We start from the raw sequence: 60,948 nt of genomic DNA, 5'->3' as shown, positions 1-60,948 counted from the left end.
GAGCAGGCAGAGGCTCAGCAGCACATGGAGGGAGACAACGCTGTTGTCCTTTCAAGGGGCTGTGATGGAGAGATGGGACATCTCTGGGTACCACCTGCTCGAGTCATTCACATCAACCCCAGGAAGATCTCCTTCCAGACTTCCCACTACTAGGTGGTAAGACAGCTTAGGATCCCAGGAACCTCTTCCTCTTCAGGCCAACCTGCATATACCCACCTGCCAGGGCTCAGGAGTGTGCTGGGTGTTGCAGAATGCAGTCCTTCAGTCGAAACAGTCCCCGTATTCACTAGTTGTAAAGATGTGCCTGCTTGCCAAGGGTCTAGTCCCATCAGGCTTATTGACTGTTGACATGCCCTTGTAGAAGAAGGCAGGGTCATTGGACCCTTACCTCAAATTCCAGTTTTCTTCTGAGCTAACTGTATGCAGTTCTTCCCTAATTGCAGGTGGCCTGAATCTGCAGAGATTTTAGAGTACATAGGCCAGGGGAGGTTAATTGAGAAGGGGTTCCATCTATGTGGCTATGGGGAAGCCATCATCTATGCTGGGTGAAGACTATACAGTATGGCTGCTTTCGCATCTCCCATGCTTCTGCAAGTATCCTCTCACCTACACTCTGCAAGTAAGCCCAAAAAACCCCAGAGTAAATTTGGATGGGATTATACTTCCATTTGTTGTTAGAATCTTAGGAAAGAGTAGACATTTTTTGTCTCCCTGGGGAGAAATTCTTACCATTCTGGATCACCGAGTACAAATTTTCTTTTGAAGTTCATATAGTATTTCAACTCTACTGAAAAGCAAGTGAGTTGCAGAGTCCACCTCCCACTTTCCATTCCAGCCTCAGGGTTTACGGTGTTCAGGTCTCTCTTCCTGCTGCCTTGACTAAGGTGCTGGAACATTCCTTGTCTCCTTTGCATCTTCTTTAAGCTGCATCTCAGTCTGTATAGCACAAGGAGGAGTCACCAGGCTCCTAGGAATCACTGTCATAGGCATCCAGATCTTACTCTTTCTACATGGTCCTTTTGTAGTATCAGCTTTGTAGGAAGATATATTCCCAGCGAAGTCGTGGCTCTATGCTTATTCATTCTTGTGGCTGAATAGTACTCCACTGTGAGAATGCATGCCAGTTCATTCACCCAGCTCAGTCCCTGAATGCTATTTCTGCACGTTCTACCTCACCAGTTGCCCCATAAACACGGTGGATTATCATATGTGGTACACTGAGGATGAATGAATCTGGGTAGCCAAGTTCCACATCTGCTTCTCTCCCTAGAGCTCCCAGTACCACATCCTCATCCACCCCTCATCCACACGGGGGGTCTCTGGCATGCAAAAGTGCTGGGTGCAAGGGTTTGTGCACCCTGAATTTGGAGAGATTGCCGACACTCCAGGGGGGCACGTGAGCATCACTCCATATCTGGCGATTGCTGTATCCTGTTTTAGATAATCCTGCCAGAGGGTGTAGACATGCATCCTGCTGCCCCTTTCACCTGTTTAGGCCCCTTTGATATTCCTACTGGTCTCAGAAGCTGAGAGGGACAGGAAAGCAGACCCTAATGTCCATGTTGTGAAGGAACGATACACATAGTGGAAGTCAGGGCCTGGCAGAGGTGTAACCTGATGTAAGATATACTGACTGTACATCAGCTGAGACAGTAGCCCTGTTCGTTCAGAGAGAAGGATGCCCCCATGCTCCCTAGCCCAAGCCCGTGGGACTTGGAGATTACTGGATGACTGCCATCCCCCATGCCTCATTTCTGAACTTCCAGGGTAGCTCTTACTTGGCCAGACATACCCAGAGGAAGTAAGCGAACTGGCCAAATGAAGAGCACCAGAGTGCAAAGGCCAGTCGTCCGAGACTTCACTTCAAGGTGAGCCCTCACCTAGTTGGGGGTTCGCGTTATCCATTAGGTAAGTGACCTCAGGTGTGTGGCTGGTGGAGTCTGAGGTCTCCCCTAGAGAAGACCTCTCAGGTTATCAGAGCCAAGCTTGATCAAGTGACCAGGATGGGAGCCTCAGCTTCCCTGTCCCTACAGGTATCCCTGTCCTTAAGTAGTCTGGGTGGCAGGCCCGGAACTTCAATTCTCCAGCCTGTGTTTTGGAGCTCATGTCATGTCCAAGGACAGTGTGGTCTCTCTGTCTCTGTCTCCCTCTCTGTCTCTGTCTCTGTCTTTCTGTCTCTGTCTCTGTCTCTGTCTCTGTCTCTGTCTCTCTCTCTCTCTCTCTCTCTCTCTCTCTCTCTCTCTCTCTGTGTGTGTGTGTGTGTGTGTGCTCTAGCATGCATGTCTGTCTGTCTGTCTGTAGCAGGAAGGACATAGTCTCCAGGGAGGATGTTGCTGTCAGTAGTGAGTTGTGGGATAGTATGAGGAACAGTTCCCTGGGTCCACCCTGTTGAGGAAACTAGTGGGGTTAGGAGGACATTCTATTACTTGAATAGTCTGAGTCTGGTCCACTCTATTACCGAGCTTTGGTACATTCACAGGAGGTGCTTCTTGCCCCCCCCAGACGAGGGCCTGGATACAGGAAGGAGAGAAAGAACAGACCAGCTGGGGCTCAGGGCTCAGGCCAGAAACCATCTGCCTCAGGCCCCTAGTCTCAGACTTCTCTCTGCCTGTGTCCACGGGCAGAATAGCAGAAGGAGAGTGGGCCTGGATTCGGGGCCTGTGACTTCCACCTAGAGAGGCCCAATGGAGAGTGGGGACCGCAGTCTGCCAGATTGAATTAGGCGCCTTGAAATTAAAAGTACATATTTATTTGAACAGGTCGGGATGTTTGGAGGGAGATGAAAGGGAGGGTAGATGGAATATTACAAATTAGATAATTAGGCAGCGGAAGAGAGCCGAAATGGGAGTGAGGAGGGCGAATTATGAATTCCCCACACCACACCAATTTAGAAGAGGGAGGAAAAAAAATAAATTCAAAGCAAAGAGGGAAAAAAAATAAATAAACAGCCCACAAAGCCCAACCCAGCCAGCCTGAGCAGCTCCCATTACTGTTTATTTAGAGAATTAGCAAGGGGGAGCTAGCTGCTGCTGAGCCAACCTGTGCAGCCTGCGGTGGGGGCTACATGACCCCATGCAGCCCTGGAGCTGGGAGGCCAAGCCCCACCTAGACAGGGCCATCACAGGCCCCAAGAGCGTCAAGGCCAGCTGCAGGCAGGTTCGTTCAAGCCCAAGCAGGGACAAGGCTGAGGATGACTATGGTGGCTGATGATGCTTATGGAGGCCCTGAGGGAGACATGGAAGAGAGGAGACAGTGGCAGAGGGCAGTGGTCTGATTCTGGTGTTTGATGATAATGGAAACAAAGGCTCCGGTGCTGGTGTTCCCTGATCCCAGCTGGTACTAGAGCTAGAAAATTAGGAAAGTGAAGGTGCCTGGGCTGTTGTGACGTGACCAGCCATAGTGAGAAATCTACAGTGACAGGCACAGTCATGCATCCAAGGCATGCAGACATGGGAAGGGCTACTACACTATGCTGTCTGGCCAGTTCCCGTTGTAACCTTTCAAGGTCAGAGGCCAGGCTGATCCCCACAATTCTCTGAGCACCTCTTCCCTCAAGGTCTCACTTGGCAGTCAGTCCTGCTTAGAGATGAATCCAAGGATCTGTGGGTGGTGGGGATGTGGCAGGCTGACTCAGTTGGGAGCTGGGATGGGGAGTGGTATAGGAGTTTGTGGGGGGAAGCAAAGGGGGAGACGTTGGGGGACGTTAGGGGAGAACACAACTGTGCTGTGCCCAGGGCACCAAGAGCCTGGTATGACAGATAAAGTCTGTAAGGACAGCAGGCCAGGGCATGCGTGCCCCTGTGTACAAAGGCACAGTCTCACACGCCCACACATGCCCCGCAGCCCAGCATCACACCCCGTGTGCATTCCCCACAGAAGCCGGAGGGGACAGGCAGGAGATGTGGGTCAGGAACTGGGGCTCAGCTTGTGTAACTCGGCCCCCCTGGGCTGACCTCTTTAGTGCCTGTGGTGGTGGAGACCTGTGGGTCCCAGATTTAGATGGCGTGAAGAACAGCAGCTCTCCAACCCTTAGAAGGTGGGGAAGGCCACTGTCCCCAAAGAAAAGAACAGGACATGAGGCTGAATCCACCCATCCCCATCCCCTGTTCTTGGTCCTGGAGGAAGGGCAGCCACGGGAACCCGAGCATTCTGTTCTCTCAGGCTGAACTGAGGCTGCTTGGTTTATGTGTACTCTTTATGTGTGAGCTTAGCATGTGTCTATCTAGAGGCTGGAGGCCTAATGAGCAGTCGTAAGTGTTATAAGGGCCACACTGTGTCACACACAGCTCCAGGGCAGGAGCAAGCAAGCTGCTACCTGAGATGCTACCCCTCATCCCTAACCTAGCACTGATGTCCCTCAAGTGTCAGGTGACCTGTGTAGTAGGGTTGCTGGGAAATGACCTGACCAGATGGGTCTGGGTTTTGTTGGAGAGGTCTTCTCACAGAGACCCACACTGGGCCTGAGGTCCCCCTGGGCTCTGAAGGACCCATCTGATCTCTTTGAGAGCCAGGTACAAATATTCAAGATCCGAGCAGGCCACCACACCACAGAGTCTCCAGATCTTGGACAAGAGAGTTAGACTATTGCAAGGTTCCAGAAATGCCTGTGGTCCGGCTCACACTTGGCACTTCAACTCATGGCCCTCTGGATGTCTTGGGTCAGAATTAAACACAGGAGTTGGGCAACTCCTCAGAAGTGGGTGGGTGGCTCTGTGAACCGAGGACACACCCTCATTTATCCTCACCTACCCCAAGTAACCTCTGGTCTTCCTAGAGCCTGAAAAGGAGGCAAGGAAAAGCTGAGAAGGTATGGTGGCTGAAGCTCAAGGCAGGACCCCAGGCCTTTGCTGCTGACCTTAGCTTCCATTGCAGCGAGTCTCTCTCCAACTACCTTGGCTCTCATTCATCTTATGCCCAGCCCCAGGGCTTCAGTCCCTGATGAATTTGGAGAGAAGGAGAAGGGTGTGCAGCCATGTGGCTTCATATGCACCCTGTGTATGTGTACCACATGTAAATGTGGGCTCATGCATGTACGTCCACAACTATGTTCAAACCCGTGAGGTGCCACTCATGAATGTACATGCACTCTACTGTACATGTGTACCTCAATCTGTGTGGATGTGCACACCACACATATATAAATGCATGACATGCATATAATGTACACATGAGTTATACACATCTACATGTATTATGTGCCATGGGTCTGTGTACTCTTTATGTGTGAGCTTAGCATGTGTCTATCCAGAGAGGCTGGAGGCCTAATGAGCAGTTGTAAAAGATATAAGGGCCACATTGTATCACTCACAGCTCTAAGGCAAACTGCTACCCGAGAGCATTAATTTGGGCCAAATAGGATGAGTAAGGTGCCCCAGGCTTGGGACCCTGGGGCTGCCAGGTGCTCAGTCCTATTCCAGACTGTACAATCACACTAGACCCCACTGAGACTGGGGACATGCCCAGGACCTGTCTGGCCAAGCCTTGCCCCACTGCGTGGAGGTCCCCGCTGTCATCCACCTGGCGTTTCTCCTCTGTGGAAAGTCATCCCTGTGTGTCAAGGCTCCTTTCCCTCCTCAGGTCCCTCACATGACGACAGGACCACTGAGCAAGGCATGCCTCACAGCACATGTGTTTTTGGCCTCTGACAGAAACCCAGCTCAAGGGGGCTTACCAGCCAGGGAGCAGGCTGGCATTGACAACAGAATGACCAGGCTGCTGTAGACCTCAGGTGATGAGAGCTGGATCTCTGACTGTCGCTTGGTGGCTCTCCTGGCTCTGCATCATCTTCTGTTTTGACTTGTCTTCATGATGGCGCTCTTCCCGGAGCACAAAGACTCCAGGGACCTTGGCTTTCCCCAGCCCCCCATGGCCTTTACTCATGCTGTGTCTTGTGCCTCGTGGTTCAACGAGACTTCTAGAGCCCCAGCTGTCCAGTGTCTTCCCTGAGCACCAGGAAGCAGCAGGGACTGGAAAAAGCTTATGCCGCTTTTGAAGTTTACTTCCCGTTTTCACTGGTCAGCCACATGGCGGGCTGGGAGTCAATGTAGTCTTTCTAGAAGTTTCTTATCCAAGTTCTACCCCTGACGAGGAGGGCCTTCAGGCAGTGAGTTAGAACAGTTCTTGCTGCAGACGGGGAGGCCTTCATGAAGGGCTTCGGTTTGCACTTGGGTCTCAGCATCCCCTTCTAGTATCTGCTAAGAGTGGCAGAGTCTGGGGTGACCCAAACATCTTCCATCTCTGTCAACCCAATCTGTTGGGGGTAAAAATAAGATTGGATCCAGGGCAGAGGGCAGTGAGGGGCTCAGGGACATGAGGATGTGGGACTAATGCTGAGGATGCTAAGAGTCACTATGGATGCTTGGGGTCACTGAAGATGGACACTCAGGAGCACTGGAGAAGCTCAAGGTCACTTGAGGATGTTTGGGTTGCTACAGACTTACCGAGGATGCTTGGGGGGTCACTGCAGACACTTGAGGTTGAGGTTATTGTAGGAGGTCAGTGTCACCGTAGATGTTCAGAGTCAATGAGGAGGCTTAGGGTTGAGGTCACTTCAGGTGAGGGTCACTGCAAAAACTCAGGGCCACTGGAGACTCTTGGGGCTGTTGTAGACATCCATGGTCAGGGCAGCTGCTCTGGACAGGAACGGCAGGCAGGGAGCACCAGGTAGGGAGCACCAGACAGGGAGCATCAGGATGGGAAAAAAAAAATCTGCATTTGGCCCAGGCTATGCCTAGCAGGTCTGTCAGTGGCTGCCCTTCAATTGTGGTGCAAGGCAGACTGTTCAGAGGAGGGAACAGTGGCTTACAGCCGGCAGGGTGCACAAAGCATGCAGGATGACCCAGCTGCCTGCCAAGTGATCATGGAACTGACAGGAAGGGATAGGGACAACTCCTCCCACCCCCAAGCCTGTGGTCACCCACACTGCCAACTCCTGTCCTCTGTCCCCAGCCTGTGGTCACCCACACTGCCAGCTCCTGTCCTCTGTCCCCAGCCTGTGGTCACCCATACTGCCAGCTCCTGTCCTCTGTCCCCAGCCTGTGGTTACCCACACTGCCGGCTCCTGCCCTCTGTCCCCAGCCTGTGGTCACCCACACTGCCGGCTCCTGCCCTCTGTCCCCAGCCTGTGGTCACCCACACTGCTGGATCCTGCCCTAGATCCCTGGGTGCTGCCCCAGATCCCTAGAAGTAGCAGGACCATTCACACCCACTGGCCACAAATGGTGGCGCTAAAGTGTCATTTAACTAATTAGCAAGTCTCCAACTGTAGCACCTGGGGGATTTTAGCACAACCTAGTTAGCCTTCTACACATAGCCCCTGGCAGACAGGAGCCTATACGTGAACAAAAAGCCACCCCCAGTGACCTATGACTGAGGGACTCCTGCCTTGGCTTCAAGCTCCCACCATTCGCACTGGCCCTTCCTTCCCCAGCCCTCTGTGACCTCCTACAGATACCCCAAATTCAAGTGTCTAGAGCAACCCGAAGCATCCTCAGTGACTCCATGCTTCCTTCCTCAGTGACCCTGAGCATCCATAGTTCCCCGATGTGGTCAGAGTAGATGGTGGGTGGGTGGAGGACTAGCCTAGGAGAGAAGAGACATATGATGACAGCTGAGGCCAACACTGGGTTCAAACACCAGTCTGTTGCTGCCCTACAGCCCCACCCTCTGCCTGGCTCCCAGGTTCATCCATGAGGCCTGGTAACACCCACCTCAAGGAGTCAGCATTCTTGGGAAGTGATCCAGTCCCATGACCATAGAGGAGCCAGGGTGACCCGGGGAGGGTGCAGAGGTGGAGGCTGAGAGCAACATTGTAGGGAACAAGTGGTGTTGGCATCCATGGTGCTGTAACAATTAGATCCCAGGACTCCCCCAGCACCCCTAGAGATGCTTCAGAGTCTCTAGGGACTTCCCTCATCGGAGGCTATCAACTCTGGCAGTTGAAACAATTTGATTTCCCTGTGGGCCTTGTTACAGGTTTTTTATGACTGTAACCAAATGCCTTAGAAAACAACTTAAGGAAAGAAGGATTACAGAGACTTCAGTGTGTGCTGTTTCCATGGCAGAGCTTCGTGGTGGTGGTGGTGGTGGTGGTGGTGGTTATGGTGGTGGTGGTTATGGTGGTGATGGTTATGGTGGTGGTATATGTTGTTGTTGTTGGTGGTGGTTGTGGCTGGGGCAGGCGAGGCTGATAGACAGAGACACACAGGAAGGGGCCAGGGAAAAATATGCCCCTCAAAGGCATAGCCTTCTAATGGTCCTCCTAATGGTCCTCCTAATGATCCTCCCAATGGTCCTCCCAATGGTCCTCCTAATGGTCCTCCTAATGGTCCTCCTAATGGTCCACTCAGCTCTGAGTTTGTAAGTGGCATGGCAGAAATGAAGATATTCTGGTTTTGATTGTTTTGAGATGAGATCTCTCTCTATAGCCATGGCTGGCCTGGAACTCATGGAGATCCTCCTGCCTCTGCCTCTGTCTTTCCAAGAGCTGGGATCAGTGTGTGCCACTAGGCCCAGTTTGTTAGAAATGAAGATGTTCGAAAGAGATGCTAGTGTCTCTCAATCTGACTATCGGGCTATTGAAAGAAGGGTCCCCCAAAGAAGTGGGAATTTCCCCAGGAATCTCTGCTGAGAAGGGAAGAGTGCCAGCTGGATGGGAACCTGTTTCCTGGGAGAAGATCTAACAGTTCTAAAAACTTCTCAGATCACCTGACAGGTGACACTGAAGTCCAGGGGAGGATGGGTCAGTGGTGGGCAGGACCACACCTTGACCAGGACTGCTTAGATGTGCGCATCCTTAGCTCTCTTTTTAAACTTTGATCTCACTTCAGGACCCAGAAGATGGACTTGGGCTGTTCACTGGATCTCTTTGTCCCTCTTCCTGATGTGGCTACAATCAATAATACATCTCCCCTTTCCTGCCTTCCACTTTGAATTTGACTCTTTTAATTTGCTCCTGAGGGCAGGTGGCTGGACCTGACTTGGGACACATGTGGTGACCCATCCCCAAGTTGGATAACAAGTTCTGAATGGGTTAAGCCATTGCTAGGTTAGCACCCTTTTGATCCAGCCAGCCCTCAGCAGCAAACTGGGGACCAAACCTTGCGCCCATGAGGCTTTCTGAGGGACACCTCATAGTCAAACCCTAACATGGGGTTCTGTGCCTTTTCTGGTCCTTTTCCATATAATGGTGAACATAGTCCAGACAGTGAAGACTTCTGTCACCCCCAGCCCTCCCTGCCACCCACTTTCCCAGCCCTGCCTGGCAGCTACTCCTTTGTTCTCCTGGGCTAGGTTTGTCTCTCTGAGACTGTCAGCCAAAACGGTGCAGAGGGCCACCTTCTGAGATGGCTTCCTAGTCCATTGAAAGCCACCATGTTCACACATGGAGGTCAACTTCTCTGTCACTGGTCCCCTTCTACACTGGTGCACTGCACAGATGTGCTGCCCTCTGCTCAGAAACCCACCTGCGTAGAGTTGCTGGCAGTCCTAAGCTCAAGCTTTTGCAGAGGAAGGCCCTGAGAAGGTCCCCGTGTGAGTTTCTGTGAACACAGATGTCATTGCATGCAGAGAAGCGCCTCCAATGGGATTCCCGGGCACTGCAATCTCTCTCACTCGGTGATGAGAAACCACCAAGCCATCCAGAGTGACTGGGCCATTTTGCTCTCCCATGGCAAGCGTGGGGTGCCTCCAGCTCAGTTGTTTTCCTATCAGTCTTTCTAAACGTGTGAGATGGCTTCTGATTGTGACCGGAATCTACAGCCCTCAGTGACTGATGGTGCTGAATATCTCTCACCAATATCCCCTTTGGTGAAGCATCTGTCTATGTTTTTTGCCTTCCTTACTTCTTATTTCAAAGTGATGATTGTCTTACAGAAAGTTGCAAAAACAGTCTCTCTCTCTCTCTCTCTCTCTCTCTCTCTCTCTCTCTCTCTCTCTCTCTCTCTCTCTCTCTCTCTCTCTCACTTATGGGGGGAGCATGTCTACCAGGTGCATGTGTGGAGGTCAAAGGACAATTTTATGAAGTCATTTCTCTCTGTCCATCTTTACATGGCTTCCAAGGACTGAACTCAGATTGTTGAGCAGCAGGCATCTTTGCCTTGGTGTCATCTTGCTTGCCCCAACAGTGAGGTCTCTTAGCAGCCTGAATAGGTTAGGGAACAACAGGAAGAGCCCGCCAAAGGGGCCAGCACAGAAAAGGGGCTCCTATCGGGAGGCAAGTATAAATGAGTTTTTCTGTCCTGCCATCCAGCTCCCAAATAATGACATGGAGACTTCTTATGAATTATGAAAGCAAGTGCTGAGGGCGCCATTTACTGGTGGCTCACTGGGAATGCTGAAAAGGCAGAGGAAGACACTGAAAGGCTGGTGCTGGGGTCCTGAGGTCTTTCCCAATCGGAGAGGATGCTGGGAACCTGGGACAGCCCTGTTGTCTGGGGTCCCTTGGGGCAAGCTCAGGACACTAGCAGTCCTGGGGTGGGGCTGCCCTGTGGATAGCAAAAAGATTCATCACAGAACACATCCGTCGAGGGACCCACTGTGGCTGAGAGCTGGGAACACTTACATTTTGGGAACAGGTGCTTCAGCCTGATGGGGATCAGTCATCCCTATGAAGACACCTTAAATTCTGAGTCCAAGGAGTGGACAGGATTGGAACCAGAAGCAGGGACTTCTGAGCACTCCCACGAGGCAGCTTCAGGAGAGAGGCTCTGCTCACCTTAGAGCTGGCTCCACTGGGTAGCAGAGTTCCAGGCACAGGAAGAGAGCAAGCCTCCCTGGGGGAACACGGTAAAGAAGGCCTGACAGGTTAAGACACATCACATGATGACACAGCTTCTTGACAGCGCACCAAGCCCTCCGAACAACCTGGTGACATGAGAGCCTCTGTGCACCGTGGGAGTGTGTGGAGGGGATACTTCAAGGCTAGGCAGACTCCAAGAGCAGAACCTGAGGAGTGATCCCATATGGGGTTCAGTGCTGTAGCAGTGTCTCCTCCTCAGGGTCCAAGTGAAGCCTTATCCTTGGCCACTCGTTGAATCCTGATCCTTGTTGTACTCTGAGCCCTAACCCTGGTCACACTGAGCGCCGACCCTACTTGCTTACTAAACACTACCTCGTGGGGCTTCCCACCGACACAGGCCTTGAATCTAAAAAGCAGAAGGTGTGTTTGTGGAGGCCTGGTTCTGGGTTTGGTGGGATGCTTGCTACAGGCGCCCAAGGAACACATCACTGCGTAGATGCACCAGCAGGTCCCCCTTTCCTGTGCTCTTGCACATCTTGGCCAAGGCTCAGCATCAGGCGAGAAGCAGAGACCACACTGCGAACGCTGCTGTGACTCAGCGGGCTCCTCCTCACTTTATTTTTATCTCCTCCAAACCCTATAAATACAGCGACGATCGCCCAATACCGTCAATACTCCCAACGCCTCCCGCCCTGGTGCTGGCCCACTGTTGTGGGGGTGGTGTGGGGGGGAGGCTGCTGAGCAGACCTGAAGCAGACATCACGGGGGTGTTAGGTACTCAGTTCTGATCCTTGTGCTTTCCCTGGCGGGCAGTCTACACCTGCTCTTTGCCGTTTATTAAGGAGCAAAACAAAGCAGCCTGTTTTTCTGTGCTGGAGATTCAGGGTCCTGATTCTTTTGCCTGAGACACAGAGGGTGCATGTCTGGGTGTATGCAACACAGCCCTCATTGCAGTGTCTTCTTGAGGACAGGTTAGGGCTTTGATGGTGGCTTGTAGCTTGCAGACACCTGTCAAGTAAGTGAATGGACAGCTAGATTGGAGCCTGGTGCTACAAGTCAAAATGCAAAGGAATGTGGAGGTGGCACCATCAGGCCACCTGGAGACTATCTACTCTCTCATCCAGGATGAGGTACAGAGGGCCCTAGCCCACCTTGTAGATGGAAAGGCCCCAAACCGCCATCATGGCATGGATGGAAAATGGTCCTTCAGGCAAACCCAAAGGCCCGTGGGGGTGTGGGATGAGATGGGGGATCATGAAAGCTAACAACCAATCCTGTGTGGCACTTATCACTGCCCCAGACTCCTTGGAAGCATCTCCCTAGGCTGCTCTCAAGTATGTGCTTCTCCTCTATGGAGCTGAGGCCCAGCGAGAGGAGCAACTGCCCATAGCTGCCCAGCAAGACAAAACAAGAGTGGTCACTGCTCTCCTCAGGCCAGGCTGGGCTGGGCAGTGGGACCAACTGGTCACATCAGAGCTAAGACTTAATAGGCCACTTATCTGTCGTGATGACAATGCTGTGGCTGGAGTCCACTTCAAGCCTCTGTCCATGAGGCTTCTTAGCCTCCTTCCTGCCACCTCAAGCTCTCTTCACACTGTTGGGTGGGGACTTGTGGATACAGGGCTCCAGTTGAGGGATGCCAAAGGGATGGGTTTGTACAGAAGGCTACCAGTTCCCTGCAGCTCTAGCCGGGCAGCTACTCTGCAGCATGCCTGAAGTCTGAGGTCTGGCCTCCAGGATAAAGCCAGCAGCAGGTTCTTCCTTGATTCCAATGAAGGAACAATGCAAGTAACTTCCCTCTCCTCTGTAAATGTGTGATCCTGATGTGGCCATGCATATGTGGGAGTATTGGTCAGGGAACCCCAGCAAGATTTTATGGCACATGAGATTTTTGCAGACACTGAAGAGATGCCCTGGCTCAAGGCGAGGAAGCTGAGAGTGAGGTGGAGATGTCAAGGCTGGGTTTCAGCAATGTGGTCTGGGGGAAGAGAAAGCTTGGTCCTCCTCCATGGGCTCCCTGAACAGAGATAGGCTGAGAATCCCTACAGCCTTGCCAGGCTGGTGCTGGGTGCTCCTTGACATGACTACCCTCTCTCATGGCCTTTTGCCTGAAGATTCTGCCCCTTACTGCCCACAGCACAGGTATTATGAGTGTGGGCCTACTCAGGAATTTTCTGCCTTCACGGGGACAGGATCACAGATGGCAGAAGCCACCAGGCCCTGGAAATACCATGTATGGACTTGCCCTTGGGAACTTGGAGTTGGTCCTGCAGGGAGGAGTGCTGTGGGATGTTCTGTATGGCAAATGTGTTGCTCTGATTGGTCAATAAATAAAACACCGATTGGCCAGTGGCTAGGCAGGAAGTATAGGCGGGACTAACAGAGAGGAGAAAAGAAAGAACAGGAAGGCAGAAGGAGTCACTGCCAGCTGCCGCCATGACAAGCAGAATGTGAAGATGCCGGTAAGCCATGAGCCACGTGGCAAGGTACAGATTTATAGAAATGGATTAATTTAAGCTGTAAGAACAGTTAGCAAGAAGCCTGCCACGACCATACAGTTTGTAACCAATATAAGTCTCTGTGTTTACTTGGTCGGGTCTGAGCGGCTGTGGGACTGGCAGGTGAGAGAGATTTGTCCTGACTGTGGGCCAGGCAGGAAAACTCTAGCTACAGAGGAGCAATGGCTCTTCTTCTCAAGGCTATGTGGGAAATTCAGCAAGGGAACCAGGGCCCAGCCAGGATAGCCTCCTCTGCCCTTCCCACTGAGCAGCAAGATAAAGATCAAAGTTCTCTCCTTTGAGGGATAGAGATAAGAGGAATGCCTTTGTCAAGGACGCAGAGCTGCTTGGTGCTCCAGGCTAAGCTCTCCACCATCTGACTTGTCACCAAACATCAGGAGAGCCTGACTTGTCTAGAGTAGGGAATAGAATAGCCAGAGTAGCTGTGAGTCCCAGCCCAGGCTCTAGCTGCCCATCACTGCCCTATCTGTCCTGAGTTCCCACCCTCTGCTAACCCGTGGCTTCTTTCCTGTGTAATTCCTGTGCTTTCTTGGTGAACACAGAGAGTAGAGTCCCATGGTTGGTGGCGTCACCAATATCAAGACAGCCTCTCCTAGCATACCTGCTATAATGGGCTTTGAGGTCCTGGGAGCTCCCTATAAAGGGTGCAGGGACACAGCCAGTTGAGGTCTAGCCTGGGTTACCTTCTTCCTACGACATTTGAGGAGTCCAAGATACCTGATGACTTTGTTTCTGTACACATCCTGGTCTCCCCACAGGCCTCATGGAACTGGCAGGATGAGGGGGCTTGGGCTCCAGGGCCATTCCCCTGGTGCTCTCTGCCCTTGCCTGCCTGTTCTTCATTCAGAAACAAATGTCAGGACAGAGAAGAGTAGCTGGGATCTTGTTCAGACAAACAGGGTAGCTGCTGAGAGCCGAAGGACCCTGGGACAGGGAAGAGGCTGTCCACCCAGGAGGCATTCAGTCCTTGGGGACTCCTGCTTCTACTGAGGGTGGGGGTGGGGTGGAGTTCTGTGGCCCTGGAACCCTTTCCCTGCTTCTGATCTGTTTTCTTTAGAATATTCTACATGATCTCCAACCTTCTTGCTCAGTCACTTTGATCTATTATATACTCATTTGGCAAACACACTATGAAAAATACTCACATACCAGGGGCCACCAAACAGGACCTTCACTTTGGGGTAGGGAGGCCATAGGGTCAGTTCTATGCTAGAGGAGGGTAGGCACACCGAAGGCTGCCTGGGTTGGTGCTTGAGTGAGGGTGGAGACAGAGCCCTGGGTAGGAGGCACTTCCAGGCAGGAGGTTCAGGCTGGGAGATGGGACAAAGGTGTTGGCTGAGTCTGACAAGGTGATGGCCTTATTCCATGGCCCTAACCTGAAACTGCTGTGCGTACATTTCAGGCTGGAGAAGAGGAAGAGGCAGTGAGGGGGGCTAGCCAGCTACCTCTGGCCTTCTGAAGGGTTTGGAGACTATTTACCCTGCTGTCATTCCTAGCCATGACTGAGGCACATGGCCAGCTGAGCTGGGCACCTGTCCATACTGAGAAAAATTGGGGTTCTATTAGTAAGAGGCTAAGGGGTCCTGAAATGATTTAATGAGAGGATGAAGGCTGTTGAGGGGACAGAGTGGGAGGGCACAGACATCTTGTGCTGCTGCACATTGAAGGGACATTAGGAGATGAGACCCTTACTGAGCAGTCATTTCTGCTGGGTTTGCAGGTACAGTCTAGACCAGGGCCACCCATGTGGCTTCTAGGGGTCTGGTGGTTTCTTCATGAGCCTCTCATGCAGCTAAAGTTGTTGAGCCCAGGGTCCTTCCAAAGGTTTTGGAACTATCTCCACCTGTTGTCCCAAATCCAGGCTGTCAGAAGCTAACCCTGACCCTTAAGTGGCAGAGTCCACCCCGAAGAGGCCAGTCCCAGACACTCACTCTGTGGTGTCTGTGATCTGGGGGAATGAAATCCAGACCTGCTGGAGACCATGTATCAACTCTGCCCAGGTGAGCTCTGACCCCGGACCTACCCCCCAGGCCTTGGGCTGGCTGCCTCCCTTCCTCCTGTTCCCTTCTCTGCTATGCTCGGTCTGTAGGAGTGAGCACCCTATCTCCCTGTAGGAGGCAAGATGGCCTTACCCCAGACTTGAGAGGAAGCATCGAGCCCTTCTTCTGGTAGCTCCTGCCCGAAGTGGACCCTTTCACAGCCCCCAGAAACCACGTAGCCCATGGGGTAAGAGAGGAAACCATCCTGGAGAGGTCACCCTGTGGAAAGCACACTTCGTTTTCCTCTTTTTCTGTGCTACTGGGGATGGAACCCAGGCCTGGACCACTGAACCACACACCCAGCCTTCCCCTCCTTCTTCCCCATCCTGGGAGAGATAAGAGAGGCAGGGCCAGAGTGGCCACCCAGCCCTCACACAGGCCTTGACCCTTGGTGACCCTTCCTCCTAAGTGCCTGAGTCTAGCCCAGCACAGGCAGAGCTGGGCATGTGCACAGCCTGGCCCACCCAGCCTCCTCTGCCCTCCTCATGCATGACGGTACCATGAACAACTGTTCCCATGCATGTGCCTGGACACAAACTTATGCCAGTGTGAGCTAGAATCCATGTTCACCTCCAGTACAGGCAGGAACACCCATCCCTGGTGTGCGGGTTCATGCCCCCTCATATTTTCACACTCTCTGCTCACATAGCCGTTCATGGCGTGCATACACACTAGTGCCTCAGTGTCCGGAATACATGCTGGTATTTGGGTTCCTACATGAAGCACTTGCTCACACACCTCACAGGCACACAGCTGGGGTTCACAAGCCACTCGGCACTCACATGCACACAATGTTCATGCACTTAAACCCCTGTACACACAGGACCCAGGAGTTGCTCTAGAAATCTCAGCCGACACTGAGATCTATAGACTGGTGCCCAGTGGCACACAGACCCTTCACAGGAAGTTTTGGTGTGTGGTCATATTCCCGATTCTACTTGTCCGGGGATTCCCCCCACGCCGCCCCCGCCCCCCCCCACAAGTTGCAGGGGGCAAGCTCAGTGCGGGGGGGGGGGGGGGGAGCTCAGCAGCCTGTGCAGGAAGTGCCAGCAGGTGTTTGACCTTGCTGGAGAATGGGCTCAAAGAAGGATCCACTAGGTAGGACCACGTGATCAGCAAAGGCCAGGGCAAGTCATGTTCTCCTGTTGCCCCCGCATGATCTGGGCTCATCTGTGGGGCTCAGGATCCGCTGGTGACACATCCTGGCCCACGCTCCTCCCAGGTCTGGCTCTTCCTCCCGTGTATCCACTGGAGAATGGAGGGGAACCTTCAGGAAGCCCAGTGCTAGGCTGAGATTGAATATCCAGGTAAGGTCCCCAAAGGGCCACCCCGAGTCAATACGCAGCTCCCATGCATGGTCCTTTAGCTGCTCTCATCCTCAAATTCCCGGTCTGTGTCCACGAGGGAAGTTAATGCCCAGGCACCCGGTAACCGAGTCTTCCCAGCTGGGCGCGCCTGAGGCCAGGTCCAGCTTCCTCTTCTCACTTCACCCTCAGTCTTTTTGGACCTGAAAAAGAGTAAACCCTCCGGCGGCGTCTTTTGGCCGGGTCAGCCGCCGTCGTGCTGTCTTCCCCCCCACCCCTCCACCCCCATCCTCGCGGGGCACACTGGGACTCGCAGTCCGCCGGCCGGCGTGCAGAGGGCCGCGCGCCATTGGCTGGTTTCCTCGTCACGTGATATTTGGGTGCCAGCCGGGCTCGCCTCCCTCCCTCTGCGAATGTTGGAGCGCGCCCCAGAGGTGAGGCAGGTGAGGCAGGTGAGGAGGCGGCCTTGGGAGCGGGCGGGGCGGAGCCTGGAGTTCCTGAGTGGGCGGGGCCGGGTGCAAGACCAGAGTGCGGGGCTTGCAACCTTGGTGCCGGGCACGCGATGAGGGACACGTATCCGGGATGCTGGGCTAGGGTGCCTGGCTTGGGCACCGCGTGGGCGAGGGCGGTCTTGGCGGGCAGAGTCTCTCCAAGTCTGGCTGGTGTCCTCGCGACCCACTCTTGAGGACTGCGCTGCACCTGGAGCGCCCGCGAACTCACTTGGTAGCTGCCAGGGGTGTCCCCCGAGGCTCTGAGGGAGGATCAGCTCTTGAGCCTTTGCTGGAGATCACGATCTTGTGTGTCTCTCCATATTCCGTTTCTCAAATTGCACACAGTGCCTCAGCGGGATCCCTTTGGGGCTTCCGGGTGGTCTGGATCTGCAGTATCCCCGCGGGATCCCCCCCCATCCGGGGACACCTGTTGTTTGTAGACTCCTGTCCCACCTTTCTCTCCACCTTTGTCTCAGATGTCCAGGGTGGCAGTCTCCAGTCACTTGTAACTAAATTAGCCTCGGAGCCACACATGCAGGTTGGACAGCACAGGTAGGAGGACCTTTTCAGTCTTCCTGAACTTCCTGGACCCCGGTGCAGCTCCTCTATCCATCATCCAGCCATGTACCTTTCTACCCCTGCGTGCCTGCCTGCCTTTCTCTTAGGCCCTGGCCTGGTGCCAGCTGTCTCACAGTCACTTCCTGACCTCTCTCTGGGTGTTTCCTGGCTCCTCTTTTTCTTCCCGGCACCTGGTATTTGCACACTGCCACTGCTTGCTCTCTGGGTTCCCTTTTGTGCCTGTGAGGCAGAGATTGGGATTGCTGCGTGGCGTGGACCTGCACAGTGGCTGTCCTCATAGGCTAGAGGTGCAGGTCAAAATCTGTGAGTGGTAAAGGTCCAGGGGTACCACTGTACTTTCCAGTCATCCAGCTTCATCCACCGTTAAGCTTGTGGTTGGAATATCATGCACCAGGTACTGGGACCCAGTATCTGGGAGGTCAGAAGCAAACTGTGACTCCAGATGGCTGGGGGGAGGCCCGTTAAAAGGCCGGGAGGATTCTTGCAGGAGGTTGAGTTTTAGCTGGGTGGCTTGTGTCCCTGACTAATGCTAGCTGGCATTCGCATCTAACAGCCCGTGGCTCCTTTGACTTTGCTTAGTCGAGTTTCCTTGGGCGTCTCCTTGTATGGCCATACACAGATGCTGGGACAACAGTCTGGGCCCTATCTCTGGCCCTGCCTGTGTCTGGGGGCTCACATACAGGCAGACGTCATTATATCCCTTCCTTAGTTCCCTGTTCGTAGGTTGAAGCTCTCTCTGCATCTGACTTGAATCTAGGGCTCTAGTCAGTACTTTCGGGTTTTGTTTCCTGTGCACAGGTCCCTGTTTTCCTGCATGCCCTGTATTGTTTTCCTTTTGCTCACCTGTATGTCCATTCCAAGCCTGTTGTTTGCAATGCCCTTCACTCCCTCAGGCTCTTGTGAGTCCGCGGTGTAGGCGCCTTTGCCTTGCTTGTCCTTCGGCACCCAGCACAGCATCTAAAGCAGAGTGGGCAAAGGGCAAGTTTGGATAAAGGAGCAGGCTATGTAGGAGGAGAAGGCCTGGAGGAGAAGTATAGATGTTGAAGTGTACTGTTTGGGAAGCTCCAAGCGGTGGGTTGAGGACTGACCTATGACCTCAGGTGTAGCCAGCCAGTCATGGATAATGCGGTGGGAGCCCTGAAGAGGGATCTTCTCATGGTGTGGGATTTGTGTTGGGTCAGGTGGTAGGGCACAGTCTGGTTGTTGGAGAGATGGGAGCATTCTGTAGGAGTAACACTAGTCATACCAGTCACAACCACCCAGTAGGTATTCTGGGGGAACCCCAAGGAGAAGGTCTGTTGTGATTTCATCCTAAAGGTGAAGAAGAGCCTGGGGCCCAGGAAGAAGAACTGGGTTAGTCTCCCATTGTGGAGTTCTGAGTTACCTTCCACTGGACCCCAGACACACACAGTCCTAAGGCTGTTGGAGGAGTTTGTCATTCTGCAGTGTTGGGGAAGAGTGTGTTGCTGTGTAAGGCGTAGGCTTCTGCTGCTTGCTTCTCTTTCCAGGGCACACGTGGTGGGTGGGCTTGGGGCTAGGGAATCTATTTTGATCTTGTGAGTGGAATTTCGCCTGGGGCTCAGTCCGGCTGTAGTTCATTATGTCCCTCGAGTTCGGACTGTGCTCACCAGTAACAGTGAGCTTCTTAGTCTGAAGGTAGACGTTGGATTCATCCGTGTGTGGACATGCTCAGCGCGGCTTGGCTCCCGAGCGGTCGCTGGATCTGTGAATGGGGGACTGGGTGGCAGAAAGACCGGATAACAGAAGGGGAGGAGGCGTGGCCACTGCTGTCTTTCCAGGACGTGCTGCTGCCTTCACTTGCTCACTGTTTACTCTCTTTGAGTTTGCACTCTGTACATGGAATATTCTGGTCCTGTCTCCTCCAGTGTGCCAAGGCAGGCAGGGAGGAGATACAGTTTACAGTCTTAGGAGAGAAAAACATGCATCCTGACTCAAGTTGCCGGCACCAACTGTAGTCATATTTCTCTGCCTCCCTGCCTGCCTGCCACCCCACTCACAGCCAGCTGTGGCCTTGGGGCAGGGACTCGATGGGTTCCTGGCCAATGTTTGCTGAACTGGAGGTTGCGACGGAGCTGACCATGGACTTGAACTCTTCTTACTTCTCCACGCTTACTCTCTGTTAGTGCTGCCCTGAACTCCTTTCTGCCGAATTGTCTTGGCCGGGTCCTCTGGCACAGCAGGTGGTACCCGCCAACAAAACAGGTGTCTCGAAGAGTTTTCCCAAGACTTTCACGTCTCGAGTACCTCGTCTGGGTAGTTGAGGCCATCGTTCAAAGTGCCCTGTCAGATATCTAGGGCTGCCCTCTGGTGCCCATCACCCCAGGCTCCTTTACTTTGTCCCAGCTATCAGATTTTCCCATCAGCCCCAAGGCTTTCTGAGTTCAGGGTGGGTGGAGATATACTTTGCTTGGTTTCATACCCAGAGCATGGGTGGAACCTGTTAGGACTCGAGTCAAGTTGGTGGCTGCTGCAGGCAGACGACAGGTAGGCAGACAGGTAGGTGGCTTACTGGCGAGGATTGCTCACCTGGACTGGGATCCAACAAGGCCTTGACTATGGACTCTCTAGTGAGGGGCCTTGTCACAGAAGAATAGTGTTCTGTGGGGCTATGCAGTGGTCAGGCCTTTGCAGGAGGTCCAGACACAGTATTCAACAGAAAGGGGCAGCCTGCAGGCTGTGTTCCTCACAGAGTACATGAGGAGTGACCCTGGAAGCTTGGGCAGGAAGGGAGGCCTGGACTTGGCACTAGCTGTTGGTGCTTTTCAAGAAAGGCCTGTTGAATCTCACTGAGATTTGCTGGAGGGGACTGGACACAGGGTCTCGTGGCTGGACCTGAATGGTCCAGGTTGGTCCGCTCCAGGGCTCCATGCTGTGCGGCTGGACTCCCCTCGGTGCAGTGGCTCTGTGTATCCTTTAGCGGATCTAGGGCAGCTGGGTCCTTCCTGGACTCGTGGCAGGGGCTGCTCATTATCCTGGCAACCCTGGTCAGTGTTCTGGCTCCTGGAAACAGTGGCCCTTCCTGACTGGAAATGAGCAAGCAGGGCCAAGCAGTCACGCTGGCCCTGAGAGACCCTGGCCAAGTGCTCTGGCCCAATAAACCTTTATGATTTTCCTCCACTGGATCGATGGAAGATTGTCTTGTTTTCTGCCTCTGATTTCCCCCGAGACACGGATGGATCCCAGGCTTGACTTATTCCACATTCTGGTGTGAGCCCAACATTGCAACTCCTTAGCTATGAGATGTTAGCCATGCCACTTTCCAGAGCTCCCAAGCCCTACCCTCTCATTCTGTTGACATGATCACAGCTTACAGGGGTTCATCATGCCCATCCCAGAGATGAAGAACCTCCAGCTTTTTGAGATAATGCTTGAGGTTCAGAGGGGGAGTTCTGAAGGGTGAAAAGGGGGTTGTGGCGGCAGGGGAATGCAGTCCTTAGGCAGTGGGGCAGCCCTCTTCCAAGCCATCTTCTGAGTTGCCCCACTTTCTAGTTCCCGCTCCAGACAACATGCTGTCTTCTGTCCGGCTGGCTAGGGGCATGGCCTGCCTTTAAGTGGATTACGTCATCACTGTGGCCATTAAGTGGTCGCCGTCTTTTGTCCCTTCATAGTCTGTTGTCTCCTGTCTGTAGACCACTGGGAATCTGCCAGGGTCTGCTAGCTTCCTTCGACACTGCAGGGCTGCACACTTCCTGTGTTTGAGTAAGTTATCACACTCTCAGAGGGCTGTAATGATTGGCCCTTCCTGAACCCCAGCATTCTGACTCTGGAGACAAGCCTGCTAATTGCTCTGCCCCTCTGCATGGCCCCTAGTACCCTCCTCTGCTTTTTGGGAAGTCTGGATAGGAAGAAACAACATATTGGAAGGCTGGGAAAAGCCCGTGAACTAGCGATGGTGTTGATAATGGCAGTGGTTATATAGTGACTTTGTGCTGGCCTTCTGCCCTGTGAGGAGGACGTCCTCAGGGTGAATGTGATAAAAGTTTGGGGGCCATAAGGAGGTACATGCGCTGTATTTCTGATGGAGAGGGGAGGCTAGGGCACAACTCAGGATTCTTGTTTCCGTGAATGAGTTTACTGGCATGGTGGCTGGTGCTGGGGAAGGTATCATTTCAGGGTCGTGCACCACCAGAGGTTGTGGGGCAGGTGCCATGTTTAGGGCATATGTCTGTCTGTGTGTGCCTGTGTCTGTCCTGTACCTGTGCAAGATCCTGGGTATAGTCCAAAGGGTGCAGGTGAGCCTGTGTCAGTGGGATGTGGGACGCTGATGGGGTATAGTATGAAGGTGTTCTGGGAGAGCTGGGGGCTTCAGGGATGTGCTTCGGGACTCACTGTCGTCAAGGACTACAGGGAATCTGTGCTGGAAAACACTGGTGAGCAGGAGAAGGGGTGCAGGGCCTCGCCTCCCCCAGCCCGCTTTGACGGCACTCATCTACTTCATCGTCTATTCTAGCCAATTCTTTGGAAAAGGACACGTTTTTAAGTCGGAAGTCCGGAATTGGTCTCCTGACATTAATAAACACACAGCCCAGCAGCCCCTTCCTGGCTTGGCCATCCTTTTGGCGCGGACTTTTAGAGGCACCAGCTAATGAGGAGTTGGGTTCATTTCTGAGTCTGGCCTCCTTCCCTGGGCTGCCTCCCACACAGCCAGGGTGCTAATGAGATAGAGTCTGGGACTGAGGTGGGGTGGTGCCTGCAGAGGATGGTGATTCTGTTTTTCCTGGTCTGGGGTCTAGACTGGTGCCAGCTGTGAGCCTCTTGTAGCTGGTCAGTGGCCTCCAGCCTGGCTTTACCGGTGCTGGCTCATCTGGCCACAGTGTGGCTCTGGCCTGTTGGTTGTAGCGAGCAGTCACTGTAGGTACCTCATCTTTGCCACAGAAAGACTGGGTTTCACTTGACATTGCAGCTTTTTTATGTCCTTCCAGCCTTGGAGACCCTGGGCCCACTTTTGATGGCTGTCCCGACCTCTTCTCAGGTATCTTTTCTCAGGCTACCCCTTTATTTCCTGTGTCCCCATCTGGAGACCCCACCCTGCCTTCCTAAGCATGGCACAGCGCTGCTGTGAGCAAATCCCTCAGCGTGCTTCTGCCGCTGGACTCTGAGTGTGTGTGCTGCGGGTAGAGATACAGATAGATAGCACCAAAGTGCCAGTAAGACATCAGTTTAGCTGCTTCCTCGTTGGTTTCGGCTCTTTGTTTTTGTGTTGTTCTGTGTCGCCCTCCTCTAGGACTTTGCAGGGTTCTGTCTGTCTCCATGGTCTCGGCGTAATAAAACGCACAGTTAGGCACCACAGTGGCACTTGTTTTTGCGTGACCTCACCATTGGTAGGAACACGCATCTTTGCAATCCGGCTTCTGATGCTCCCAGGACACCCACCCCTCCACATGGCAGGAGGTAGTGGGGGACACTGATAGCAGACATTCCAAAAACAGGAACTGAGCAAGGCAAGTCCGAAGCCATCCCTCATCCATACCTTGCAGAAGGGAGGCTGTGACTTGCGGAGGGCAGTGACCTATCATACTATTTGAGTGAGGAGGCTCATTTCCAGGCCTCTGATGCTCTTTGTGTGCCTCGACATTGCCAGGATGTGAACACAGCCTGGATGCCATGAGCACTGGGCAGGGGATGCAGACCGGCCATACCTGGTAGGTGGGGTGTGGGCAGTGATGTGGCAACCGGGAGGAGCATGCCACAGCAGAAGATGGTGCCAGAGGAGAGCATGGCAACAGGGATCGTTTTCTTTCTGACCTCTGAGGTGACGTGTTCTTCTAAGACCTCAGAACAGGTGAGGAACAGAGCTGGGAGTAGGATCCACTTGGGTCCAACCATCATGTCTACTGTTTGCTTTTCCACTCTGTCTCTCCGGAGTTAGCGCTCTCGATTGGAAGTTGCTTCTAGGTAGAGAGTGGGTGTGAGTTGTTCCCCAAAGCTATCAGGCTTTAAGCACTCCTTCTGTCAGCACCGACCCCTTCTAATACTGAGACAGCCCCGACTGATCTGTTTATCATTTAGGATGAGCAATCGTGGAGCCGAGAATACGTCTGTGACTGACCGTACCCCATCTTTCTGACAGGATATCAGAGGCTACAGCTGTCTAGTCCAGTGGCCCTGCCGTGATGGCTTGCAGACCAGCTCTGCCTTCTTGGGTCCGACGGGATTTCTCTGTCTCTGCTCCTTGCTCATACTGTCTGCATTACTCCCTGTGCAAGAGGGTGTGGAGGCGAGTGCAGGGTAGGTGTGTCGGGGTGATGGGCCCACAAAAGCCAGTGGGGCTCTGTCAGCAGAGAGTGAAGTCAGGAGCCAGAGGGGGGGTCAGGCTATGGCTGATGGGTGGGGCATCAGCCTGTTAAAGGTGGGTCATATTCATAGCAGGTGGTCCCTGAGTTTCCACAGCCTGAAAGTAAAGTCTGCATTGGTGACCAGCAGTTAGAAATAACCACATGTCTCTACTCTTCAGAGGACAGGGTAGAGAGCACCGAGCCACACTTCTCCAGAGGGAGGAGAGCCGAGGGTCTTGGGTAAAGTGTGTGAGTTATACCTGTGCCAGCCACCTGGCTAAGCAGTGTTGCGTTTCAGACAGGCTCCTTCCTCCTGGGTGTTCTCCCCTTTGGGGACCCTGTCTGCACAAGGATAGGTTGTACCCCGTGGTAGCTCACCTGCATTCTGGTCTCGATCTTTAGAACTGGAGATGACTCCGCTCTTTGCCAATGTGGAGCCTTGGCAGGGAGTTTGACATTTAATGTCTTTTAAAAAAAAATTGAACTTTTTATTACAGGCTGGTTGTGAATTCATGTCCAGTTATGAGAAGTAAGAGAGAGAACCTGGGTACCTGTTCCCAGGAATAGCTTCTTGCAGAACCAGGAGTGTAGTCAGGAGAGCAACTGGTGTAGCCAGGACCCTGGGTGCTCTTATCACAGAGAGGGGGTCCTTTAGCAACACGCCCCTTCACTTCTGCCATTCTCTTCCTGAGTGTCCACAGCCACTGTCTGCTCCCTGGGCCTATGATGTCATCTTAAGGGTGCTATGGCATGGCATCATGTCGTCTGTGGCCTCTGGGGAGTGGCTTTTCTGCTTCCCAGTAGTTCCCTGGAGAGTTCGAGAAGCTGCTGTGACTGTTGAGTCCTGTTTCACACTATGGGCGGTTCGCAGCAGAATTATCCTGAGGTCATCTTATTTTAGCATTTGCCTTGTTCGTACGGTCCAACAGCAATGTGTGAAGAAGCTTCAGTGGACAGTTGAACATCTACCAACCCTTGTAATCGGTTTGTAAGGGTGTTAGGAAGCAACACCCTTATGATACTGAATCCTCCATTTTCAGAACATGGCATATCCTTCTGGTTGTTGAATCTCATCCAGTATTTGTAACTTTTAAAGAAAAGTACTAATTTTTTAAAACTCATAATGTAGGGTGGCTTTTGAACTTCCCATCCTCCTGCTCTTTGAATGCTGGGATTGCCACCATGCCAAGTTTACATTTTCCTTCTTTCAGGTACTGGGTACTAGGACCTTGCCCATGCACGGCAAACACTCTATCACTGAGCTGTGCCTCATTCCCTTAACTCTGTCTTAACCGACAGGTTGTAGACCTTGATGGCGTGCATCGTGTGTTGGGGACTGGCTGGAAAGGGCTAAACAGGGGGAATACCTTACAGGCTGACGTATTTTTATGGAGAGAACATGGCCTATCTCTTACTGATTCCACATGAGCTGCAGTCACACACATGTCTTGAGCCCCTTACATCCTCTGTGTCTCTTGGGACTGGCATTTGCCCTCGACTCCCAGCTCACCATCCTGTAGTTCCACTCTGCTACTGTGACTTTGAGTTCTATGTAGCGAGGTCATGCCATGTTTGCCTTTCTTTGTGTGCCTGGCTCATTGCACTTAATGCAGTGCCTTCTGGGGTCACCCATGCTGTCACACACGACGAGAGTCTTTCACTTTTAGAATCTGAGGAGTGTTTCTATGCCACCTTTTCTTTCTTTGTTCAACTCTTGATGGACACAGCTTGGTTCTTTTTCTTGGATGCTGGGATCAGGGCGGCTCTGAACACGGGGCATCGATGCCTCTACACTCCTTCAGTTTTTCCTTGGCTGTGTGCTCAGCACTGGGGATTGCTGATCTTATGGTGATGGTATCCTGTGTTTTAATTGTGGGGTGATCATTATACCATTTTCCAAAAATGGCTATACCAGATTGCCATGTCCTTGTAATGAGTATTTCTTTGTCCTGCCAGCCAGTTCCCAAATAATGACATGGAAACTTATTATTTATTATAAGAGCTTGTCCTTAGCTTAGGCTTGTTTTTTTAGCTAGCTCTTGTAATTTAAATTAACTCATTTCTACTAATTTACGCTCTGCCACATATCGCTCATCCTGCTTCTTCTGTGTCTCCTGTTATTTCTTGCATACCTAGATTCATCTACTTCCCCTATGCCTGGAAGTCCTGCCTATACCTTCTTCTAGCTATTGGATGATCAGCTTTTTATTACACCAGTCACAGCAATATATCTTCACAGAGTGTACAAATATCCCACACCATGTCCTCATTTGTACAAAAATTCCTTTTTGTTTATACCCTTGCCCACCCTGGTTCTCTCTCATCATCTTGGTAGTAGCTGATCTAGCAATCCTGGAGCAGGGGTGGGGGGTAGCTCATTGTGACTTGCATTTGTATTTTCCTGATGACAGTGATGCTGGGCATGTTCCTGTGTTGGCTGTCAGCATTTGGTCTGGGAAATGTCTGAGTCCTTTGCTCATGTTACAATAATGGTTTTGCTACTGAGTGGTTCGGTTTCCTATAGATGTGTTTTGCTTATTTTAACTTCTGTGGTATATAGGGTTTTCTCCCGTTCTCCCTGCTCTATTCTGTTCATTGTTTCCTTTACTGTGCAGGCCATTTTTGTTGGATGTGACCTTTTTTCTGTGTTCTTCCTCTGTGTTTTCTTCCAGCGGTTTTAGAGTTTTGCATCCACTCTTTCAGTCTTCACTGCATGTGAGTTGATTTTTGCATGTGGCGTGAGATCAGGGCTCCGTCTCTTTTGAGTGTGCAGTATCCCCAGAAGTACTTTTGGAGACTGTCCCTTCCCATGAGGGGGATTGTGGCAGTCTGTCTGAAGTCATGTGACTGGAAACACATTGCTTTAGTTCTGGGTTGTGTATTCTCTTCTTGGTCTGTGTATTTTTCTGCAGGCACTGGAAAGTTTTGGATACAGTAGTTTCTCTGGCTTTTAATCCCATTTCCTTTAGTCTCAAGGTTTTGTTATTTTACTGTTGTTAGGAGAATTTTTTTGGTTACATTTTCTTGTGTATATATGAGTGTGATTATGTTTGGTTTCTAGATACTAGTCTTGTCTCTTGGCTGTTATCTTGGGTTTCCTGGGTATGGAGTCCTATCAGTGGTAGAGGGTGGTGGTTAAACCCCATTCCAATGGTAGTTCTTATGGACAGAGACCTTCAGCAGGGACCTTCAACACTGTGTTGGTATCCTTAGTTGATGGCATTGCCATTACCCTACTAAGTAAACCATGGCTTTGAGTTGAGGTAGGTATATTAAGGTAGAGTCCAGAATTTTTGCTTTGTGTGTGTTTCTTTTTTTAAAGAAGAAGTCAAGAATCTTTGTCTTTTTGTTACTCTCCGCCCCCTGGGTCAGGGTCTCATGCGGCCTAGAGTAGTGTCCGACTTGCTATGTAAACGAGGATGATCTTGAAGTTCTGCCTCCACTCTACAAGGCTACCTACACCTCCTAAAGGTTCCCCAGACTCCAGACTGTGCCACCAGCTGGAGGCCAAGTGTTCTAAACAGTGGGGGACATTTCACTTCCACAGCACAGTGCCCAGCTTACCATCCTCCCCTCTTCTCAGTGTTTGAAAGCGGTCTGTATTTAGTCTGGCTTCTTGTTTCAAGGAATTCCCCTAGGCATGGTTTCTCTGAACAGCCCCCTAGCCCTCTGCGATCTGAGTCTTTGCCCTTTGGGTCCATGGGCTGTGGAGCTTTCTGAGTACAGGGTTTGGTTTCCAGCTTGTGCCATTGTTCTGGATTTAATAGCCTACAGCTGAGCCTGTTGGTTATTCTCGCCGCACGCTTGGTTCTCGGGAGGTCCCCTTGTGGCCCATTGTGGTGTCTGTTTCCTTGAGGTCCTGCCAGGACTTGAAAGGAAGGTGATGTTAGCTTCTGGCTTGCCGAGGCTGGATGTGCACAGCCACTCAAGTTCCTTCCCTTCACTGTAAGCTGTGTGTGCCCTTCTGCCTCTGTTCCTGAAGAAGAGGGGTCGTCTGTCTACACTATCTGACTTGCTTTCTGGTCTCTGAGAGAGAGGCCTGTAGTGTTAACTGGAAACAGCTGTTTAAGGCCCCCCACAGACCCCCACAGTGCCCTCCATCTGTCTGTCTGGCTGGCTGGCTGAGAGGCCACGACTGTCATTCCCTGGGTGAGGTGTGGTAGGAACACTCAGACTGGCCCCTGCCAGCCATCCCCCAGTCGCAGGGCTGGAGAAGCTCTGGCTCCTTTCCCAGAGCTTCCAGGAGGAGTGTAGCCCAGTGACCCAGCTGATTTGGTGTTTCCAGCAGCTGAGTTTGTGGTAATTGTGGTATGGTAGCAGCGGGGAGCCAGCACACCTTCTGTGGGTGATTATCACATTAGCCTGCTTTCTCCTTTTCCTCCCAGTGCTGCTCCTCTGTGCTAGTCAACAGTAGTATTTTGTCTGTCTGCCTTTGTACTGTTAAATCGCCTTGTATTTCTGCTAGGGAACTGTCAGCTTTAAATACATCCTTTGACTTCCGTCCTTGATGATGAGCCAGTGAGCTAATGGCTCTTCCCCTCTTCTTTGCTCATGTCCTCTTGGTTTTTATTAGCTGCTACTCCTTAGCAGGGCGCTGCCTTATCTGTGTCCTGCTCTGTCATTGTAACCTTACCTGCATGCTAGGCTCACGGACTCCAGGTGACTGTTCCCAGCACTCCACCACTATCCCTTTAGAGCATTGTTTTTTTAACTTTCTTTTTTATTTACTTTGTGTCTTTCATATCATGCATCCCAATCCCACCCATCTCCCGTCCCCTTGCATCTGCTCTCTGCCCCTGCAACCTCTCCCCTAAAATAAAACAAAATAAAAATTAAGATAAAAAAGGAAAAAAAAAGGGAAGAAGGGGAAATATCATCATGGAAACTGCAGTGTGACGGTGAGTCACTCAGTAAACCCCTTTATCCATACATCTTTACATGCAGGCGTTCATCGCACAGAATCAGTGGTTTGGTTTGAGGCCCCTAGTCTCTGCTACACCCTTGACACTGGGCCCTCACTGGGACTCTTCCTAGACATCCCATAGCTGCCCTGTGTCGTGGAGATCCTGTAGCCCTGGGTCCACAGGACTGCTCTCACACAAACCTGTGCTCCAGCAGATTAGAGATGGGGTAGATGTTGGGGTGAGCTAACACTTAATCCTGGTTCTGGGCCTGGGGAGTTGCAGGGTTGGTCAGCCAGGCCAGCTCTCTCCTGTCTTCTCCCCAGGGTGAGCTCTCCAACATTGCCCTAATGCCCTAATGCTTCACACCGTGTAGCAATGAGCCAAGGGCGGGGCCAGTTCTCCCCGCTGCATCCATATCCTCAGGGGTTCTCCCACACTGTCACCCGTCACCTTCAGGGCCAGCTCTACTGTGTTGCTCCTCCGGGGAGGTGTGGGGGTCACTCTCCACCTCAGCTGGAGCTGATGAGGGGCAGGGACAGCTCTCCTTTTCCTGTGACCTCAGGGCCGGCTCTCCCACCTGAGGAGGGAGGGGGAGATCTCTTCCCCACCCATGCCACCACTTGACAGATAAGCAATGCGGATGGCTCATTTAGAGCATTTCTTAAGAAGGCTCATGGGAACTGGGGTCCCCAAGTGCTGGAAGATCCAGTGGCAGCAGAGGGACAGTGTGGCTGGCTTGGAGTCCCCAGCTGCTGCCTGTCACGGAGGCGTCACTTGCTGTCGCCTGATTTTAGAGGTTACTCTGGAGATGTCTGAGCAATCTGCCTCATTCTCTTCCCCGTGTAAGTGGTTTAATTTCTTGCTTTTCACCTCATTTTCTTCACTTTTCTAGTCATTATATTTGTAATACTTTTAAAAATAGGGCTTATTTTTTTTGGTTGAGTTTAAAACAGCATATTCTGTGAAGTCAGCCCTCCAGGGTACAGCTTTGCAGACGTTTCCTCCTGCGTGGGGAGTTGCCTCTTCCCTGTTGGTAATGTGCTTTGATGCACACACATTCTTAGTTTTGATAGAGTTCCATCTGTCTATTTTTTTTCCTTTTGTTTTCTGTGCTTTTGGTGTCATAGTGAAGAACTCATTGCCAAATCCAATGTCATGAAGTCCCCCCCCCCAGTGTTATCTTATAATTTTAGCATGTACATTTAGTTCCGGGACACATTTTGTGCTAATTTGTGCAGTGGTTCAAGGTAAGAGCCCAGTGGCGTTCTGCATGTGGACGTGTGCTTTTCCAACACCGTCTGTCCCTTCCTGTGGGGGTGGCTTTGACACCCCTGTTGATGATCACACGGCCATCCACATGGGAGTTCACTCTCGGGCTCTGTCTTAGTCTCCTCTGGTCTGTGCGTCTGTCTTTAGGTCACTGCCACACCGTTTTGATGACCAGAGCTTTGGGAAAGCTTTAAAATCTGGAAGTCCAAAGTCTTGTTAGTCGCTCGGATTGACCATTTATTTTGGGATGAATTGTTTTTTTGTTCTGGGTCAGTTCTTTGTAAGTCTTCTTCAGAGCAGTGTGGGCATGGCTGGTAGCTCTGCCAGGGCCCTTTCTGGGTGCTGCTCACGCCCAGTGGCTTCTTAGGAGGCTTTGCTGCTACATATCTACCCAGCTCCTGTTAGGCTGGTGTTTTAGAGGTGGTGGAGGGTCAAACTGTCCTCCTAATGGGGTTGCCTCTACAATCCTGACGCCCCTCCTCCACCCCCATAGCTCCCCATTGTGTCTCTGTGGCCCTGGCATGTTCCTCTACCTTTGCCTCACCCCCTGAGGTCTCGCAGCATCTCCATGCCTCTGTGGTCCTGCTGCCTCCCTGTCATCCCCAGACTCCACCCCCAGAGGCCTTGACCTTTCCCCACAGGCATGTTCCTTTCCACAGCACAGCAGGACTTTACCTCCCCGCCCCCACTCTGGTAGGAGTTCTCATCTGACTTGGGGCCTGCAGGTTTTGTTTCCTGTTTTCCATAAATAGGAAGTTTGGATTTGTAAACCTTTTCTGTGTTAGTTCAGGGGCTTCCTCCTTGTTTGTTTTAGCCTGGTCTCTAGAGGGAAATGGGGAAAGACATGCTGATGTATAGAGCGGTTTATACTTTGTCCTCAGAGTCTCTTTAATGACCTGGATTAGTGACTTTTAGAATTCACGTGCCTGTCCTGGGGGCTGTTCACAGGACATGCTTAGCAAAGACTCACCTACGCTCTTGTCCCCGTGTGTGATGGTTGTGGGCAGGGGAGAAGCTGAGCTTGAGCCTGAGGTGGAGGTGGCAGCAGTCAGGCTGCGAGAGCGAAGAGGCCACTGTGGGTCAGGCCAGCATGTTGCTCAAGGCCTGTGCTCTCAGAACCTTGGATAGCAACTGGCTAGGGTACTCAAAGGGTGGTGCCTGCAGCTGGTTGCCGCTGGTCTTAACTACCTGACGCCTCCTTCCTGAAGGCCACTGGGTGAATGATGGGAGGGACAGAGCTGTCCTGATGTCTCTTCCCCTGTCCTGGCCTACTGCTTGGTGTCTGCTGGTGGGGGCTTGCTTTCGGGACTGGGAAAGTCTCAGGAGTCATCGATGGGTTGCAGGAGATGGGAGAGGAGAGGAGGCAGAGGGAGGTGAGAGCCGGGCTGCGTGAAGAGCGGCCAGCATATGGATGATGATGTAGCGGGCTCTCCAGTACTGTTGCCTCATCTGGAGGTATCAGAAGAGTCCTGCTGTTAGCCTTTTGTGGAAGGGGACACAGGCTCTGGGAAGTGAAGGGAGCAGTGTGGGAGCAGTTCTCTCAGGTAGAAGGTGCATGTCTTGACTGGCTGCTGGTGCATGTGCTTCTGCGGCGTGTTGTTGGTGCTGAGCCTGCCCCTAGTTCTACCATTGTCCAAATGTTTGCCCAGTGCCTGAGCTGTCCTGTCGCCCTAGTAGTGTGTCCTTCAAGCTGGGGAGACCAGTGTTACCCCAAGTTGAGAGCCTCTGAAGTTCTCCCAACCGTCCTTATTTTCCCATCTTTTGTCTGGGTTTCTCTGAGCTCCTGGTGGAGTGTGGCACCAGGGCTCTGGGACTGGCCGGGGTTTTTCTCTCCTGCCTCCAGTGGGTTGGCTTTGTTATGAGCCTCCCTTGGACTGCCAGGCTGGCCTCCTATCCCAGTGTCTCCCTGTCCTAGCATTTCCCCTGTGAAGCTTCAGGAGCTGGCTGAGTCTGCCGAGAAGGTTCTGGCTTCGAGCCTACGTCGCTGTGGGCAGTAGCCGTCCGTGGTCAGGGTTGGCCCATCTCTCTCCAGCCTGGCTGCTCAGCCTGGCACCTGGTTGGAATGTCCTCTGAGCCTCATGCAGTTGGCACACTGCCTCTCTCAGGAGTCCCACTCCAGACTTTGAGAGTGGCTTTGGGCATGGCACAGCAGCCTTCCCATCAGGCCATATCTTACCAAGTTGAACCTGTGCCCAGCTTTGCTGACCTCATGGGAATCTGGATCTGGCACACTCAGGCACTTGTTCTAGCCTTTCAGGCTTCAAGCTCCATGGCTCTGGCTGCTCCCAAACTTAGCCAAAGCCTGTACAGTGCCAGTGCAGCTTGGAGAGGGACCTGGATCTGAAATCTGCCTTGGCCTCTCACCAGCTAGATGGCCCAGGTCAGGCTTGGACCTCTATGAGGCTCAGCTTGTAGGCTGGGATATGGTGACATAGATTCTCCATCTGCTTAGGCCTGAGGTTTACATAGTGGCTATAGGCTTATAGCCCACTGGCTGAGTTCTCTCCTTGTAGGCTGGGCCGCCTGGTTCAAGCAGTAGGTTTTCCCCATGAGTGGGATGCGCCCAAAGGAATGAGGGCCACACCTCCCTCTTCCCCTATAGCCCTTTCGCCCCTAGTCCGACCCTCTTGCTTGCCAACTGTGCTAGTGGGGCTTCTCTACCTGTGCCTTGGTGATGTAGGCACTATTACTTCTCTGCAGCTGCCATCCTAGGGAAAAGAGACTGGTAGCTGTGACAGGCAGCTGGGCTGTGGGCAGAGCTGGAACAGATGCCTGGCCTCTTGTGGGATTCCTAAAGGTAGGAGGGAGGGAGGCTGTGATGACGACAGCCTTGGCAGGTGGAGGTGGAGGGCGAGGGGTGTACTCTGCTGGCTGGCATTTTGACCGCCCTTTCACAGTGGTGGTGATCCGGCTTCTCTGCTGCTGATTCTAGGCGTCATTTTGCAAGGTGCCTGGGGTTGCCTGGCTGCATTTTGTTTGACGCAGAGTCGAAGTTGCTATAACAACACTGATTCATGTAATTGTAGCTCCCCCATCAGGGCCCTTGTCTGGCTCTCGGTTGCACATACAGGCACACATGCTTGTGCATGCACACGAACAGGAGGCTGGAGAGGGCCAGGGGCTGGGTGTGGGTGTGCCTCCCCTTCTACCATGGCGCTGTGCCTCAGAGCACGTGGCCTTTGTTTGAGGGGTATCAGGTATCAGAGGAGTGGAAAGTGGTCTGCTCCCCAACTGGAGGATGCCACATCCAAGATACGGTGCTGGTGTGAGTTGTGCTCTGACTCAGCGTCTCCTATGTGCAGCATGAGCATCAGGCACCAGGGTGTTGGCAGATCTCAGGCTGGGCCCGAACAGCCCTGGTTTCGTTAGGCCTTTCAGGATTGCAATGCTCGGATGTGAGGCAGAGCCAGGTCCCAGGTGCTGGCTGGGCTGGTGTGGGAGAGTAGGAAGGAAGCACATTGGAGAGTTTTGACACATTATTATCCTTTATTTTAAGAAGAGGGGCTGGGAAGAGAGCTGAATTGGCAAAGTGCTTACTATGCACGCACGAGAACCTGAGTTGGATCCCCAGAACCCATGTAGAACAAACTGGGGATGGCAGTGGGCATCTGTAATCCGAGTGCTGGGGAGGCAGAGATGGGAGGAACCTTGGGGCTTGCCGGCTTGCCATTGGAGCCTTCCCGATGAGCCCTGGGCCATAGAGACCCTGTCTCAAAACAACAACAAAACAAGACAGATGAATTCTGAGGAACAACACTCCAGGTTGTCCTCTGGACTCTTAAGTGCATGCACACATGCATGCATGTTCATCCATATACAGATTGTACCCACATGCATTTGTATACACACACACACACACACACACATTAAAAAGGGAGGACTTGATTTCAATTCCTCCAAAGTAGAACTTCTTCCTTATAGAACGTTTGTAAGTGAATGGAGGAAGTATAATACCCCATGTCCTCATCTCCTGGTGGCAATCACTCATACTCTCTTCCAGAACCTTCTTCCCAGTCTTTCTTTTCTTCCTCTCTTCTCGTGGGTGTCTGTCACACAGTGCTATTTCTCTGCAAGACAGGCAGAGAAATATGGGAGTGGCTTTGCAGGGACGGCGCTGAGCAGGGGTCACCTGGTGAGAGCCCGTGAAATGGCTGCCTTCTGAAGTGGGGCTAGCCTGGGTTGGGGGAGCTGGAAGGGCTTAGGCTGTAGTCCTGTAGAGCAGGGTCTGGACTTGTGTTTGTATTGATGTCTGGGAGGGAGCACATGGCCACGAGCTGTCTTCTAAACAGCTTCCGGAACATTTCCTGGCAGCACGAGTCTCTGTGATTCGTCAAAGCCCAGACCCATGAGCATCCTCCAGAGTTCCACCTCTTCCCTCACATCCCATTGTATGACATCTGTGGCTGTGGTTTCCCCTTTCTGGTTGGTCTGCTTAAGAGCCAGGCTGGACCACACTGCTGATATCCCGGGGCCTTGGGCCTATTGTTTCATCTCTGTGCCTCATTTTTCTATAGCTCTGTGGAAGTGTGTTAGTGCGTCTCCTTTTCTCATCTGTAGAGCCGTGGGAGTATGTTAGTGTGTGAAAGTGCGTTTGTGCTTCTGAGTACGAGGGGGAACACTTTGCATCAGGTAAGTGTGCCACCAAGGTGGGAAAGCGGAGTCTCCTCTTTTGTTATCTCCAGCGTGCTCATCACTGTCCCTGTGATCGAGAAACTTCCAGTGTAGAGTGGGCAGGAGTAGGTGCACGGAATGCTGAGTTTCCTCTCTGCTGGGCACATGGGGTTGCCGAAACCTGGGAGGGCAGGAGTGGGCAGCCCATCCTCCCCCAGGGAACCACAGGGTTCTGCCTGGGGCTCATGCACCTGCAGAGGTTCTTTTTTCAGTAGATCTTGTTGGGTCAAAGTGGGTATCCCCAGAGGCTGACTGCAGCCATTAACTTGCACCTGGGGCCATCCTAGCATGGAGAAAAGGGTAGCTGAATGTGGTCCATGGGGACTGTGGCACTGGAGACCTACTTCCAGCCTCTACCCACTCTTCTCTCTGGCCATGGATAGCTGCTGGCATGTCTCCCTGTGAGAGAAAGGGGCTTTCAAGGGTTTGGGGGTACCTGACTCATGCTGGGCCCAGAGTGCAAGTCTGAGTGGGCCTCCCTGCCTTGGGGATCCTGGAGGGAGTTATCCATCCATTTAGGAGCAATGAGCCATGTGTCCTTTGCTTGTCTTCCTGACCCACGTGCTCCCCTTGACACCTGTCTCCCTGCTCAGTGGCTCCAAGCGTGAACGTGTCGCTTCTGGATGTGTGGGATGCTGTTCCTGGCTGTGAAGAGCAGGATGGGATCTTCAAGGCTGGGAGGAGGGGTTGTAGACAGTGGCAAGGGAATTGACCTATGCTGTAGCCCCGGGGATACTCGCTCTCTAGCACGATGCTAGCCTGAGCTGGCTATGTGCATAAGTCCATTGCACAGATGAGAGGAAGGTCTTGGGATGAAGTCCTGGCCCTGGCCCTGCCAATGTCCAAGGCCACATGCTGGGGCAGGAGGACATTGCTCCTCTCTCAGGCTCCACCCCTGCAACTGCAAAGCTGCTGAGAACCCTGCAAAGCTGAGGTTGGCACTTTGCTGGCAGCTCAGGGATAACACCATGGTGGACCAGGCTAGGTACTGATGTAGAGGCTGCGAGCACCTTGGGCTGTGAACAGCTCAGGCTTGGACACTGCCGTGGGATGGACCTGAGGAGACAGTACCAGCTGAAGGCATTGCTCACAGGCTCCACAGCCACTCTGGGATGAGAGACTATACTCTTCCCTTGATATGGATGCAGGGAGGTGGGGGCCAAGGTCAAGGGCCTTAGAGTCTAGGAGTCAAGGAGTCAGGACTTTCCAGGGCTCAGGCTGCCTCCTGACTGGTTCACTTGTGACTTGATCAGGGGCCTGGGACTCCAGGGCTTTACCAACTGCCTGGGGTAGATGGAAACTTTCCTTCAGGTGAAGCCTCTGCAGCATGTGTGGCCCCTGTTAGCCCATGCTGTGGCCAGTAGAAATGAACAGAGTAATTTGGAAGTAAACTGGTGAGCTCTGAGTGTGCCTGCTGAGGCAAGGATGGAGGAAGAGGATAGGAAGAGCGTGTGTGTGTGTGTGTGTGTGTGTGTGTGTGTGTGTGTGTGTGGTTGCTGTGTCCATTTGTTCTGCAGAAACGGCTGTCCTTGGTAGTTGCCACTCCAGATTTGGGAACCTAGTAGCCTGTTTGCAGGGTCAGGATGACTTGGGATCATCTACCAGTAAATGTGCACTGTGTGTTGCTGTTGCAGGCCCAGGGCACACAGTAACAGCCTAGCCTGTGTTTGAGTTCGCCTCACTCCATTCCTGATAGTAGACAGAGATCCCTGCAGCTGGCAGACTTGGAGCATCTTAGGAGCAACATCTGGGTGCCTCTTAGGGTCAGGGTCCTGAATGAGGGGCAGTGTTCCAATGAAGCATTCTCCTGAAGCTTGTGTCCTTCCCCTGCCTGTCCTACACCATAGCCACTCTAGGTGGTGTGTCAGAGCTCTGAGATCTAATCTACGCACCAGTCAGATCCCTCTTAGAACATCTGCTTCCTTGTATTTAGTACTCTAAGATGGGTGGCCATCACTACCTTCTAACTCCAGAGCAGTCCCATCATCCCAGAGTGAAACCCTTTGTCCACAAGCATATACTCTAATCATACTTCCCATCAGCCTGGCAGCTGTGGTTAGCTCTGTGGACTCATTCTGAACATCTATAAATGGAACCCAACCTCCCAGCATCCTTTGGGCCTGGCTCTGTACCCTGCTCTCCATGTAAGGCTTGCTCCATTACGATGTCTGTCAGCTCCGTGTTGGCACTGGAACACGTTTCCTTCCGATTGTCTCAGACAGTGCAGTTTTGACGTTGCCAGTACAGCGAGAAGACACTCTGCTCTGTGGTGTTTAGCATGCCGAGCTGTGGCAACTGTATGGCCTTGGTGCACCTGTGAACATGAGCTGATCGCTAGAATCTCTCTGTGCCCCTGCCAGCCTTTCCCCATGTAGAGTTGACCTGACCTGGTCTTTTCCCGCAGTTCATGTCACAGAACCCATCGGTTTCTGTATATGTCCAGTATGGCAGGTGTCCTTTGCTCTCTTCTGGTGCTTTAGTGTGCTCATGAGACCTGGGTATGGCTGTGAGGCCAGTGCACTCCCTCTGTGGTCTTTCTCTTCCCCTGTGGGTGTTTGGGATGGATGGCCATGTCAAGGCTGCTTTGAACATGGGAAGCATGTTTCTAGCTCTCCTGGTAAGTGCCAGTGTGCCTGGTAGGGCAGGTGGTCTTTGTTAGAGGCTGCCAGATGATTCTGTAGCATGGTGGCCCCATCATGTACCTGCAGGTGAGATACAAGCTCCGACCATTTCCTCTTCTCTGCTGCCTTTTCTGCCTCCACAGATCTTCAGTATTGCAGCCTGCTCTGGGAGGCTTGCTCGGACTGGATGAGGAGCCAGTGGCATGGGCAGGAAGCAGGCTTTTTGTGGGACGTTGGCTGCTTTGCCTGGGTGTCTCTGTATGGTGAGGCTGACAGGTAGGTGGGTACTGCTGGAGTCGCAAGTTCTATGTCTCTGTTGAGTGACTCGATTTGCTAGTTTAGGGTAAAGGCCTTGAGAGACCAGTCCATGCACACGGTGACTTAACGAGGCAGTGCCCTGAAGACTGCTCAGTAGGCTGGACCCTGTGGGTCCTGGATCTGTCCTGTCCTCTTCCAGTCTCACTTCTGCCTGTGTAAGCTTAGGGCCATGCCCCTTTCTGTCACCCACAGGGTCCCATGGTGTCTTTTTCTGCGCCTCTGCTCTTGGGTACTCTCCTGCCCTCATCTGCGAGGACATGAATGTTCCCATGCTGTCCACAAGCCACCTTTGGTGGGAGAGACCTACTTCTCTGCTGTGACTGTGAGGTGTGGTGCTTCTAAATTTGGGCTACCTCTTTCCTCCCATCAAAGGAAAAAGTACAGGGACTATTGGTGTTCAGGAACCTTGCCTGAGGTCCACTGGATTTTGCCAAATGTAGATTAGCCCAGCAATAACATTGGTGCGTGCGTGCGTGCGTGCGTGCGTGTGTGTGTGTGTGTGTCTGTGTGTGTGTGTGTATGTGTGTGTGTGTGTGTGTGTGTGTGTGTGTGTGTGTGTGTGTGTGTGTTGAAATACAGAGGCCTCTAGGTACTTCCTGAGGCTTTACTGCCCAGGGATTCCTTCTGCCCTGGCCCTGCCACCTTCCAGTTCCTGGCTTCTTAGGTCTCTCTGTTCTCATCACAAACTGTTCACAAATCACATCACAAACAGTAATGTGATTCATGGATTTCCTACTTCTAAAGCAGTTTGCTTGTAAGTCAAGCCCTCTGTGGGTCTTTAGTCTTTCGGTGTCACCCCTGACTTTTAGCAAGAGTTTCAGCATGTGACTTTGGGGACAGTCTTTGGGCTCTGGAGTTGCTCTCAGGCCCTGGGCTCCCTCTGAGGGAAAGCAGGAGCTGCTGGAGGCCAGACTCCCTGACTCTGCACACTGACTGCAGACCAGGTGCTTTGTCTCTGTTTTGATCTTGTGGGTGTACCCCCCCACCCCCCGCCGCCTTATCCTTTCCTAGCTAACTTTGGAAGGGTCCAGCTCTTATTTTGGACCCTAGAGACCAGGCCTGTCTCTGCCCCACTTCAGATACCATGTGGTGAAGTCAGCTCCTACCTTGGTCCAGGTTTTTATCTTCCAGCTCCTGGATCCACAGGTGCCTGGGTGATTCTGGGCCAGATTTTGCTGCCAAGTCCCTTCTTGGGCTGACTACTGCCTCTTGCTCATCCTACAGCCAGTTGGTGCTGTGGTGGGGGTCTGGTGGTATGGTCACTTCAGAGAGCAGAGCTAGTGTCTCTTTGCTGTTGGGACAGTGTGTGTGGTCGTCTCGACCCCACATGCCAGGCCACTGTTGGGAGGGCTCTCAAGGTACCCACCAGTCCAGACCATGCTCATGCTGTGCCTGGGTATGTGTGGGGGCTTCAGTCAGGAGACCAGGGAGGGCTGTGGTGAGTAGCAGGCAGGAGTCCCTGGAAGAGAGCAGCTAGCCCCTCCCAGTGTTCTGCCCAGTAGTTTTAGAGCAGTGGTTCTCAACCTTCCTAACGCTGTGACCCTTTAATATGGTTCCTCATGTTGTGATGACCTCCAGCCATAAAATTATTTCTATTGCTACTGCATAACTATAATTTTGCTACTGTTATGAGTTGTAATGTAAATATCTGATATGTAACCCCCTTGAAGGGTCGTGACCCCCCAGGTTGAGAGCTTCTGTTTTAGAGCCTGGGTCCTGGTTTCCTGAGCCAGATGGAAGTCGATGGGAAGTCTGTCCCACTACTTCTGCCCTAGTAGATGAGGCCCAGCTGGGCTAGGTTAGGGGCTCATGAGCCTTTAAGACCATCTCAGCAGTCCTTTGAAAGTGGTCAGGCCTGAGCCAGCTCCCATGGCCTCAGGCCAGGTCTGTGCCCTCTGATGTCTTCAAAGACCAGCGGGTTTGCTTCCCAAGGGATTTGGGCTCAGCACGGGGCTAGGGTCATGTGCTCATCGGCCAGCCCTGGGAGCCCTCCCACTCCTCTGTCTTCCCAAGTCTCAGAGAGACCCTGGGGGCAGAGGCAGCCTGATGGGGGGTGGGGTGGGAGTTGGGGGGGGAGGATCCAGAGGGAAAGCGAGACACAGGCAGGACCAGAGTGGAGCCCAGGGGGAGTGCGTGGGAACATGTGGCTCGCTCACCTGCCAGTTGGAGGGTGTCCCACCGTCCTCCCAGCTCCCCTCTTCTCTCTCCCGACACTTGATCACCATTGTTTTTCTTGTCCACTTAGCAGACAGTTGCAGAGGAGCCCCCAGCTCCGGAGGCAGGTGCTCCGTGCTGGCGGCTGAGGCTGCAGTGAGCCACAGCTGAGCCTCCTCCCTGGCCGCCTGCTGCCCTGCCCTGCCCGCCCAGCCTCTGTGCTCTAGAGGCCCTGCTGGCATCCATCCTCCTGAGTGTCGTCATTGTGGATCTGTCCCTGGGCTCTGGCATTTCCGTTGAGGTGGTTTCCCAGCGCTCACAGCTGCGCAGTCCTGAAACTGTCTCTTCCCACAGCCTTTGCACCCCGCCCCTGCCCCCCATGGCCCCACCGCCCCCTTCAGCACTGTGACTGAACCCAGCACCTCCTACTGGGCCAGCACTCCACCAGTGAGCTATAGCCCCAGCCCGCTCCTGTCATCTTGATGGTGGCACTGTCCGTGAGGAGACCGCAGCGCCTATGTGCCATCACAGACGAGGCTGTTGACATGAAGCAGACATAGCAAAATCCCTCTTCTAAGTGTCTGGCGACTCTGGTGGGTGCACCGTCTGGCAGGACGGGACTGTCAGCCCTCTTGTTCTTGGGTGAGCTTGACCTGGTGTCTTGCGGGGCATTTGTTGACTTTAAGTTGGTAGACTCACAGTGCCTGTGATTGCTGGTGACACTGTCACATCATCCTTCGGTTCTGACAGTGATGTTCCTGTGTGCTCGCTAGGGGCGGCGCTCCACGGTGGCCCCATCTTGTGCCTGACCCTTGCGCGGTGGTCTGGGAGTGCTTAGTCAACACTTTTGTTCCCCGTGGCTTCTTTGGAGTGTGGTCAGCGAATGGAATAGGGTTCTGGCTTGGTGTTCTTGTCTCATGTCCTTCGAGAGGCCTCCACTGGCTGCAGAGTTCCTGAGGGAAGCCTATTCTTATTCCCACTTGTGTTTCTGGTTGACAGAGTCATGAAGACCTCTTCTTGTCAACTTCTGGGCCTTTGTAATTTTTGAATTTTTAAAAATATTTATTTATCTGTCTAATTATTATTTCTTACTTGGTTCTCTCTTTCCTCACTTCTGCTACCCATGTAAGTATTATTGGGGCCCCTGTTGTCTGAGGGCTCTAACGGCCCTCTGTCTGCCTGGTCACCTTCTCTCTGTCTACACGCTTCTCCGTGGGTGATCTAGCACCTTGTCTCCTGGCTCTGTCGACCTGCCCACCAGCTCCTCACAGGCGCCCTTCATTTCTGCTGCTGGTGTTTATTACTTCCGGGCGTTCATGATTCTCAGAGTTCTCACTTCTCCGTGAAGTTTCCCAGGGTTCCAGCATGCGGTCTGCTTCCTTAGAGCTTGGGATGTGTCACAGTAGTTTTAGAGTCCTCGTCTGAGATCGCGGTCTGGTCGGCCTCATGCTCTCGAATATCTCATGGTGGTGGATTGCTCCGGTTCACTTTGACTGTGTCCTGGGTGTCAGAGGTCAGCAGGATTTGTGCTCAGAGATGGGCACATCCTGTTTGCTTGGCCTGTTGTGTGGGGGTTGAGTCCTGCTGGAGGGGTTTGTCTTGTTGCTGCGGTGGCTATCCTCAGCCTCCCCCAGATTCATATTCTTCTGAAGTCACCTTGTGCTTGGGGTGGGCATGCTCGTGCTAGCTTTTCTGGTGACCTCAGCCTGAGGTGGGTGGTCTCTTTCCACCCCATCTTTCTCCTTTCTGCTTTGCCTGGCTCTCCGTGCTCGTGATCCTGGGGTCCCATTGCAGCTTCGGTCATGGCAGGCCTGGTCTGGTAGTGGGCTTTTTGGGAACCCGTCCCCCTGTGGCTGTCCAGTTGTGCTGTAGCTCTTGCTTGTATTGTGGGACAATCTTTCCCCACCCCCCACGAAGTCCCCCTACCTTCTTTCCAGGGCAGAGGGGACATTCCCTGCTCTTCTCGCCTGGTGTCTGTGGGTGTCCTCCTTGTCCAGGGGTCAGCAGCTGATGCCTTCAGACCACTAGCCTGGCCTTGGTGTTGTAGGGGAGAGGGAACCCCACCGTGACAGGGCTACAACAGTCCTTGTCCCTGCACCCCAGGGGTTCTGCCCCATCTGCTCATGGAAAGGAGGGCGGAGTGGCTGTGGTACCCAGGCTGCTCCACTGAGAACAGGTTCAGACAATGTCTAGAAAATGGCAGTGGTGCAGCTTTGGAGCTTTTCATCTTGTTGGGTTAGGACGACTCTTGAGCTTCCTGTGTGGCCCGTAAGGGTGGAGCCCTCCCTAACTCTGAACGGCACTTCCCCAGTTCACAGTGATGTGGACTTTGAGTCCTGGCTTTAAGCCTCAGTTTTGTGTAACACCCGTGAACATTCTTTGAAAAACCAATGACCTTTCCTTCCTGTTTGCCCAGGGTCTGTGAGCTCTCCTGTTGGGGCAGTTATTGCCCTTGGTCTGTGGCTCATATATGTTACTGCCCTTGGTCTGTGGCTCATATATGTTACTGCCCTTGGTCTGTGGCTCACATATGTTACTGCCCTTGGTCTGTGGCTCATATATGTTACTGCCCTTGGTCTGTGGCTCACATATGTTATTGCCCTTGGTCTGTGGCTCACATCTGTTATTGCCCTTGGTCTGTGGCTCACATAGCTCATAGCTTCTGCCCGGAGCGCTCCTCACCGTGTCTGGACTCTGCTTGCTCCTTAAGCTGTGACTCGTCCCCCTTGTCTCTTCCTCTCGTGGCCTTGTCCCCAAGAAGCTTCCCCTTCCCCACAGGGATACTTTCTTTTTTGCACTTGCACATTCGTTGTTTTGCTTTTTCACGGTGACAACCATGATCCATTTGGAAGATACTCCTTTTTATTATGTGAGGCGCGAATCGATTTTTATTTTTCCACATGGCTGGCCAGATGTCCCAGAACCACTTAGGGAAAGCTCGTCTTTGATCCTGGGTGCTTCGTTTATCTCACCACTGCATTTCCACAGTTGCAGGGTCCTATTTTTAGACCCTCCCGACTCCCTGGTCTGTTGTGTTTCATGCACGGCATTTTAATTATAGGGGCTTTCTAGCATTTTTTAATAACAGCACCATTGTCATGCCATCCACACACCTAACGCTCACCCCTTTCAGATGCACAATTCAGAGGGTTTGGCCTGCTCGTGGACCGGTGCACCCATGGCTACTACGGAAATCTAGAACATTCTCCATCCTGCTCAGCAGCCTCCCCATGCCCTCCTCCAGCTCCTTTCTGTGTCCTGGGTGTGCATGCTGTGGACATTTCATGCAGGCGGAGTTGTACAGCACGAAGCTGCTGGTGCCTGGCTGTGGAATGCGTTCAGGATCCACCCACGCTGAGGCATGTGCCAGGACTCCGCTCTAGGATCTCCTCAAGTCTGCCAGTTCTAGGCCTTTCTGTTTGTTTGGTGTCTTCCTGTATGTTCTCATGCATTTGTTTTCCCACATGAACTTCCCTGTCAATTTGTCTAGCTCCATAAAGATGCTGTTGGCGCACTCCCTCCGTGTGGTGGGAGAATGAGTGTCTTTGAGAAACAGAGCTGTTGCGGCCAAAGACTAGAGTGTGTCTCTGTGGAGCTATGTTTGGGACTTCCTCTTAGGCCCTTTTCCAGTCTTGTGCTACACTTCCTCTCAGGTCCACTGCTCTGTTGCTGCTGGAGTTGGGATTTCTCCATTCCCACGTTTCTTTTTCTTTAAGATTTATTGTAGTTTTACTCATGTGCATGCCTGTGTATCTGCGTGAGTACAGACAGGTGCTGATGGCGGCCAGAAGAGGGTTTTTGATTCCATGGAGCTGGATTTACAGGTGGTTGTGAGATGTGCTGTATGGAGGTTGCAAACTGAACTCCAGTTAAATATTCTTTTTTTTTTTTTTTTTTTTTTTTTTTTGTTTTGTTTTTTCGAGACAGGGTTTCTCTGTGTAGCTTTGGAGCCTGCCCTGGAACTCACTCTGTAGCCCAGGCTGGCCTCGAACTCACAGAGATCCGCCTGCCTCTGCCTCCCGAGTGCTGGGATTAAAGGTGTGTGCCACCGCTGCCCGGCAGGCCAGCCATTATTTTTTGTTTGTCTGTTTTTTTGTTGTTGTTGTTGGAGGTGAGGACCAAACCCAGGGCCTTGCACTTGCTAGGCAAGCGCTCTACCACTGAGCTAAATTCCCAACCCCAGTTAAATATTCTTAAGCACTGAATTATCTCTCCAATCCTGGCTGTTTGTTTCAACGTATTATTATTATTATTATTATTATTAATTGTTTTTTTCAAGACAGGGTTTCTCTGTGTAGTTTTGGTGCCTGTCCTGGATCTCGCTCTGTAGACCAGGCTGGCCTCGAACTCACTGAGATCCGCCTGGCTCTGCCTCCTGAGTGCTGGGATTAAAGGTAAGCACCACCACTACCCGGCTCAGCGTATTAATGTTACACCTTGGTGTTTGGATTTTAACTTGGTGTCTCTAGGGTTTCACCCAAACTGTGCTGCTACTTGCAGAAAACAGTTTCATTTTGGCTGTGTGACTCTTTCTTCCTCATCTCTGTGGCTCTGACTGGTCCACCCAGAGGACGTTGGACCTTACAGAGGCAATCCGTATGCTTTCCCAAGCTTTGGGAGCTGCGCCTGGTACCTCCTTGTTAAATGGGGTGCTTGTTAAAAGGGGGACAAGTATTTATCACTTAAGCTGGCTTCTTGATCCATTTACTAGGAATGAGTGTTGAGTTGTGGGTGTGTGTGTTGTAGCATTCGTGGGGAACCCCATGAGCACTCTCTGGCAGGTCCATTAATAAGAGATGTTACCTAAATGGATTGCCGAGTACTGAACCAGCTGTGCCTTCCTAGAAAAAAAATTCCAATAAACCAGACTTTGAATCTTGTTTCTTAGTGTTTAACTTACTGTTTTCCAGTTGATATTTATACTGATTTGGGATTTTCTTTTGATTTCGGACTGTTCATCACGTGTTTATTACCTGTGTGACATAAAACAATTAGAACCAGGGCCAGTGAGATGATGGTTCAGTGGGTGAAGGCACTTGCTGCCAACCCTGCTGACCTGAGTTCGATGCCTGGGACAGAACTGACTCTTGCAAGTTGCCTTCTGTGCACTGTTACTGATGTTATGTCATCTTCCCCCATCCCAAACACACAAAACAAATGAAGAAAAAAAATAGTTAACAAAATCTCACGTAATCAGAACTTTTTGTTTCTGGTGGTCTGGAGCCATGAGAAGCCATGAGCTACCGGTAAGAAGCTGTCTGTGAGATCCATGGACAGGCACCAGGCTGAGTTCCAGGAATCCAGCTGATGAAAGATAGAAGAGATACTGCAGGCGAGGGACGTCGAGATCATGATGGGAGGACGTGCAGAGATGACTGACCACACTAGTGGAAGCCCATGAACTGTGGACTGGTGGCTGTGGAGCCCCCATGGGACTGGACTAGGCCCTCTGGACACGGAAGATAGTTGTTTGGCTCGAACTGTTTGGGGGGCACCCAGGAAGGGGGATCAGGATCTGTTCCTGGTGCATGGGCAGGCTTCTGGGAATCCGGTGCCTGTGATGTGACACCTTGCACAACCTTGGTGCAGTGGGAAGGGGCTTGGACCTGCCTAGGCTCAGTGTGCTGGGCTATGCTGACTCCCCACAGGAGACCTCGATTTGGGAGATGTGGGGATGCGGGGTGGCTTGGGAAACAGGGCTGGGGGGGGGGTCTGTGGATAGCATGAGGAGTGAGTAGAAAATTTCTTAATAAAGAAAAATAAAAAAATAAAAAAAGAAGCTGTCTGTGCCCCAGGAGCATTGTCCCAGAGCTCCTTGTCAGGGCAAGTTTTGATCATTTTCCCATCCTTTCCCTGGCAAAAGCTTTGTTCTCCAGCGGGTCCCAGGGTGAGCATCCCTTGCCTGCTGCACTCCCATTTCTTCTGGACCTCATGACTCATTTGTTCAAGTTCAGGGGTGGGAGGGCTCCCGACTCCATGTTCTGTGTTGTGTTCTCTTTCAGCTGCTACAATGGCATGCTTATGGTTCTCTCAGTTTTCTTTTCGTTTTGAGACAGGGTCTCATGTAGCCCAGGCTGGCCTTGAACTTGCTGCCTAGCTAAGAGTGATCTGGAACTCCTGATTCTTCTGCCTTCATCGGACTGTAGGTGTGGGTCATTGAACTCAGTTTTACAAAATTCTGGGGGTCAGATCCTGGGCCTTGTGATGCTAAGCAAGCATGCTACCAATGGAGTCACATCCTAGCCCTCACCTAGTTTTTTTGATTAAGTTAGTTGTTGGCTGTCTATCTGTTCATTTTTTTTTTTTTTTAGAAAACAGCATTTTGATTTATTAATTAGGTCTCATGTTTTCTATTTTCTGCCTCATTGGTTTTTGCTTTTATTTGCATTATTTCTTTCCTTGTGGCTATTTTTGAATTATTTTGTTGTTCTTTTTCTAACCTTTTGAGCTAAAAATTCGTTCATCTGTTCTCACTTTTTCATAAAATGTTGTTTAGCATTAGCCATTTCCTCTGATTCCTTCTTTAAATCTGTCTTACTGATTTCTAAATGTGGGATTTTCATTGTCATTATTTTTAGCAGTTCCTTCCTTTCTGCTCTGTGGAGTGGTATCTCCTGCCCCTCCTCCCATAAAGACTTCCTGCCCCATTCTAGGGGCTCAAGGGTCCTTCTCTGCTCTTTCTTAACACCAGTGTGTACCCTCCATGTTCCAGGCCCTGGGTCAGCGGTTGCCTTCAGACCACCTGCTTGACCTTGGTGCCTTATGGGGAGGGATCACCTCTCTTTTCCCTGTTTATGGTTTTTATTTTTCCCCAAGTGTGGTTTAGTCAATGATTTTTATGTAGAAAGGGCTTCTTGGTTTAGTAAATACCGGAGTGTACACTCGAGCTGCCAGGGCCAGTGTTTAGTTTTGATCCTGTTTCATAGGTGGGCGGGATCTTTGAAGCCCCCACCTGACTGGGATGGAGTCTTGCCATGGAGGCCAGGCCTAGCAATCTTCCTGTCTCAGCCTCTCAAATGCATGGGTGTTTCCCTAACATTTTAAAGGAAGGATAACTTGGTGAAGGCGCTTTGAAACCTTGTAAGTTATCCTGTTTATTAGCTTTTCTCTTTTTGGCTTTAGAGCTCAAGGGGCATTCTTACCAAGTCAGGTCCCTTCATGGTCGCCGTAGCTCTGCCTTCCTCCACAGTCGTTAGCTGATCTTCTACTTAGGGGTGGTCATCTTTGTGAGTCTTTGTCAGTGAGTTAGACTTATTTTTCCCCCTGCCTGTGCCCACCTCACAAGTCAGAATTCTTGCTGGCTACAGTGAACTAATGTTTTCCATATGTGTTCATGTGTTGAAGGCCTGGTCCCTCGTGCAGCAGCCCTCAGAGGGGAGTCTCTGGGGAAGCAGCTGGGCCCCTGAGATCTTTCACCATACCGGTAGAAGACTTCGTAGATGGATTCACCTTGGATGGCATTATTAGGAGGTAGGGGAAGGGTTACTGGGTGCACCGGAAGTGTACGTTACATCACCAACTTCCTTCCCAGTCTTCTCTCTAATTTGTTCCTACACACTCTCTTGCCTAGAAATAACGGCACCACGTGACCGTGTGCTGACACCTCTGAAACCATGAGTGAAGAGAAATCCTGCGTCCTTCCTTTGGTTTGTTTCTCTCAGGCATTTTGTCGCGGTCATGGAAAGCCAGTACTTCGCCATTACCTATTTTCACACCACCTGTCCTAGCTGATTGAGTCTTCATGTCCTCCTGAGATGCCCTGCCCTTGTCTTAGCCTCTTCCTCAAGCTCCTGTGAGGGAAGCCTAGGACTTCTTTTCCTTTTCCGCTGCAGCCCTGGAGTCAGCTCCTTCTCTTAGGATTCTCGATTCCTCTTATTCTCTTATTGAAGAATAAATAGGAGGTCAGATGGATGTGCTGGTTAAAGCCTTGGAAGTGGCTGTGTGTTGGCACAGCTTTATCAGTGAGTGTGCAGGCGCATGGGGGGTTGGGGCGCAGGTAACTCCCACAGCAGATGCCTGTGTTTCTCTGTGTTTATTAGTAATGGTGAATTCATGCCAGTCCCTCTAGATGCTGAGTTCCTCACTTATAAATGAGCAAGGCCTTGGCCAGAGTGATGTGGCGAGGGAGGGGATGCTGTCCTCTTTCCCTGTAGCTTCTGGGCCAGATGGGAGGCCACTATGTGGCACACTGGAGACCTTCAAGTCTGGTGTAGAGAACACTGATGTGGGCCACAGGGAGCGGAGGGGACACTGTGGCCTGTGCCACTGCGTGGTGTACTGGGACCTTGTTCCAGGTCCCTTCCATCTCTGTGACACTGTACATTTCTTCCCTAGATCCACTTTCCTTACCTGAGACGCTGGGCCTTGAATTGCCTTGGAGAACTCTAGTACGGGTACCTCTGCTCCTGAACTTGGCCCGTGTGGAACATCTGCTGTCACCTGAGACTCCTTTGACTCTAGAGTAGACATTTTCCCATATTACAATGCAGTCTCAGGAGTAAGCATGAGCAGATTCAAGTTATAGCCTGTGGTTGAGTTGGGGCTTACCATGGCAGGTCACCTAGTCTTGTGTGAGGTTTGGGGTCTTTTTATAAGCTCTCTTTGTGTGGCTTCATGTCCCCCAAAATGCATTCATAGTTGAGGAGGCATTGGCCAGTGGAAGGAGGTGAGGGGTCCAGATGGCATTAGTCACAGCTTGGAGGCTCTGGCATGGGCTGAGTCATGACATCTGCCTGGCTTGGGAGACAGCTAGGGAGTTCATCATCCACCCGGACCATCCTAGGAAAAGCCAGGCATCCAGGCCTCCCAACACTGCTTTCACTGGGGAAGCATTGCAGCCTGGGGTCTCATGTTTCCCTGTCTGCACCATAGCATGCCAGGGTGGAACAGAGTGCAGGAGAGCCCTCTCAACCCTCTCTCCATCTCTAGCTGACCCAGGGGAGGCTACAACACTGTTACAAGGTGGCAGCTGGGAGATTGCTCTGTTAGCCTGGATTGTGCGCTGCTTGGAACCAAGAACCCTTGCTAAGGATCAGAGCTGGGGAAGGGCTGGACCATGAAGTTGGGGATGGTCAGTGCCTGGAGCTCCTGTCTGGGGACAGACTGCGTCTCATACTTTATCTTGTTGGTATGCATGTCTCCCCTTTGATAGCCCCCCTCTGACTACCAGTTTGCAAAAGGAAAGCAGATTCTGGGGCTGTAGGATTGACTGAGACATTGTCCAAGTGGGAACCTGACCCAAATTTCTACTCCTAGGAAAGAACTGTTTCCTCCGCCTTAAGCTGAGCCCAAGGAAGGTACCGTGCAGAGAAGTCCAGAGAGGCCGGAAGCATCCTGGGCAGTGCAGGATGCAGGTGCTATTAGCAGGCTCCATGGAGGCCACAGAAAAGTCAGGGAACAGCAGGTTTTGCTTGAGGGGCTGGTGAGGTTCCCCTCTGTGTGGCTGTCTACTCCCTCTGATGGTGAACTTCAGGGCCATGTGTAGGGTGTGGGGTGGTCTGTGGTAGCCAGTGGAGGGCTCTGCCAGTGAGGTGCCCTGCACAGCTGGTCTTTGAGCTGTAGATGCTGGAGCTCTGACAAACCTCATTAAGTTCTTCTTCTTTAACTTTTCAGTTTCATTTTGTCTAGAAAGTAATTTTCTCTGCCCGTATAAGCTTTGGGAGAAAGGCTTTCCAGGGCTTGGATGCAGTGTGTGTCTCCCCTGCGCGTACAGCAGGACCCAGGGGTGCAGGCCATCTGCAGTAATGGTGGCATTGACCCAGCTGCTGATGCTGGCCTTAGTGCTCACCCTGGTCCCATTCCTTGCACTTCCTCCCTTTGTCTTAGCAATGTCCTTGGAACCTCCTCCTCGTGAGGCAGTTGAGATGAATGTGAAGGGAGAGGTATGTTCCTGCAGGCTCTCCAAGCTGAGCTTCTAGGAGACTGAATTCCATTTGTGCCTGAAGCATGAGGGGAGGACAGGTACCATGAAGACCACAGATGTGAGCTGGCCTGCCTGGCCTGTGCCAGGGACATAATGTTGAAGGACGGGACCCATGGCAGGCCCATACATAGACCCTTTGGAAAGTCAGAAGTCATATGCACAGAGGCCTGATGTGGAATTAGTGTGGGCGTCCTCCAGGGGTTACCTAATGAGCGATGGCTTAAGTTCTCAAGAATATCTGTCCTCAGCTGGGCCTTCCCTACGTGATGTTTTCAGTCAGCAGCAACCCATTTTCCCATCTGTGTGATGACTGTAGTGCCATTCTCTGTCCCTGAATATGAGGACCCCCAAGGGAAGGCAAACCAGGTTGTCCTTTTCTGCTGTGAAACCCGCCCCCTCCCCCTATGTGGGTGACTTCTTCCTCCAGTCCTAGGAGAGAGGCCACTATTCCCCGACAAATGACAAAACCTGGGACTGGAGATATGACATCCCCTCTGGGGATGTGGCAAGCCCCACATACTAGGGGGCCTCCCAGCTCAGTAAAGAGGTAGGGTCCATTCTGGGGAGCCCCATCATATTATGATTCCTTGTCAGCTACTGAGAAGGGTAGTTCCAGCTTGGGGTTTCTCCATAGGAATGGGTTCTGGAAAGGTTGGAAGCCAGGGCATGGAAACTGAAGTGAGAGCCTGGCCTAGGGTCCAGACCCTGGGACCCTAGCCTGGTCCTATGGATAGGAGTGCGGGTAGGTGGCAGTCTGTTGGCTGAGGTCTCACTGTCCTTGGGCCTGGGTGCTTTGTCTTGGATTAGGGCTGAGCTACTAGGGCAGCAGCAGGCCTGAGGTAGGCGTTCCCTGGCACCCCCACTTCCTCTGGCACCCTGTAAACAGGATCTGGGCAGTGCAAGGACAGATGGCTCCCTTTAGGCTGGCAGGGGTTTGGGGTCCCTGGGAAGAGGTGGCGCCGGCCTGGAGAACCACGGCCGGAGGGGCTGGTGGCTGGCCTTGGCGGCAGTCACAGAAGCCGCATGGTAGGAGACCTCCCTGGGAGCAAGGGAACATTGTCTCCGTGGTTTCTCTTCAGCCTCACTGGGGCAGCCTCAGAGCGTGGGCCATTCTTGGGCACAACCGCCTAGCAACTTCCGTCCATCCCTCTGGCCAGGCCCTGCTGCCAGCTTCCGCCTGCCTGGGCTGTGAACAGCTCTGCAGTCTCTGTTGAGCTTTCTTCCAGCTCATCATTGCCCACTCTGACCTTACCACTCCCCCAAGGGCTGTTGGATGCCCACATGCCTGGCCCATCCCCTCCTGCCCCATCCTTTGGGTACTCAGCCCCTTTGTCCTCCACCCTTGGCTCCTGTTAAATCTCTTGCCTGTATGTAATCACCAGTTCTGGCCCGCCACCCTCTGGACAAGGTCCTGGACACTTAGCACTCTGAGTCACGGTCTCGGTGAGACCCAGAACCAGCCCTGAAGCCTGCCTGGATCCCTCCCTACCTTAGCTGAGTGCCTGGTCCCCTGGTGGCTGTGTTCCCCCGTGGCCCTCTGCCTTCTGGTGCTGACGCCACGGTGCTTCACTTGGCTTGGCTTTGGGAGCCTCTTATGTCTCAAGTCCTGCTGGAGCTCGCAAGAGCAGGAGGTGCAGACTCGCCCTCCTGGTGGCCACGTTGTCTGTGATGGGAAGTGTGCTTGCCTGGACAAAGGCTGCATACTGCAGTGAGGCTGGCGACTTTCTGCCACGTTCTAAGCTCTATGCTGACTGGCCAGCTGACCTTGGACAAGTTGAGCCTTAGCCTCCCTTTAAGTAGAGCCCGTGTTTCCTGCAAGGGTGCTGTGCGAATTAAGATCACTGATATGGGCGAGGAGACTCACTAGAGCAGGAGCAGGTGAGGCCCATGGGTTTGACCTCCAGGCCCCTCTCCTGAGGCCTGGATCTAGGTATGTCTTATCTGCCTCTTGGCTTCCCTAGTTCCTCATGTGAGCACTGGCCTTGTAGAGTTTGAGGGTATCCTGTGAAATGTGGTGTGCCCAGCCCCTGATTTCACCTTGTTCCCATACCCCTACTCACTTAAGTAAAGGATCAGGGATGACTCTGGGATGGACAAGCGTTGGAGCATCCTTGAACTGTGGCGGAAGTGGTCCTCAGTTGAGGCCTACTGGAACAGGTTTGGTGGACACATGGGGTGGTTGACTGAGGCACTGGAACGGGGCTGGCTCTGGGAAAGGGCGACTCCAGCTGGCGCCCAGTTTGCCCAAGGAGGGCAGTGTCCTGCTTACCAGCTGGACTCAAATTTTAGAACACAAGGATGCCTGGTCGATGAGAGTCCCCATGGGATTCTGACACAGAGATGCCCGGGCGATGAGGGTCCCTGTGGGATTCTGAGGTGAGGCATGGCAGGAGTGTAGGCAGGCTGCACTAAGGTGGGGTAGGAGCTGGTTGCAGGGTGATGGTCAGAGACAGGGAGGATGCTGAGGGCACAGTGTGGGCAAAGGCACTGGGGTGGAAGACAGCCTTGGTGCTGATGAGTGGGATCCCAGGAAGCACTGGGGCTGCAGTGGCCCTGTGTCCAGAGGCCAGTGAGGGCACTGGTGTCTGCAGACCATCCGTGAGAGGCTGGGCCAGTCAGAACTGTAGGCCTGGACCCTGTTGGCTGACTTTGGGAGGGTAGAGGGCTTAAGTTTTGTACTGAAGCTATAACATGCCTCCCATTCTGCTTGGTACAGCAGAATGCTCTGGCATCTTGCTGTCTCCCAGAGATGAGCATTGCACTGGCTGGTTTTGTGTGTCAATTTGACACAAGCTAGAGTCATCAGAGAGGAAGGAGCCTCAGCTGAGGAAATGCCTCCATGAGATCCAGCTGTAAGGCATTTTCTCAATTAGTGATCAATGGTGGAGGGCCCAGCATTGATCTAACACAGTGGTGTGGGTAGTGCCATCCCAGGGCTGGTGGTCCTGGGTTCTATAAGAAACCAGGATGAGCAAGCCAGGGGAAGCAAGCCAGTAAGTAGCACCCCTCCAAGGCTTCTGAATCAGCTCCTGCCTTCAGGATCCTGCCCTGCTTGAGTTCCTGTCCTGACTTCCTTCAGTGATGAACGGCAATGTGGAAGTGTAAGTCAAATAAACCCTTTCCTCCACAACTTGCTTTTTGGTCATGGTGTTTTGTCACAGCAATAGAAACCCTAGCTAAGACTGGAATGCATCTGCTGGGTCCTAGTATCCACCTGAACGAAGCCCAGAATGGCTGGCTAGGAGGTAGAGGACACACACTGGTATTTCTCGTTCAGCTCTCTGTGCGTCTGTCAACTGTCTGCCTTCCTCTCAGCCTCTGAGCAAACAAGTTCAGCATGCAGCAAAATGAAATTGCAAGTCTGAGCTGGAGATCTTGCCTCTTTCTGTCACAGCTCATGCATGTGTCTTAGCTTGCACCCACCTGGACAGCTCTTGCTTCTCCTAGGTCCTGGGGCTAGTCCCCCAGTCCTTTCCCAGCCATCCCACTTATATTCAGGCCACAGGGGCCCTAGCTTTGGCATAGAGATCCCATCTGAGGTTAAACACCTACCCGTCTTCCTATAAAAGGGTCGTCCACTGCTCACAGACCTTTGTCAGCTTGCTGTACCTCCCCAGGAACCTGTCAGACTGCTCTGCACTCTGCAGTCTTACATGGCGACCCTTCCTGCTGCTCCTGGCTTTCCCGTTTGGACCTGGGTTGGCTCATTACTCTCTTCTGTAGCTTCTCCCTTAGGTGGAAGCTACAGCTTCTCTGGCTGTCTCCACTCTGTGCGCAGCCAGCCTGTCCTCCCTGTGTGCACGGCTCTTTCTGGTGTGAGGAGGTCACAGCACCCGCCGTCTGCCCGTGGAAGTCTGTGACTGGTCCTCTACTCCTGCGCTGACCGCCCGTTCCCTGGGTTCCCTTTCTCTGCTCTTCCAACCCTCAACCCAGCTCTCTCTGAGGCCAGGGGACATTATTAGCATGGTTCCTGTGCACAGTGGATGTGCTGGGCCAGTCTGTGGGATGGGTCCACACAGCCACCCAGAACAGACTACATTTCTCAAGGACCAGGGGCCCTGGTTTCCCACCTGGCTCCCCACCTGGCTCCTGTCTGCGTATGTCCCTGCAGCCTCCACTGTTTCCAGACACATTTGTCTGACTGATGTTTTTGTTGGAATCATACCCGCGCAGCTTAATACTTTAAAGTTATACATGCAGAGGGTTTAGGGAGGAAACGAGCTCTACAAGATTAATTAAGAACAGCCTAACCCCCAGTGCCTCTCTACTGCCTCCCCAGAGGGGCTCCTTTCACTAGATTCCTTTGATATTTATCTTTCCTCCAAATGATGTGCTGTATTGCTACTTGATTTTTTTAAAAAAATCATTTAGACATTATTTATTGACTTGCAAGATGAAAACTCCCATCTTTATGCCTCTCACAGGCATGTGCTCTTCCCACACCCACTCATTCACGAGCATGTTCGCACGCAGCCAAGGCGTACATAACACACAGCATGCAGAGGCACGCACGCGAGTCTGTCATTCTCCATCTCCCGCCTCACTCCTGGTCCCCCCAGAGTTTGTAATGGCCTCTGCCGTGTGCAGGTTTTCTGTTCTTCTCGGGCACTCACCTGGAGTCCCTCCTCCTGTTCTCTGTGTCTTATGTTCCTGCCACTCAAGGGTTCACTCGTCTTTCATCCTCTCAGTGTCTCTCCAGAAGCTTCTGCAGGACCTGGTCAGCAAGGGTTCACCACATTGCCTAATCACAGTCTTTGCTCTGGTTTCCCTTCATCTCTCTGTGAATTCTGGCAGTCTGAGCCAGCTTTTCATTAGCCACTGGATGAAGCCTGCCACTAATCTCGTGGGGGTAAAGAGCCCTGGTGCATTTCTCTGGGGCCTGACATGGTATGACTAAGTGTAGTAGCCAGACACCCTGGACCTGTCTCTTCCTCCGGTGTGACATAGTAGGATTGGGTGCAGGGACCAGAGTGCCTGGACCCAAAACGTTTCTTGGCCAGTTTTCAGCCGTGTGGCCATGGACAGGTCATCCCCCCTGTGTACTTTGGTGTCCATATCTGCCAGGTCAGAGCTGAGAGGCGGAGCCTGTGAATGGCCTGCTCAGTTGCCTGCACTTGCTGTGTGTACTGACTGCTGACGGCTACCTGCCTCACCATTCCTGCTTTCTCTAGTGAGGTAGTTTCTGCTCCACTTCCAGGCCCCCCATGTCAGGGGTTCTTCAGCTGCGGTCTTGCCGTGGGGATCACTCTGCTCCATGGGCCTTACTTTTTAATCTTGACTGACACTTAGAGCTGTTGGGCCCTCTGGTCCCTTGTCCCTTATACCGAGAGGTATCGATCACCTTCTTCCACTGAGGTTATTTTCTGTCCAGAAAGCATCTAGAAAATGGAGACCCTAATGACAACTTCATATAGGTCCCAGGATACAAGGCCTAAGGGGCTCACAGTGAGAAGGGATTCCTGAGTGCTTTCAGGGGTCCCCTAAGGCCTTCCTCTGCCAACTGTCCTCCACTGCGGGGCTGGCTTTCTTCCTGGGCTGCAGCTCGAGTGGTGCAGCATGCCCTGGAAGCAGATGTGAGCACCTGTGTAGCCTGCCTGGAAACTACTTGGAGGGCAGTGTAGTACTGCTGTGGTCACAGTTGCCCTGTTTGAGAAGATGTTATATTCCCTGTGAATATGCTGTGTATGTTAACAGTGATAGGCTTCTTGTTACTTACTTCAAAATAAACTGATAGGCAATTGAACAGAAATCTGGTTTAGTTTCTAAGAGTAAATCCCATTGATAGAATTGTATCAATCGGGGCTTCCAGGGTTTCTGATTCTCGGCACACGTCTGGAAGCTGAAATGGTTGGAGCTTTTGCTGAGTACTTGCCCTGCAAGACTGAACGCAGGCCCCTGCCCCCCCCCCCCCCGTATGTGGTAGATGAAATCGGGGAGCCTGTGGGGACCTAGCGATCCAAAGTGTGAGCTGGGGGGTGGGGCCTGCAGGGGCAAGGAGCAAGGAGAGCAGGGCTCCCAGCGTGGGCATTTTTTTTGTTTCGTTTTTACATTTATTTATTTTGTATATACGTTTTGGTGCGGGAGCCACACAGAGTTCACGTGGGGGACAGGGGACAGCTTGCAGGAGTTGGTTATTTCCTTCTACCACGTGTGTCCCAGTGACTGGACTCATATCACCAACAGCTTTACCTGCTCAGTCATCTTACTGGCTCCTCTGTGGGTTTTTTTTTTTTCCAACTTTTTTAAAGATCTTTTTTATTATTTATTGTGTATGTTTGTGCATGCAAGTGCAGTACCCGTGAAGGACAGAAGAGGGCGTTGGATCCCCTGGAGCTGGAGTTATAGGCAGTTGTGAGCCGCCTGATATGAGTGCTGGATACTGGAAAAGCAGCAAGGCCCCTTAGCTGCTGAACCATCTCTCCAGCCCTTCAAGTAGGGCGCACTCTCTTCTCGGTTCAGTTTCACCGTTCCCATTTGTTAGCAGGTAGAACAAATAGCCGCCTACAGTGGCCATTTGGTGGAGGCCACAGCTCTGGGGTTGTTGAGAAGCCTGGGGTGGCCCTGGGAATGGGTGCAGAGGAGCCAGGTGGGCCTGGGTGGGTTTGTTGAGCCCTGAACCTGAACTCTGTTCCTTCCTCTTCTCCCTCCATGTCCCTCTGGGATTTTGTGTTTTTTTTTCCAGTTCAGCGAGGAGGCTTCCTTCCTGCCCTGCCCACCAGAAGATGTCCTATGAATCCATCACCAGCAGAGGTGGCTTGGGGAGCCATGGCCCTTTTAAAGGACCCTCAAGAAAAGGCTGCCAGCTCCTAAGTAATGGCACAACAGACACCCAGAGGTGGGAAGGTGGTAGCAGTGTATGGTCTCCGTCGGGTCACACTCCTCTGAGGAGTGACCAGCATCAATGACTGCTGAGGCTAGGGTGGGTACCCTGGGAGAGGGAAGATGGAGGGCTACTCTGTATGGGGGCACTGAGGAATTGTTATGCCTATGAGGCATGGAGCAGGTGTCCACTGCCACACTCCTGGAATGTTCTAGGTGTGTGGGGATGTGACTGATGAGTGGATGATCTGGGTTGGACCTCCTGACGGCACTGGAGCAGCTGTGCTTTGCACAGCATAAAGCAGGGGACACTGGGGTCCTTTGGTGTGACAAGCGGCTCTCTGGGTTTGCATATCTGCAGAGCTAGGATCCTCCTGTAGGTATCTGAGTTTGAGCTTCACTGAGTCCCGTGCCTTTCCTGCCACCTTCCCCTGCTGTGGGGCTGGCCTGGAAGGTACCCTGCTCCATTTGGGCCTGTAGGAGGCTGTGTTAGCCCAGCCTCTGATTAGGGGAGGCTTCCAGTCTTGGAGTGGGGAGGACGTTGAATTTGGGATCTGCTTGGGCTCAGCCTAGTAGCTGCTGCAAGCTAGAGGTCCTACCTCTGCGTTGGGCCACTGAGCTCAAGGACCCTTCTGGGTTGAGGGATCCTTTCTCCTCAGCTCTCCCTAGGCTCTCTGAAGCTGGGTGAGGACCTTGACCTAGTCTACTTCCTTCTTTGTGCCTCCCTAGCTAAGGGTGGCTGGCCTCTACCTTACCTGTGCTGGGGTGTATACTGTGTCAGAGAGGGTATCAGTTGCATCTCCCTACTCATGGTGCTGCTACCATGTAGGGCCTCCTCAACTGGGAGGAAGTGCTGTTCAGGCACTCTCCACCCCAAGCCTTCCTTCCTATGTGGTTATAGGGTGCTTGATTCCTTCTCAGAAAGAGATGCTGGGTCCTTCTGTATTCCAGGCTGGGCTCTAGGTGCTGGGGCCTAAATAGAGGAAGCAGGTGAACCCTGGACCTAGGGACTGTATTGTTGGTAGACTTTCTGAGATGCATGCTGAGAACCAAAGACAAAGGCTGAGCTGACTGGGTGGGAAGGGGCAGACGTTTGGAGGAGCAGCCACGGGGAGACTTGGGTAGAAAGGCACAGGGACAGCACTGGGTCCCATGCTTCCTTCCACGAAGCCAGGCAGCAGGTGAGGGCTTAAGCAGGATACAGAGAGCTGGATTTCAGGGGTGTTAGGTTACTGTGTTCTTGGACGCTGAGTGTACAAAGGGTACCTATATGCAGTGTGTGCCCCTTAGATGCTCACAGTTCATGTCCACGGTTTAAAGATGGATGGCATGTACACCCTGCCATCACTCGGCCTTTTCCAGCCCAGCTCCTTCATTCCTGGCCCTGAATCCCACTTTTCCCTGCTTGCCTTTTTTTCTTAGTTTGATTTTCCTGTTTGTTTCCTTAACGGCATCCTGCTGGGTTTGGCATGCTCTGGGGCTTCATCAAATGGGGTCAGAGGCTACCATTCCGGTCTGATTTGCTGCTTCCATGCTTGTTCTGATGCTGGTTGGTGTGATGCATAGCTGTCATGCAGTTAGCTGTCCCTGTCCTCTGTTCTGCTGTGGGCATGCTGGGGCCACTCTGCTCATTCCACACTCCAGGGACGTTAGGTGGCTTTGTTTGTTTGTTTGTTCGTTTGTTTTTTGGAGACAGGGTTTCTCTGTATAGTTTTGGTGCCTGTCCTGGAGCTCACTCTGTAGACCAGGCTGGCCTCGAACTCACAGAGATCCACCTGGCTCTGCCTCCTGAGTGCCGGGATTAAAGGCGTGCGCCACCACCGCCCGGCTTAGGTGGCTTTCTGTTTCCTGCCAACACAGCTTTTGTTGCTGAGCTTCACAGAGATACCCAGAGCCATTTTGGCCTGGAGAAGGGGTGCTTTCTGAAGTCTCCTCAGGCAGTCTGATTGGGATTGAATGTCTACTGGGTGAACATGGGGGACGTCAATATTCTTATCATTCTGCCTTTAGTCTTTGTATTGGCGGAGTCTTCTGTCCTGTCCTTCAATAAAGCCCCATGCAGTTTTCCATAAAGATCTTATACGTCATTTCTTAATTAAAAAAAAAAAGCATAAAAGCTTTTTGTTGTTGTTGTTTTTGCTGTTACCAGTGGTAGCTGAACATTAAGTTTTTCCAAGTGTTTGTTGCTGGTATGTACATGTATTTAGTGTTTTTTTTTTTTTTGTGAAAAGCAAAATCTGGAGGTCTTTTTAATTTAATGTTTGTATCTCAACTCTATAAACACGGTAAGTTTCACATACACAAAAGAGATGCAGTGATGTAGCAGCTCCCTGGTGTCGTGTCCCCCCCCCCCCCCCCCCCGCCATTGTCCCTTGTCACTGTTGTCTGCTCCCGAGGAGTTGGTCAGATTTCATCTGAATCCTTTTCTCGCCTTCGTCTCATCTGCTAACATCTCCACATGTCTCCATGAGGGCCGTGCCAGGCGATGCTGCTCAGAAGACGCTTGCTGAGGCCCGGCCCTGGGCTCTCTGGATCGCTGTGGGCGGCAAGCCTGGCAGATCACCCATCTGGAGCCTTCCGAGTCCTTCCACGTCTGCAGGCTCACCTCCATCTCTGTCCCTTTGGTCCTTGAAGTTTATTTGTTGAAGGAACCAGCTTTTCCTGTGGAGTGTAATTGAGTTCATACCCAGCCATTTTGCGGAAGTCTTTTTTTTTTGTTATGAATTGCAGTAATTTGTCTGTGAGATCTTTTGAGTTGGCTCTGTAGATGTTTGTGAACAGTGCTGTTTTCGCTTCTCCTCCAGCAGTTTCACCTGCTCATGCTTTGCTCTCTTCCTGAGCCAGCTGGGGCCCCTGTTAGGATGTTGGATTGACAGGGGACCTCTTGGGCTCCTTGATAAGCCAATAAACCACAGTGAGTGGCGGCCGATGATTAGTACCTCTCCCTGAGTCTCACAGCATAGCCGGAGGTGTTCCGAGTCCTCACCCGACAGCCGATAGTGGGTAGGCTGCCTAACGGCACCGGCTGTCCTCCGCACACATAGCTTGTGTAGACTTGGTGGAATGCTAAGTTGTAGACAGGATCCAAAGAGGTGGGCAGCACAGCATACTGCTGGCCCTGCCAGTTCCCCTGGTGAGACATGCTGGGAGCCACCCAGTGTGTGCCACCAGGGTATTGTGCTACACATCACCAGCCCAGAAGAGGTCACCATTCAAAATCCCAAGTAAAGCTCCACCATGGATCTGTGTTTCAGCTGCAACGCCAGGCACCATGAGACATGTTCACCTTGTTGTTATTGTGGCAGAAACACCTGGTGGGGACCGAGCCTCCTCTGAATTCATGGAGGAAGGGATATGTGCTCCTTGAATCTTCCTGGGATTTTGCTACATAGCTATTTTGTGCATAGAAACATTTTGGCTTCAGTCAGTCTTCCAAGATGTGAAAAGCCGTTCAAGTATTTTTGTTTCTTTTTGGGGGCAGTTTTAAAATGTGTCCGTGTCCCTCAGATACTCAGATTTGTTGAGATGAAATTGTACATAGCGCCACTCCCTGCCAGTATCAAGAGGTCAGCCCTGCGGACATCAGGTGGACAGCCCTGATGCACCTTGCTCTGGTCCACGTCCTCCTGCTGTGCTTCTTCATGGCTTGATTTCATCTAAAGAAGGGGCCGGATAGACCGTCCCTGAGGCCCTGAAGGGGTTAGGTGAATTGCTCCACTCCAAGCGCCAGCAGACAGGGCTGTGGAGAATGGTGCCGCTGCTGGTATTCTGTTCTTGTTGGAACCGGGTCCTGCCACTTTCTCCCTGAAACTGGGACTGTGTGCGAGTCACTGTTTCTCCCAGCTTCCTGCTTGAGTTAGGGTTGAAGTTGTGTTGATCTCTGCTTTTGTTTCTTTCTTTCCCTCCCCCTGCCTGTCACCTTTTAGTCTTCTGACTCCCAGATTGGGTGTTTACCTTCTGCATATTCACTGCTTGCCTTTTATTTCTTGTTAATAAAAGCATTTAAAGTTATGCATTTCCAAAGGCTCACTGCTTTGGTTGAATACCACACATTTAAAAAAAAAAAACATGTAGCATTTTACATCTTTGTTCAGTAATAAATATTTCCTGAATCTCATTGTGATTTTTTTCTTTGACCCAGGAATTATTTTGAAGTGGATTTCATCATTTTCAAGAGTGTTTGTCTTCTCGGCTGTCTTTAAAAAAAAATGGTTTTAAAGCAACTAGGGAGGCTGTGCTTCCTTCAGCAAGGGGGTGCCATGTAGAGGAGTTGGCGTTTCCGTGTGGGGGGTTGTTGGGGATGC

General features: G+C 52.2%; 1 long non-coding RNA gene across 4 annotated transcripts; it reads right to left on the bottom strand.

Annotated features, from left to right (window-relative positions):
- Positions 1 to 2,727: 2,727 nt before the first annotated feature.
- LOC128116603 (uncharacterized) lies at positions 2,728 to 16,472 on the bottom strand. Of its 4 annotated transcripts, none has more exons than XR_008220539.1 (6): positions 16,359 to 16,472; positions 15,390 to 15,515; positions 10,562 to 10,772; positions 7,710 to 10,484; positions 6,441 to 7,581; positions 2,728 to 6,250 (listed from the first exon to the last, which is right to left on the bottom strand). It is a non-coding gene; the product is annotated as an uncharacterized LOC128116603 (long non-coding RNA). The 4 variants fall into 4 exon arrangements; XR_008220541.1 differs by lacking the exon at positions 7,710 to 10,484 and having other exon boundaries at positions 6,441 to 6,632; positions 7,454 to 7,581; XR_008220540.1 differs by lacking the exon at positions 7,710 to 10,484 and having other exon boundaries at positions 6,441 to 6,627; positions 7,454 to 7,581.
- Positions 16,473 to 60,948: the final 44,476 nt, after the last annotated feature.

This window comes from Peromyscus californicus, unplaced genomic scaffold, assembly GCF_007827085.1.
Source record: "Peromyscus californicus insignis strain IS unplaced genomic scaffold, ASM782708v3 Scaffold_20__1_contigs__length_68692818, whole genome shotgun sequence".
NCBI lineage: Eukaryota > Metazoa > Chordata > Mammalia > Rodentia > Cricetidae > Peromyscus > Peromyscus californicus.
This window is presented reverse-complemented; position numbering and strand designations above follow the sequence as displayed.